We start from the raw sequence: 72,089 nt of genomic DNA on the forward strand, positions 1-72,089 counted from the left end.
AAATCTCTTCCCCATATAATCACAACATTTTGCTCTCTCTCTCTCTCTTCTCTCTTCTCTTCTTCTCGGTGCATGCACACTATCCCCTCTCCACCCCAACTTCTCCCCATGGCAGAGACTTTCCTGGCCTCAATCCTCATTCAAGAACAACCTCCCAATTAACCTGCCTTTAATTTAATCTAATCTGTCTTGAATTGGCTTATTTGACTAGCATCAGAGAAATAACCTATCAAAGCTAACATGTAATACTTAAAATTTTAATTCTGTAAATCCTGAACTTCCTTTTAATATTTTTATTCTTTTTTTCCTTCCATCTTCATTAAATTGGGTATTTCTTATTTACATTTCAATTATTATTACCTTTCACGGTTTCCTGTCCATCAGTCCCCTAAAGCCCTCCCCTGCCCCTTCTATATGGATGTTCCCACCTCATCCACACCCCATTACCACCCTCCCCCTAACAATCATGTTCACTGGGGGTTCAGTCTTGGCAGGACCAAGGGCTTCCCCTTCCACTGGTGCCCTTACTAGGCTACTCACTGATACCTATGAGGTTGGAGCCCAGGGTCAGTCCATGTATAGTTTTTGGGAAGTGGCTTAGTCCCTGGAAGCTCTGGTTGGTTGGTATTGTTGTTCTTATGGGATCTCAAGCTCCTTCAGCTCCTTCAACTCCTTCAGCTCCTTCAGACCTTTCTCAATGCTTTTTTTCTTAATTTGTCAATAATGTAAAATAACAGTAATATATCTATGTTAAATATATGGTAGAAGTTAATGCATACAGTTTTTTCCATTTAATTTATCTGTGAATTGGCACAAAGCCATACACATTATAGGATACATTGTGATGTTTTGATTCAGGAATATGTGACATAACATTTCAGTTAGGGTAAAAATAGCTTTTACCCACACTACTAATATTTTATAATTAAAATATTCAAAATACTTTATGGAATTTCTAAATCTACAACATGTTATCATTATGTGTTGTCATATTTCTTTGTGCTGGTAAACAGAAGCCCTGGTTCTTCATCTAACTTAATGTACACTGATAAACCTCTCAATAACTTTAACTCTCAATGCTTTTAACCTCTCTGATAACTGAGAAACAGCATTCCACTTCCAACTCCTAAGAGTTCCATCTTTTATTTTTACCTTTCTATGCTTAATCTCTTTCTCCCTCTTTCTGTCCACCCCTTCCTAATCCCATCCGTCTATATGTGTCTGCATGTATGTGTATAAGTGTGTGTGTGTGTGTGTTTGTGTGTGTGTGTGTGGTATGTATGTCTGTGTGTATTTGTGTGTGTGCATGTGTGTAATGTGTGTGTGTGTGTGTGTGTGTGTGTGTGTGTGTGTGTTTGAAAGTATATGTTTCCAGGCTGTCCTTGAACTCCTCCTGCCTCAGATCTTGAGAAATAGGATTAATGGAATGCCAACTTTGTTTGGATTATTCACTCAAATGAGCTCCTGTGGTATTTGTACCCTCATACTTGACTTATTTCAGTTAGTTCCATTGTGCCCCGGGTGTGATGTCTTTAGTTTTCATAGTATCTTATTATTCTATTACTTGTTTTCTGATAATATTGAAATAAGCCATATCCCTTTAAATGATACTTGGTCAAAATATAGTAATGAGCTCATGCAGTTTCAAATTGTGCTGGAAGTTTAGTCTTTATCAAGTTTCATTCTGTGTCATAAATCATCACTACAATTTGTTCTTTTATAAACCTTAACAATACTGATGATGATAATATTTTCATTACTAATTTAAATATTTATTAACTCATGTTTATTTTATTTGCACTGTAGCTAACAGCATTAAAATATTTAAAATTTATGCTTTTAGACTACACATGAATTTTCTAAATGTTCACTTTCCTGTTTTATCAGGATTTATATCTATATTTTTATTCATGTGTTATCTATACACAATAGTAAAAATGTAGCATGTGCACATTACTATTGAGGTCTACAGAAACTAACAGTAGAAAATTAAAGTCATCAGACACAAATACTTAGAGGCACAGAAGAGTAAGCTAAGATGAGAATATGGAAGAAATTAAAAATCTGTGTATTCGTATTTAAACAAGTATTTAAAATTGACCCTTGTCTGTGGATGATCAATAAAAGATGAGAGTTAAGAAACAGGGATTCACAGAATGAAGAAAAGTTTGATTGTTACACATATATTCAATGTTGGTAATGATGAAGGTTTTGTGGATGAATACACATGATCAAAACTTTTAAATTATAGACATGATGTGCCTGTATTGCATGTACTATGTAAATTATAGGTCCTTCAATTCAGTGAAATATATTTAAGCCTATACTGACGTCAAAGGGTAAAATTAAGAAATTTTGCTATTTAATATTAGAGGAGCTAGATCAGTTGGTAAAGTACTTACCCTGTAAGTGTGAGGACTTAATTTTGATTGCCAGCTCCCATGTAAAACCCTTGGCATGCTTTTAGTATGAGCATGTGAGAGTTGGTCGTAGAGGAATGTCTGGTGCTCACTGGCCAGGTAGTATAGTCTGATCTGTGAAATCTAGACCAATGATGGACAAAATGTAAGCTATCGAACAACAGCACTGTATAAAAAGAGACTTCTACAATTCAAACAGGGCACTGTTGAATGAGACTTCTCAATAGAAGTTTATGGTGCACTAACCATTGAAGTCTCTTTTGAAAGGTATGTAAGGTTCAGAGACACTAAAGAGAGTCAAAACCATTTATTTCTAAGTAAAGATGTGATTTTTAAAAATATAAAACAAAATAAGACACTCAGATCATGACTATTTTAACAGGTTTGTTTTCAGCACAAGTTTTTGAGAACCATTTTAATTGAAAATAATTGCATTTTAATTGAAATAGGTTTCTTATGGTTAGAACAATTTCACTTCAGGTTTCCAGTATCAACATATATAGCTGACAAGGAATTTGTAATAATGAGTTCTTAAGTTCACCAAACAATAGTTAGCACTCTTAAAATATTTTACCGCATTGATTATATGTTATAAAATTGATTGTTTATTTAAGTGTACTTTACCAATGGAGATTGTACTTCTTCCCTAAATGATTGACTATAGCTTTTAGAATGTTGTTTGTTTGTTTGTATGGGCAAGGTAGGCACAAAAGCTCTGCTTTTGTTTTGTATGTATAACATACAAATGAATTTAAACTGTATTTTTCAAATGAGGCTTTTATAGAACCATTCTCACCGCTCAACTTTCCCAGGTAGTTCAAAGTCAATCTGCAATGTAATCCTTTTTAAAGAAAACTAAACTATCACATGTGGTTTAAGAAAGCAAACAAATGAATTTCATTTTGCTTTGAGTTGACTTTTTTTTCCACAAAAATACTGATTTATGCTACTGTCAGGTTTCAATGCATATAATACAACTTTCCCAGATTGAATCCAATTGATTTTCTATAACAATGTCAACCATTCAATACATCACAGGAGCACGGAGACTGTAATAAATAATTCTTTCAGGAAGAGAGTGATTCTTCTTTCCTTAAACACATAGGTAAATATTGCTTGGTGTTTTTCTTTCTATCTTTAGAAATAACTGTGTTCCCGTTCCTTATTTTTGCAGTCTAATTAATGCCCAATCACTTCTTGTAAATATTCTTCATGGCCTTGTTTTCTTGCATTTTCTTTGCCTGGGAAAATTGTCAGAATTTATTTAGTTTCACAAAAAAAGCTTATCAACCACCATTTTAAAAGAAAAGATAATCAAAGAAAGCTATTTCAGATGATGTATATAGAGGTAAGCCTATAGGAATATTGTTTTAATTTGCAAAGAATAAAAGAAGAGATTAAAATGAAGATCTGATTGACTCTGGATCACGAATTTCTATGTACTACAACTGAAGCAATCCAAAATACAACATTATCTTATTAGGATGTGTGATGAGTTAGAAAGCAGCTATTAGAAACAGCTTTTTATATGCACAGTGGCAACTTATAAAAGGAACAGCCTTTGTTCAAAAACATCTCAGTGTGAATTGTAGAAATATCACCAAAGTTATGGCCCAGGAATAGTGATAGGGGGCATTCTGACTGTGACTGCTTCTTGGCTCCTTTACTTTTATTTATGTGTATTCATTACACATAGTCCTGAATCTTATAATTCAGTTTTTGAAGTATGTATAATTATCGCCGCTTTGATTTTTCAACTTGACTTGATGCAGAATCAACTGAGTGAGACCCTTCTGACAAGAGGATTGAGGGCATTCCTAGGGAAGATAAACCGAAGTTGACAGACCCCAATAAAGGGCAACAGCTTTCTGGTTACAGCCCAGACAGGAAGAGATCCAAAGAAATAGCAGGCCTGTTCGCTTGCCTGCCTTCACTTTAAGATTGCCTCACTGCTGTTTCTGCTATTATTCTTCACTGCAGTTATAGCCTAACTTCCTCTGTATTCGTAGGTGGACTGAAGACCAATGGACTCTCTACCAATCTTCTAGATAATCAGTACTAAAGAATGACAGTTTCCCATGAGGTGAACATCTACTGTACTAGTTTTCAGGCTCTCCAGGATGCAAGTAGACATTATTGGATAAACCATCCCTTGCAGTATAACCCAATATGACTAATCTTCATCTTGTGTATTTGTTTTATTTATTCTTCCTGTAGAGAAATTTAAATAATACATATAAGATTATATTTAGAAAATATTCCTTCTCATACTCTTAATCTATGACCTTCTTATCCTATTAGCTTTATTTTGTGCTCTGTTTCATTCTGCTTTTATATCATACATATACAAGAGGTTGTATGTATCTACTGAAAATCTTGGGTCAAAATGAAAGAAAACATGATGTGTTTCTTCCTAAGTCTTATTTTGCTAAACATGATGTTCTCTAGTTCCACTTTGCTATGTCTATCTTCTGGCAAACAACATCATTTCATTCATCTTTGTGGCTAAATAAAAATGTTTTGAGAATAATTACTAACTTTTTTGCCTGATAGCAGCTGCTTTAAAACATTCCTTGAATGTACGTTCTTTCTTTCTCTTTTTCTTTGTTTCTTCCTTTCTTCCTTCCTTTCTTCCTTTTTCTGATACCGTAACATAGCTACAACATGTTGCTTTTTGTTTTTCTCCCTCTAAACCTTCCCATATACCTCTTCTTGAGTTCACTGAATTTCATGGCCTCTCGTTTTTCACAAATTGTTGTGGAATGCATATAAGTATATATGACACTTAAAGTAAGATCAGTTCATATTAAACAAAGACATTCTACAAACCAGAGAAATAAGAAACATTGTTAATAAGTGTTTTATTTATTAACTTTTAAGATATTTGTCAATTCTAGTTGCTTTGGCAGACTGTTCCTAAATAGACGTGCATAACATTGAAGCTTCAAGACAGCACACCAATCCCACGCTAACATTCTCAGTCAGAACGTCTTCACTGGCGCTATAGTTGTGTAACTATACTGTGTATACTACAAAATGTTTACTGTTGGACCCCCAGTGTAAGGGAATGTCGTGGGGAGCAGTAAAGGGGTGGAAAGGGAGGGGAACACCATTATAGAAGAAAGGGAGGGGGAGGGTATAGGGGGCTTATGGATAGGAAACCGGAAAAATGAATAACATTTGAAATGTAAATAAAGAAATATCCAATTAAAAAATAAAAAATGTTAGCTTTTATACTTTTAATGGGAGAGCTTCATGCTATTTGAATTCTATTTCATTAAATCTGATTATAAAAGAGAATGAGATCGTAGAACACTGCTTGAATCAAAGTTTAACACTTTAAAATGACCACATACTATCCATTCAATAACTCTGCCTCTATGCAGATGTTTGAATTTACGGCAAGCTATAAGCTAATCGACTGAGAAACTTAAACTCTTATTATAGAAGACAGCCTAGTGGTTAACTCATATATAGGACATTGGAGGGTGGTAGATCTTAGTGGGGACAAAACATCAAATTAAAGTAATAAGTAGAACTTCAGCTTCCAAATTTGCTATGGTTTCAGTGATAAAAAAATGGGGTATAGGTCACAATTCCCTATCATCCCGTTAGTAAAATCTTTACAATTTATTAGTAGATTCCAAAATGTTCACATTTTCCTGGAAAAACTTTTTAAAAAGCATTGTTTGTTTTTCACAAAACAAATGTAAAAGAATCAGTAATATAGTTTTCCAAATTCATGGCGTAACATAATGAAAGCATATTTAAGGAAACTAGAATATATATATATATATATATATATATATATATACATATATATATATATATATATATTATGCATAGGTTTAACCAACCTAACTTCAAATTTTTCTTTCATACAAAGCATTTAGGGATAATGTAACACCAGGTTCGTTAAAACAATGGAGAAATAGTGCAAGCTACAGATGACAATTAGGAACCAGCAGGATTCGAGTGCTTTTATGCCATTTTGCATTTTATGTGTTTACAAAGTTGCAGCCTATTGGCATTTAATTCCATATTTACTGTCTCATTGCACAGCAGGATTCAGAATGAGCCATAAACCTGTTATCGTAAGTATTGTGTCAAATGAAAATTTAATTAAGTCACAGGTTTTTAAGGTTCCCTCTCTGTGTTACCCTTGGGTCTGTCATTCTTCACGAACACTCGTTTTATCACTTCATCTACACTGAATTACAAAGTATAGACTAAACCAGATTGATGCATCTGTCAAATATTTGGAGATGGGTGACTTTTTCTGAAGCTATATGTATATTAGAAGTTATTTAATCTTACTGACTTGAAATTTTAAAGTAATGTACAGTTTAAAGTGCTGAGAGCCCATCTTATAAACGTAGTACAATTACATGGCAAGGAATTTTTTTAAAAAAAAAGGAATATGCATACTTCATTTAAATTTCACTATAAGCTAAAAACAGTGATGTACAACATTCTACTGGTGCTTGGCGGATGAAGGGAAGATCAGTAGTTTAAGGTCAGCTGCAACTTCTCAGCAGGTTCATGGTAAGTTTGAAGGATAATCACATCCTTCCTAAAAGTAATGCAATTCTGTACTTGTATATTTTTTAATTATTATACAAACATATGAGATCAAATTATGTTTTACATGGCCTTAAGACCAAATTTTTTTTATACTAGCAAATCATGCAATCCTAAATATATTTGGCCAGGGTTTTGTTTACTTAAGAAAATAATTTTTACAAAGAGAATAAAATAAAGACAGTTCTTCACCTTGACTTGTGTAAGTGAAGCGAAACTGTAATTATGATAAGTGCACTGTCTCTTCGCAGCAGTTGAGAACTATCTAGGGGGAAAGGGGAGGGGTGGAAAGGTGACGAACCAGTGCATATAATTTGCTCACATCAGAGTATTATATTCAGAGTATTATAAAACTCTGAAGACCTTATTGCATTTCAATTTTAAAAGTGAGAAGAAAATTAGCAGAAAAAAATGATTTCTCATTAGAATGTGGGATAGTACTTAGAATTTCACTTGAAAATAGTAATAATTAAAGAAATTATATGACAAAGAGAGTTCAAATCTAAAGAATTTACAACAACGCGAGAGAAGAAGATATATAATTGGTCTAGTTGAGAAAAAGTTCACACCAATGTTCAAACATTAAAAGCAGTTAATACAGTTCAAGCCGTCCTAAAGGTGCAGTTCAAGAAGCAACCTTATAAGGATGGGCGAAATTAAACCACAGCACAATTATTTTTTTAAAAAAGAACGAATAAAGCATTTTTAATATGAACATGGATTTTAAATATTTAAGATAGAATTAAAAGATGCCTCACCAGTTAACGACATCTGTTGCTCTTCCAGAGGACCCGGGCTCAGTTTCCAGCACTCACGTCACAACAATCTGTAACTCCAGTCCAAGAGAATTTACCACCTTCTTCTGGCCTCCAAAGGTACAAATACCTTTTTTTTTAAATATTAAGCAAAATTTATTTCATGGGTTTGTTATTGTTTCTGTTTGGGGAGAGAGATTTTCATATGCCCCAAGATGGCCTTAAACACAGTTTGAACTGAGGACAACCTTGAATGGATTCTCCTGGTTCTGCCTCCTGCAGGCTGAAGATAGAGTTGTCCACTGCTACACCTCCTTTGTGTTATACTGTGGATCAAATTTATGCCTTTATGCATGCTGAGCGTGCACACTACCAACCAAACTACTCCCTAGCCCCTGACCTCCACATTTCTTTTTTTTTTTTTATTAACTTGAGTATTTCTTATATACATTTCTAGTGTTATTCCCTTTCCCGGTTTCCGGGCAAACATCCCCCTAATCCCTCCCCCTCCCCTTCTTTATGGGTGTTCCCCTCTCCATCCTCCCCCCATTGCCACCCTCCCACCAACAATCTAGTTCACTGGGGGTCCAGTCTTAGCAGGACCCAGGGCTTCCCCTTCCACTGGTGCTCTTACTAGGATATTCATTGCTACCTATGAGGTCAGAGTCCAGGGTCAGTCCATGTACAGTCTTTAGGTAGTGGCTTAGTCCCTGGAAGCTCTGGTTGCTTGGCATTGTTGTACATATGTGGTCTCGAGCCCCTTCAAGCTCTTCCAGTTCTTTCTCTGATTCCTTCAACGGGGGTCCTATTCTCAGTTCAGTGGTTTGCTCACAGCACAATTATTGACATAGTCATCTGAGATAAGAAATTACATCTAGTAGCATCGCCATAGTAGGTAGAGAATGTGGGAATGAAATTTTTATTTTAAATTATTAATTTGTTTACATTCTGACCACAGTTTTTCTCCCTCCTTTCCTATTTCTCATTCTGCTACCTACCCACTCCTCTTCCCTTTTTCTTCAGAAAAGGGGAGTCCTCCCATAGACATCAACCTGCCTCGGCAAATCAAGTTGAAGTGAGACTAGTTACATCTTCAACTATTGAGGCTATACAAGGCAGCCCAGTGAGAGGGAGAAGTCCCGAAGGCAGGCAAAAGAGTTAGAGACAGCACCTGTTCCCACTGTTAGGAGTCCCACACAAAGATGAAGCTACATAGCTGTACATTTATGCAGAGGGCCTATGTCAGTTCCATGCATATTTCCTGGTTAGCAGTCCAGTCTCTGTGAGCTCCAATGGGCCTAGGTTAGTTGATTCTGTTGGTTTCCTTGGGGCATCCTTGACCGTCTGGCTCTTAAACTCCTTTCTCCTCTTCTACAGCATTCCCCAAGCTCTGCTTAATGTTTGGCTATGGGTCTCTTCATCTCTTTCCATCAATGGCAGTTATGCTAGGCTCCTTATGGAAGCTTAGCAGAAGAACATTAGCAGTGTCAGGGATTGACCTCTCGTTGTATGGATCGCAAACTGGACCACTCATTGGTTGGATATTCCCATGGCTTTTAATAGGAAAACAAAAGTAGTGGATTTGGCTATGGATTTAAAAAAATTTGAAAGCATATAAGAATCTATAATTTGATGAGAACCAAAAATGCTAAATCATCATAATATGTGCTCTTCTCAACATTGCAATAAGGTTGTATTAATATATTATGAACCATTCTTGATTAAATAAAATTATATATATATATATATATATATATATATGAAAAGTGAAAGAAGTGAATTCACATAGAGTCATGAGTTGTCTTTAAAATATCAAGTTATATGACTTATTCCAGGATAAATTTGACTATATTGCAACTCATTAAAAATGAAGAAAATCATTGAAGGCAAGGAAATTAGGCTTAACTCGTGTGATCCCCCCATTTCATTCAGTTAACAAATGGAGATGTTCTGTGACCTCATTAATATTATTGGGATAAAACTGTGGTTCTATACTCATCCGAACCACTATGAATGTGATCATTGCTCTGTCTGATGTGTCCACACTGTATAGAGTACCAATGACTAAACACATACAAGCCATCTTTTTGTTCAGAATGATGTCACCTTGTATTTTGATGCTCAGGTAATTCTTCTTCTGTATAATAATGACTCAAAAGCAAAAGTGCAGAAATTTTGGAAATCTTCTATATGCCAGAGACCAGCTGAAGTTCTTAAGTGAAAAAAAATTTAAAGTTATCAATAAAGCAAGAAACTATCTGTAGTTTGATGTATTTAAAAAAATCTTTATAAAACAGAAAAGCATTGCATTGAAGTATATTTATAAAATCATTATGATTTCCACAGGAAAATAAGAACACACAGCAGGTTATTACCATTTACTAGTGCACTGAATATGATTCTTTGGAATAATAATTTTAAGAATTAGAGTGAGGTTTTCAACAAGTCAAAAACGTCAGATAATACTAGATTCAAAGGATAATCAAGTTTAGGACCAAAGAAGTCACAGATGTGTTAGAGTAAACTGCTGCTTTAATAATTTATTTTATGCCACTAATGTTTGGGGTCTGGTCCATTTCCTCTTTCTTTCTCATTCAGAAGTTTTAACATATGATAAATATCCTTAAAGGACTATATTGTGCCTTAGTGAAGACTTTGAAAACATGCTGAATAGTTTATTGTTTGGATCCTGAATGGATGAGAGAGACATGGAAACCTTCCTTCAAATGGGAATAGGGACGCGCAGTGGATGGCAGGCTGGGAACTGAGAGAGGGAAGTCTCTGAATCCCTGTAACTCATTTTCTTTTCCCTTGCTGCTCTCAGCAGAAGTTAATTGCCAGAAGCCAACAACTTTTCACCCCTGAAGAGCAAGAGAGAGTTAAATTGGCAGAAGTCATCAACTTTTCGCCCTGATCCTTGAAGCCATATACCTTGATGCCTTCCTCAGGAACTTGACTGTTGGAGTGGGAACTTGGCAGACATTCTGATGTCAGAGTATGAAATAAAGGGCACCTGGAATACCATTTTTCCGATTGAAGATTTTGATTGGTATTTATCTCCTTTTCTGTCCTCTGTCCAACATCTTTTATGTTCATACTTTGTCCCTCTCAAATTCATGGCCTCTATTTCTTTAAGTGATATATCATATATGTATATGATTAATATGTATATGTAAACATATATATGATGAATATGTATATGTCACAACCTACTCATTCCATTTTGTTACTTGTATGTATATGATTTCAGTGCTGATCTAATAGTATTAGATAACTGATAGGAGTCTAGGGAGTCTCATCCATGGGGAACACTGATGTTTTCATCATGACTTATTTACCTGTCTTGAAATACCTTTAATCAATGCCTTAGTGATGATTTTGACTCCTGTATCTATTTTCATATGCAAATATTAAAATTGTTATTTAAAAGACAAAAGCTGAAACTTAACCTTCTTTCTGTATAGGAGTCGCTTTTTGATAAATCATGATCCTTAAAATATCTTTCCAAGTGTTGTGACTAGGTCAGGTAAAATGGATCTCATCAAAATTTTATTGAGCCCAGGTTATTTCAGCTTCTTAAATGTTTATCATTTAAGTATGTACAATGTACTCTACATACCGATTGAGATGGTGTATGTGGCATATAAAAGTCAAAGCATTGAAAATTCCTAAAACTAAATTTTATAAAGCAATAGGATTAGGGATATGGCCTTTGTGGTGTGTGTGTGTGTGTGTGTGTGTGTGTGTGTGTGTGTGTGTGTGTGTGTGCATGTGTGTGTGCATGTGTTCAGGTATGCATCTGTCATGGAGCATATGAGGATATTGGAGGATGACTTCGATAGTTAATTGTCCACTTCCAACCTGTCTTTGTAAGACCCAGAACTTAGATCCTCAGAATTGTAGAAAATGCTCTTTGACTTGAGTCTATTACGATGTCATTTAAAAAAAATAACTTATTAATACTTCAACTCTAAGTGACCACAAAAGACAGATAACTGCAATAAATGGTTATCACATTTTTCAAAACTTTATCAGTTTTACTAGTTCTTTAAGGATTTTGTACAATATATTTTTAGCATATTTGACTTCTCCCTTTTACACCTCCTTGATCTGTATCAACATCCCTAACAACACAAATTGGTCTACTCTTAAAAACCATGAACAAACATACCCAGAGCATCAAGTACATTTTGTGCTGAAGATGTATACTTGAACTTGTCTTCTTCACTGAGGATGATCAAGTCACCAGTGGCCACACCATAAGACATTACTATCCCTAAGAAATTCTCTTCTCCAATAACTCCTTAAAAAGGGGTGAAATTTCATGTCTACCTCTGCTCTCCTTGTTAGAATTTTGTCTGGCTTCAACGTCCCTAGATATTGGGCATGTTGTTATAAATGCTGTGAGTTATTATTTAGAACTGCCCTACTGTACCCAGAAACCATTATTTCATTGTATTCATGTACCATCTATGGCTCTTATGCTCTTTCCGCACTCTTCCCAATGTTCTCTCAGACTTTTAAGCGGGTTTGTGATGCAGAGTTATTAGCTGTACGGATAAGCATTCTACAGACTGCTCTTCTCTGTTACGTGACCAGGTATGAGTCATTCTGCTAAGAAACTACTTCTAGTAAACTGATAAATGGACACAATATTAATCCTACTTACTTCCTGTTATACCCATGATAAATTCAGTTAAATCTTATTAATGAAGATTCCACTTTGACTAGATGGTGCTTAATATGTTCTAAACTTTAAAAAAACTCCCAAATATGTTTATTTCTTTTTATTTTTTGTTTTATTTTTTAAGAATATAATAAAATTGCATTTGTCCCATTTGCCTTTTTGCCTCAAAAGTTTCCCATATAGCCTTCATTGCTCTTTTTCAAATTCATGACCTCCTAACCATTAAGTCATCTCTCTGGACTCCATATGTGTACTTTTTATTGTATTATGCTATGTGCATCCTTACAATTTATGTTACCGAATGTTTTACTTGCCATTATGCTTACAGCTCAGAAATGCTAATAAGATAAAATAACTAAACCTAAATTAAGAATCTGAAACCTGAATTTTTTTATGGTATAAAATGTGTTCAATACTGCTTCAAATGCATTATGTATATTTTAAAAAATATAGCTCCCATAGGTATACACTTGAATTTAGATTAAATCAGTAAAACTTCATAAAATTTTAATGTTGCCTTGGCTAATATGTTTTCATAGAATGCTATATATGAGAATCATCAGCATCTTTGTACCATGATCATAATATTTACTATAAGCTAAGGATTTGACAATCTTCATCTCCTGAAAATTCCACAAGCGCTAAATTACATGTTCTTATAATTGTTGAGATTTGTAAGTTTAAGATAATTTGCTTAAAAGTCCAAGAATTTTCAAGAGCAAAGGTAAAATTTGGAATATTCAAATTTCTTTATTTAACCTTAAAATTTATTTTATTTGTGTTTTTTATGTGAGTGTGTGCATGTATGTGTCTTGAGAAAATTTGTCTTACTCAATAAGTTGAGGGAAACTGTCTGATCTGTCAACAGACCTTATTGACTCTCCTATCACAACATACATGAGCTTGGAGTTACACACACAGCCATTCTCTGCTTTCAATGTGGCAGTGAGGATGTGATTTTCAGTTAATGAGTTCCAGATTACTTCTGTAGAACTTTTTTTATAACTTTCTTTTGTGACCTATTGATTTTTTTTTAACAAGAACACTCCGTAACTGGTTTGAAGTTATTCTTGGAGTCCTTGTAGACACATTAGTGGATACACAGATGGAGATAATGACTGTCCATCTAGAATTCACTTCTGAGCTCTGTTGATTAGAGAAGTGTATGGCTTCCTGAGCTGCTTCTCTTCCAATGACTGCCTTTTGGGAGACTTACACATATGTAGATCTGGTACTGTCAAACATTTGCTGTGAGGTCTAGATAACTATTGCTGTGTTTTGTATTGAAGACTGCATTTCTCACCGTTCCTTCCTTTCTTCTGCTTCTTCCAAGAATTGTCCTGAAATTTCAGGAAGATATTATACCAGTCTTGTTTATTGGTAAGCACTCAACATTTTGTTTTTATTCTCTTGTATGAACCAACTAAAACTATAAACTTACAGAAAATAGAGTTAAGAAGAAAGATAGTTGATTCTAGAAACTGCTGTGTCTTAAAGAAAAATATCTTAAGATTGTATTCATTGCTGTTCTCTGCAAATAGAAGTTCTTTATTTAAAAATTAGAGATCTATGGTTATAATACAAATATTTAGAATACAATATGCTATCCTGTTAATTTTGTAAAATAACAGTAGTACGTTTTTTCCTAGAACTAAACATCCTCAACCATGAACTTTGACCAGGTTTAAAGTAGCAGGCATGCAATTCCTCTTGTGGAAAAGACATCAAACCCAATTTTTGTAGGTGATACTTGTTATAGGTATATACTGAGCCACATTGAAAGCAGAGAACGGCTGTGTGTGTAACTCCAAGCTCATGTATATACCTATAACAGCCATGCCATTACTGCACTAGGAGACACAACTTCTCTGGGATTTTGGTATTAGAAATCATAGATTTTAACTTTATCTTACTCACCATCTAATGTAATACCTTCTTCTTCTGTTTTTTAAACTTTGTTTTGATATTAAAATATAATTACGTTTCTCCTCTCCTTTTTTCTCCTCGAACCCTACTCATACACCCTTCCTTCATCTCTTTTAAATTCATTGTCTCCTTTTGTCGTTCCTTCTAAGACTATGAAATATAAGAAGTGAAGAGGAAACTTCAATATCAGTCTCAACATGATTTCTGCATCATAAAATGAAGGTAAGTAGTATCAGGGTCTTATCAAGAAACTCTTGTGGGCTACCAAGATAAAAAGCAAGAACTTGTGTTGCGTTAATGCCCTCAGTATCCTCCATGACTAACAAGTCTTAAGGAAATATCCCTTGGCTGCCAATAGGAGTTTGTTTAATAATAACTTGTAGGAATATTATTAGGCAACCATGAAGAACAAAACCCTTACAGACCTCTCTTTTTTCTCTCCTCTCTCATATAATGATGAGTGTTTCCATCTGTACCCAAGTTCTCAAAATAATGGTGCCAAGACTAAATTATTTATGACTAAATACCTACCTAAAAGGTTTGGTAGATTTTTAGGTAATTAATGGTAGATTTTTAACTCAGTTATCCTGTTTATTCTATTCTAAATCTTGCCGAGTGGGTAGTTACCTCTCCTCAGGTTCATGTGACCCTCTCTATCAGCATACTGGGCAAATTTCTTCAGTGCCTGGCTCCATTCTCCCTACTGCAACTCCCATCTCCTATTTCCTGCTTAATCCAATAGCACTTTTATTGACAGGTTATGATTCCACCTCGAACACAAGCCATTATAACTACACTCTCACTCTGTCATTAAAAATTGGTTCGCCTCAGCCATATTGACACTTTGATTTTTTTATTTTATGTAATTTGTTGTTATATACATTTAAGACATAAACAAATTATATAAGTAATTTTTATATATTATAGAAAACCCAATAATTGATAGTGCTCCTGACATTGTACAAAAAACAAACCCAAAAATTCACTGTCATTAAAAGTTTGGACTGCTTGTTTACCTGTGCTGTGCTCTCTTGTATTTCTTTCATTTTTTTCTTGATTTTTTTATTGGATATTTTCTTTATCTACATTTCAAATGTTATCACCCTTTTTAGTTTCTCCTCCAGAAAACCCCTATCCCATCTCTCCAATCCCTTTGTCCATGAGGGTGCTCCCTCATCCACTCCCTCCCACATCCCCACCCTTGCCTTACCCTAAAATTGGGCTTCCATTGAGCCTTCACATGACCAAGGGCCTCTTTTCCAATTGACAATCAACAAAGCCATCCTCTGGTGCTATGGATCACTCCATGTATACTCTTTGGTTGGTGGTTTATTCCCTGGGAACACTTCAGTGTCTGGTTGGTTGATATTGTTGTTCTTCCTATGGGGTTCACAGACCACATGAAGCTCAAGAAGAAGGAAAAGAAAAGTGTGGATGCTTCACTTCTTCTTAGTCGGGGGAATGAAATACTCACAAAAGGAAATATGGAGACAAAGTATGGAGTGGAGACTGAAGAAAAGGCCTTCCAGAGACTGCCACACCTGGTGATCTATCCCATATAGAGTCGCCAAACCCAGACACTATTGTAGTTGCCTAGAAAAGCATGTTGACAGGAGCTTGATATAGCTGTCTCCTGAGAGGCTCTACCAGCGTCTGACAAATATAAAGGCAGGTGCTTGCAGCTAACCATTGGACTGAGAGCAGAGTCCCCAATGGAGGAGGTAGAGAAAGGACTGAGGTATTTCCTGTATTTCTTTAAGTGAGTTATTTATTTCCTTATTAAATTCCTCTATAGTATTCATGAGATAGGATTTTTAGTTCTGAATCTTGCTTTTCGGGTGTGTTAGGGTATCCATGGCTTGGTATAGTGGGAGAACTAGGTTCTGATGTTGTCAAATAGCATTTGTTTCTGTTGTTTGTGTTCTTGTGCTTACCACTCCCCACCTGGTTGTCTCCTGTGTTACTGTACTTGCTGTCTCTGACTGGAGAATGTCTCACCTATGATCCTGGTTGTGTCAGAACTCCTTGGAGTCCAGCTGTCTCTGTGATCCTGTGATTCTGGGATTTTGGGGTCCTGAGATCCAGGGTGTATAAGAGCTCCTGGGAGGCAAGCTTTCTCAGGGTGTTGCAGGAGTGGGTGGGGAGCCAGAGACCTGGGTCTGCACTGGAGACAGGTGCAAGCTGGAAGGAACCCATCCCTCTGGCTGGTGGGGTTTGGGTTTTCCTGGTTCTTGTGTGGGTCCCAGTTATGCTGGGTGTTGGGAAAGATGTTGTGGCCTCAACTGTGATCTTGAGTGTGCCAGAGCTCCAGTGTGCTCCTGAGTGTATCTGATCTCCTGGGAGTTGAGCTTCCTCTGTGATCTTGTGATCCTGGGTGTGTCAGAGCACGTGGGAGTCAGGCTTTCTTTGGGTGTTGTAGAGTCCAGTGCCCCAGATCTGCTATGGGTGCAAGTACAAACCAGAAGGAACCTGTACCAGTTGTCAAAGACTTACTATGTTACGATATGTGTTAATCGACACATGATAGATTTATTTCTTGAAGATATTGTTCTACTGAAACTCTTAGAAATCATGAAATCCTTAAAAAAATTCAACCCATGTCCTCATTACATTTTTTGACATTCATTTTAAGTACAAGTCTACAAAATACTAAAACTAGAAGTTGATATAGTATTTCAAATAAACTCTACTGAGATATAATACACTAGTGCATTCAATCCGTCTGGACAGTTTGCTTTTATCAATTTCATACTGGTAATTTATATTGACCTTCTTTCCAATAAAGTACTTTGATGATTTTCATGTAAACTCCTGTCAAGTCCGATTTCTCCTCTTTCTTGTGCTCTTAATGATTTCTCCATAGATTTCTAAATACTGCTTAAATCAATTCAAGTTTTCATGAAGGTTCAGATGGTCATTTCAGAATGTCAGTAATTATTTTTAATGAGTGCCAGGCACCTTCCAACTCCACAGGAAATTTTTATATTATCAAGTATATCACAACTTCAAAACAATGGAAATATCATTTATTCATTATTATAGCACCTGGACAATTTTGTAAAACTTGCCAACCCATATTTCATGTAATAAACTTTTTTGATTATATAATAGTTTCTTTTTCTTTTATGTACAAACATAGTTGGATGAAGTACTTTGATTAAAGGAAATTCCACATTCCCTTGCCAATTTCTGGCTTCTGCTTTACTGGGTAATAAGGTATCCAGCTAACTGTCTTTATAGTATCACAATAGTTTGCTTGAAATAGCTACACTTTTAAATTTTTACTTTAGCAAATGTTCTCTTTTATTGAAAACATAATAGAGATTGCTAATATCCTTATGCATGCTATTATTAATAGAAGTATTGACATTTTTCTTTACATATTTTTCTAACCACATTTTGTCAGTCATTTGTTTGTCTTTGGAATAAATGTATATTGTTCCTTGTCCTGTATAAACATCAAAGAGACACCTCTATCAAAATGCTACAGATATTTCAACTTTCTATGGAAATTGCTCATTACCTCGACTTTCTTCTATAATTTGTTTTTGTCACTCTTTTTGTAAAATTGAACACATAAACAAAAATCCGAAAACAGTCTTGGGTGTATAAAATATTAACTCTTAAAATTGTAATGCATGAAAACTGCAGTTTATTAACTCAGTTTCTTTTCAACAATATTCTGTAGCTCATCCTTCTATGGATCTGCACATATGCTAAACTTTATTTTTCATCACTTTACTATTTACTTCCCTTTTCTTATGACAATTGTCTATTTGTTTATTTTTAATTTATGTGTATTTATATGCACCACATGTGTGCAAATATCAGTGGAAACCAAAGGATATCAGATCCCCACAGATGTGTGGAGTTGATAAGATCCAAATTCAGGATCTCTGAAAGCTAGTTAAGTGCTTTTAAAAACTGAACCACCTCTACAATCCCCTAATAATTCTTAATTAATATATAACTGAAATATATTTAAAAATTTGCACATTTATTAAATTCACTACTTTAGCACATTAATAATAATATTTACACTGAACTCATCAATACAAAATTTGATCTGAATTAAAGAAGAAATTTTCCTACTGATATTTCCTTTAAACATGGCAAAAGTCACATTGTATTGTATTAAACACACATGTTCGCACACTATTTAATTAATTGTCATCACTTCTGCATAATGATTAGTCATTTCATTTAAATCAAATTAACTAATATTTTCATTAGAGGAAGTGTAAAAACCCTTTACAACTTTTTGATTTTCAGGTACATAAAGTACATGGAACTAATTCTGATTTGATGACAAATAGCACACATTGACTATAAAATGTCCTAAATATTGTCCAAGAATACTAATACAAATTGATCTTTAAAATATGTATATATACACACACATATATATGAATATACAGGGATAAATATGGGATATATGATATATATATGTGTGTGTATGATATATAAATATATGCAAATAAAATACAATTTATACAAAGCTGTGCTCTTTGACCCATGACAAGTTTACATTATATATTGACAAATTATTTATAATCTGATAATATCACAAGCAGAAAATGATTTTATTACAATTAATTTACTAATCATCATAAATGTGGAATGATCAATAAATATGAGTGGTTCTTGCATTTTTTTAATATCTGGTTGGATGTTTAGATTTTGATGCTAATGTCTACCAATTTACTAATGAATACTTTGATTGCATATCTTTCTCTAGCACGCATATTTAATTTTTACTGTATCACTTTATTTTATATCTCTATATATCCTTAAGCAATATTCTTATATTACAATGTTTTATTTTGATTTTGAAAGACCATTGTTATTGATTTCACAATGCCAATTTGTATTTTTACCAAAATTTTAAAAACTCAGTTTTTCAATTGAGTACAGTCCAAAATTTAGAAAATAAAATTTTTAAAAACTACTGACTCTTTGTGAGTTTTACATCATATATTCCAGGCCTGCTCCTCTCCTTGTCTTCTCATTTCCAATCCACCTTTGCAACCTTCCCCTGAAAATAAAACAAACACAAATAAACAAGCAACACAAAAACAAATCATAGAAAACCTCTCATTGTGGAAGTGGTGGTATTACAGTATGTCCCATAATGTATCCCTCTGTCCCCATGGCTTTACTTACAAATGTTCATTGCAGTGAGTCATCAGTCTGGCTTGAGATCTTTGACCCATGTGATACCATCAATATTGAATCTTTATCTAGACTCCTCCCTGTAATCCAGTTATTGCCCTGTGTCATGGAGATCCTGCCATACTGACCCTTTCATGCATTCTAACCATATGCAGATGATACAGAATTTGGGGTGAAACAATTCAAAGCCTGAATCTGAGTATGGGCGGTTCCCTAGCTAGTTAAACTGCTGGCTCTCCCTTCTTTCCACCACCAGGGCAAACTCTCCAGCAGTGTTCAAGTTAGGTCCTCCAATGCCACCATAGGCAGGTGGCAGGGTCAGCACTCCTCCTCTCATGCCCTCAGAACATGCTCACCCATACATATGCTTCCAGAGCACAGTCAAGTTGCAGAGCCCACTCTCCAAGTGCTACAGGCAGCAAAGGGCTGGGACAGGTCTCTGGCTCTGCTTTTAGTCATCAGGGCTAGCTCTGCTGTCTTGCTTAGGTGAGTTGCAGGTTCTGCTCTCCTGATGCTACAGGCAGGGATGGTGGAAAGCTAGCCCTCCTGCTTTCCTGACTCCAGGGCCAGCTCTCTTCGCTACTGCAAGTGTAGCGGTAGAGAAGAGGGAAGGCACCACCACTACACTCACACTACCTTACAACCAATCAGTGCTGGGGTCAGCTTTCCCATGGTCACACCATCAGAGCTGGATCCCCTGTCTCCCCTCCATTGGAACCTACTCTACTGTGCTGTGCAGACAAGGGGAAGGGCCTACACTCCAGAATGCTGCAGTCAGTGGGGTACAGTGACAGCTCACCTGTTCTCATGACATTGGGGCCAATTCTCCTGACTGCTGCAGGTGGCAAAGAGTGCGGTGAGGGAGGGACATTATGCTTGGAACCCTGCCACCTGATAGCAGAAGAGTGGCGAGGCCAACTTTCTTGAGCTCTTACACTCTGAACTGTCTCACTTGTGCCACTTGCCCAATTAAGCTCTGCTCTGCTGTCCAGACAAAATTCTGGGCCTACTCTTCCAAGTGCTACAGCTTGTGAGAGCCAGAGCTAGCTCTCCAGATATCAGGACACTCTGAGCACCTTTCCTGAGTGCAGGAGGGGTGTAGAGGCATGGCCTCACCTCTGTACTTGTGCCACTTCTTGGCACACAGGTGGCAAGGTCAGATCTTCCACATTCATATTCCATACTCTTCCCACCTGGGCCAGCTCTACTGTGCTGCTTGGGTGAGGCAGAGGGCTGACTCTACCAACGCTACCTCCAGTAAGAGATGGAGCCAGCTCTCCAGAGCACGGAAGCCAGTGAAGAGATGAGCCAGGTTGAACAGCCTCTGGGCATGCAAAGAGTTTCCTAACTGCTGTGTAGATGTGGGACATCCTCATATTCTTTAGTGATAATATGAGGCACAGACATCACTACTAACCCTTGATACTGCATAATCATGGATTCAGACAGGACCCTCATCATGGGCCCAGACATGGACTTATCATGTCCTCTGTTCCTGATGCAAGCCATTCACAATAGGCTACTCCTCTCCTTCCCACAATCTCTAGTCCCATCTCTCTTCATAATGCTCAAGCTGATTCACACCTCGTTCTCTCACATCTGAACCCTATATATTCACACATTGTGGTAGCTCCCCCTGAATCCTGGCCCCATGGTGGGCAGGTCATTGGCTGAGATCTTCCATCTATGCTGCATAGCATTGCTGCAAGACGGAGTCTGTGGTCTCCCTGTGCCAAGAACTGGATATTAGGAGTTGTGATGTGTGTGTGCGTGTGTGTGTGTGTGTGTGTGTGTGTGTGTGTGTGTGTGTGTGTGTGTGTGTGTTCGTCAGGTCTCTGTCTTCCTCTTTCCATACTGTGCTGTCTGTATGGGACTTGACTTGATTTCAATGAGTCCTAAGCATAGGAGAGCTTTGACCACCAAGCCAGACATCAAGCTAGGATGCACAAAGGCAGGGGGTTGGAGATTTAGCTCAGTGGTAGAGCGTTTGCCTAGGAAGAGCAAGGCCCTGGGTTCGGTCCCCAGCTCCGAAGGAAAAAAAAAAAAAAAGGATGCACAAAGGCTTTCCATCTGCTCTGCCCCTGACTGATATAAGATTACCACCTGTGGTATGGTCGGCTTGGTATGCATGCTCCGTTTTGTCCCTTAGAGTGTCCAGGTCCCTGCACACTAGGCTGGAAGAATGAAGCAGACTCCTGAATAGGTGAGATCTGCAGGATTCTGGTCCAGCTGAGAGAGCATGCCAGGTTGGAGAAGGCCCCAGAGAACTGGGGATTTTTATGAAACAGCTCTCCTAGAAGATCTTAGCTTGTGCACATACCTTTATTCAGAATAGGGTTGTACAAACACAATTTATTCTGGGAGACCAAGGGCCATCTCTATATGAACTTTGGAGAGTGGAAATGAATTTCCAGGAATGAAATCATTGGCTAGGGTATAAAGTACAGAGAATGTCTCATTCGTTTGGAAAGGCATTCAAGGAACCCAGGGTTCTTGCTGGGCAGGTTTTGATTGGGAAAGAAATAGTTGAACTCCTAGGTTTGCCAAGAACTACTCAAGGTAAAGGGTGTGGACAGGTGGGCTCCCCAGACAAAGTCAGAGAAGGGGAAAGCAATCATCAACTATTTGAAGAGCTCAGAGGAGTTATCCAGACATTGTAGACTGTGGCCTTAAACAACAGGATTTCGCCAAAATGCCACCAATAAGGTGTCTCTTTATCCATTGCTATGGGTTGAAAACTAACAATTTTAAGAGTAATAGACTCAATTTACCAATTAAAAAAGAAACATAGGCTCAAAGATTGGGTACACGAACAGGCAGGAGCGTATTGCTGCATACAAGAAACATACCTCAGTGACAAAGACAGACAGTACATCATAGCAAAAGTCTGTAAAAATTATCCAAGGAAATGGTTCCAAGAAACAAGCTAGATTGTTCATTCTAATATCCAATAAGATAAACTTTTAACCAAAAGATATCAAAAAAGATGGAAAACAATAATTCATAATCATAAAAGAAAAATATCTACCAAAAAGAACTCTCAGTTCTGAACATGTACACCCCCAAATGCAAGGGCACCCTTATGTGTAAAAGAAGCATTATTAAAGAGCATATAAAAATGTTTAACATCCTTAGCCATCAGGGAAATGCAAATCAAAAAGACCTTGAGATTCTACATTATACTAATCAGGATGCTTAAGTTCAAAGACTCAGACAACACGGAAGTGGAGATAGAAGAACACTTCTCCTTTGCTGCTGGGATCGCAAACTGGTAAAATTACTTTGGAAATTAATCTGGTAGTTCCTCAGAAAATTGGAAATAGTTCTATTTGAGCACTCCCACTGTATCACAAGGGCATATGCTCTACTATGTTAAAGCAGCCCTATTTATAATAGCCAGAAACTGGAAACAATTAAGATGTCCCTCAACTGAAAAATAGATACACAAAATGTGATATATTTACACATTTGAATCCTATTCAGGTCTTAAAAATAAGGAATTAATGAATTTTGCTGGCTAATGGATATAACTATAAAATATCATCCTGAGTGATGTAAACAAGACCTAAAATGGCACTCATGGTATGTACTTATGGATAAGTGGACATTATCCAAAAGCTCATACCGTAACAAGAAATGTAACAGGAAGGAAGGCCAAAGTGTAGAAGCTTCAATTTTTCTTAGAAGGGGAAAAAAATCATATCAGAAATCAGATGGAACGAGGCACCTGGATGAGAAAGGGGAGAGGGGAGAGGGGAGAGGGAGAGAAAAAGTGTGGCAGGATCAGTTCGGGGAGGAGACAGAAGAGAAGTCCAGAGGGCCAGGAAAATCAGTAGAAATATGTTACTGTGGAGATTGGGGACAGGTCTCCCAGACTTGCCACTGCTTCTTGTTTTCATACTTTTAGTGTAGCTCAATGTAGTATAGTTTAAACAAACAAACAAACAAACAAATTTTTACCCATGATGGTATTGTCCACTGACCTCTTTTCTACTGCTTGACAGACATCAAGGGAGTCACTTTTTATTAAACCTGAAACTAGATTTAAACTTCTAAGGGCTATGGGTTTGTCATGAGGATAGGACTATGGTGGCTTTTGCACCAAGACCACCTGGAAGTGGCTCTGACTCTACTCACCCAGCTGGGGAACAGACCTTGTTAGCTTGGCTTAGGTCCTTTATTGGTGGATCACTTGGATTTTCCCCTGCACTTTCAACTGTCCTTTCTCAGTGTTTGCAAATTGCTGCTGCTCTTCTCCTTTAGTTCTTTCATGTACATTTTATTTTCTTCTCCTGACATTTTGTCATCTAAATCATACAGTAGTTGCCTCTAATGTGTAACTCTAGTTCTTACCTGGAAGTTCATTGAATTTTGTTTTTTGCTTTTTTGTATCCTGGAGAAAGTATTGAAATGTGAATGTGTTCTATAAAAGGTTTCACACATATATAACAAAAAGTAATTTAAAAACTAATTTACTGAAATTATACAACAACTACACGAAAAAGCACTCCTTGTTTATTTTTAATTTTTACACATTGTGTTTGATTTGCTTTGATACCATAATAACAGATGCTGGAAAATACAATATTTCATGATGAAACATGAAAAATATTATATACATATTAAAGTATGTATAATGTATGTATATCAGAATTCTCTCTTTGTGAAGGACAAAATTTTCTACCTAAAGCATATATGAAGAGAAAACATGTACAGAAAACATGGGCAGAATCCAATGGATACCATTATACTTACTAGATTTAATTATAAATGTATGTACATATCTGTGCTTGTGTATCTGAATAATATTGTCATTGAAGTAATACACACACGTGTACACATATACACACATACACATCCTATGGCAAAAAATGAAACCTGATTTTCTCTAGTCTTCCAGAAAGTTGCTTGTACACAAAAGTCCAGCATCTTATTCATCTCTTGGTTCTCTTAAAAATGCAAATGGCTATATTATTTCTATCACTAATATTTTCCTATCCTTTGGAAAACCTAATGAAAGTTTCATGCAAACAATAGAAAGTGTTTCTAGATTTGCCAATCAGAAATATAGTATTCAAAATAGTACGTTTCAAAATACACTTCTTCATTTGACAAATGTCAAGCCTAGACAAAGTAGTAAGGTAGAAGCTTAGCTAGTTCTAACTTTTCTTCTTTAATAAATAACAGGTTGATAAATTTACAGTTGTTGATTTCAAGAGTAAGATGAAACTTAACATTAGAGGACTTTTGCACATTATTATTCATTGGCAAGAATCAAAGTAAATGTCGATAACTTACAATAAAAATAATTTTGTCTTATAATTGCCTGTGGAAATTTATGCTACAATGTCACATAATAAAACAATAATAATCAATAGGAAAATATAAAAATGACATTAACCAATGTTAGAACAAAAGCACTATACTTCTTATTTCATTCTATACTCCTATTTGTGTATTTAAACATGAGTATTCATAAGTTTATATGGATTATGCATTCTATATGCCTGACTCATTCTGAACAAAACAAAGGACTTAATTGACAATTCACAATGCCCAAATGAAGCTCTCAAAGCTAAATATGCATAGAAAGTGGCATACAAATAGTTAAAAGATAATGGCTGCTTAGGGCATGCCAAGTTTCTGCATTTTTCTAATGTTAGGACCTTGTTCATAGAGTTAATGAAAACCACTGAAGTATCAGTTTGCATCCGTAGCCTCACAGCAAATAAAAGTTCATCCTATAATGTTCAACATCATGTATAATAGCTAATGTTTAATTTGGTAAGAGAAAGTTTTTCATGTGCATGCTTGTGGTTTTATGTCTCATATGGAAATCACTTTCACATGAAATCATTAAGGATGGCAGGGAATCTATTACATGAAGGATAAAGCTCCTGCAGCAGAAATAATGGTCCCAAACGATTTGGACTCTAATCTCATGGACAGACATTTTATTTTTAAAATCATAGCGGACAAAGTTCATACAAGTTTGAGTAGAAGAAATGTATTGCTAAATGCTAGACAAATGATTATAGTTGGAAGTTGTAAAATAATTCAAAACCTAATGCATACTTAATAATTAGTGATATTCTTAGTAAATAGTATGAAACTATAAAACTATAGCTGTACTAGCCAGTTATATGTGTCAACTAGACACCAGCTGGAATTATCACAGAGAAAGAAGCCTCCCTTGAGGAAATGCCTCCATGAAATCCAGTTATTAGGCATTTTCTCAATTAGTGATCAAGGCAGGAGAGCTCAGTCCATTGTGGGTGGTGACATCCCTGTACTGGTGGTCTTGGGTTCTATAAGAAAACAATCTGAACAAGCCAGGGGAAACATGCCCTTAAGTAACATCAACTCCTGCTTCCTGCTCTGTGTGAGTTCCAGTCCTGACTTCCTTTGGTGATGAACAACACTCTGGAAGTGTAAACTGAAAAAACCCTTTCCTCCCAAGTTGCTTTGGTCATGAGGTGTTGCACCTGATTAAGACAGTAGCCATTTTTAAATATCAGAAGCTGATTCCTGCAGTGAGCAGTTTCATATGTCTTAAACTTTAACTTGCCATTTGTAAAATCTTTGGCACAACTTTATACGTATTCATGATGTAGCAGGTGCTTAGTCATCCATATTTGCTTTTGTTCTAGCATTTATTCTACAACCCAGGAGCATAAGATTTCTCATACTATTGTAGGAAATGGGGATTTTATGATAGAAAAGATCTATGTTTACTAGGGACTTTTAAAGCAAGGAAAATTATACAGAAACTGAGATTGGCAAATGTATCAGCTTGTAGTTTTCTAATTTTTTAATACACATATGCATATAATATACATATACCTCAAATTTATTATATGCACTTGCCTATATTATTTTTTCAATGTATGTGTACATATAATTATATACACAGGATTTTATATATATATACATATATATGTATATACATATCAATTAGTGTCAATTATGTTTGACTATATCTACAGTTTCAATTTTCTCTGAAAACACACATTATCTCTTTTCCTTTCTCCATCTAACTTATACAACCATTGTCCCTTTCCCCTTTCTCTAACTTACACACACACACACACACACACACACACACAAACACACACACACCTCCCACCCTCTTCTAAAATGTGTTTGATTTAGAAGTTCCAGGATTTTTAATCTCATCACCTAGGATGATGATGATGATGATGATGATGATGATGATGATGAAGATGGTGGTGGTGGTGGTGGTGGTGGTGATGGTGATGGTGATGGTGATGGTGATGGTGATGGTGATGATGATCATAACCTGTACTGTTTTGCATTTCTCTTAGATTTCCCTGACCAATAACTTTATGTCTGGTAGTGTGGTTTTATTAAAAATAAATCTATGGCTCTTGGGAACAACATGACAATGTAATTGGCTTAACTTCATTTAAGCTATATATTTATGCAAATGTTTATAAATAATTTTAAGGAAATTAAAAACAGTACAATTCTGATGATTTTTTATTTTATATATTTACATTTCAATGGTTGTTCCCCTTCTCCAATTCCCCTTCCACTAGTGACCAACTCCATCACTCCTCCTCTCCTCCCTGAAAAGTGTGCCCACCCACCCACCCACTCCCACCTCACCTCTCTAGCATGCCCTCTTCTCTAGGGCATCAAGCCTGGACAGAAACAAGAGTATCCCCTCCTACTGAGGACAGACTAGGAAGTCCTCTGTTACATATGTAGCAGGAGTCACTGACCAGTCTATCTATGCAATTGCTTGATGCTTAGTCGCTGGTAGGTCTTAGGGGTCCTGTTATTTGTTTTTTCTATGGGGTTGCAAACTTCTTCAACTCTTTCAGTCCTTCCGCTATATCATTCACAGGTGTTCTCAGGCTCAGTCCAATAGTTGACTATAAGTATCTGCATCTGTCTCAGTCAAGTTCTTGCAGAGGTTTTCAGAGGGCAGCCATGCTGTCTGAGAGCAGAGGCGAGTCCTGCTGTCTGCAAAGACATCTTGACATTAGCAATTGTGTCCGAGTTTGGTGTCTGGGCATGGGCTGGATCCCAAGGTTGGGTGGTCTATAGATGGCCTTTCCTTCAGTTTCTGCTACATTTTTGTTTTTTCCCTGAAGTTCCTTTAAATAGCAATGAACAATTCTGGGTTAAAATTTTTTTGAGATGGGTGGATGGCTCCAAGTCTCAACTGGGAGTCAGGTCTATCTACTGGATGTGGTCTCTTCAAATTCTACCTCTATGCTGTTGGGCATTTTGGCTAATGTCATCCCTGTTGAGTCCTGGGAGCCTTCCACATTCCTGGTGTCTGGCACTCTTTAGTGGTTTTCCCCATTTCCACCACACACTGCTGCACATTTCTATTTATTCTCCTGGTCTTCTGGGCTTCTTTCCTGCCTCCCTCCATACCTGATCCTGTACCCCCTTTTCTTCACTCCCTCTCCCTTCTCCCACCCAGGTATCTCCCTCCATCTGCCTCCCATGATTATGCTGTTCTCTCTTCTAAGTGGGACTGTTGCATCCACACTTGGATCTTCCTTTTTCTTAAATTTCAAATGATATGTAAGGCGTGTCAAGGGTATTATGAGAGTTTGACTAATATTGATTTATCAGTGAGTACATACCATGTATGTCATTTTGGGTCTAGGTTACCTCACACAGAATATTATATATTTCCATTCATTTGCCTGCAAAGTTCATGATGCCTTTGGTTTTAATAGCTGATTAGCACTCCATTGTGTAAATATATCACACTTTTTTTTATCAATTCTTCTGTTGAGGGACATCTGGGTTTTTTCCAGCTTCTGACTATTATAATAAGGCTGTTATGAACAGAATGGAATGTGTGTCCTTGTTTTTTGGTAGGGCATCATTTGGGTATAGGCCCAGGAGTGGTATAGCCATTTGCAATTTTCTGAGGAACCGACAGGCTGATTTCCAGAGTGGTTGCACCAGCTTGCAATCCTACCAGCAATGTAAGAGTGTTCCTCTCTCTCCACATTCGTGCCAGCATCTGCTGTTCCTGAGTTTTGATCTTGGCCATTCTGATTGGTATACGGATGGAATCTCAGGGTCATTTTGAAAGGCAATCCAGTCATTGGTTCAATTTGGGATCCATCTCACCTCAAGGGGAGGCTCCAAGGCCTGACACTATTACTGATACTATGGTATGCTTACAGACAGGAGCCTAGCATGGCTGTACTCTGAGAGGTCTAACAAGCAACTGACTGAGATAGACTCAGATACTGAACTCAAACATTGGACTAAAGTCTGGAACACCTATGGTTGAATTAGGGAAAGAATTGAAAGTGAAGAGTAGACCAATCTCATCGGATGACCAGCAGTCTTAACTATTCTAGACCCACAGGATCTCCCAGACATCAAGCCACCAACCAGGCAATATATAGGAACTGGTCTGAAGCCCTGGACACATTTATAGCAGAAGACTGCCTGGTCTGGACTCAGTGGGAGAAGAGGGAGGCCACAGGGAGGGGGAAAACTTGGTGCAGGAGGAGCATCTTCTCCAAGACTGGGGAGACGGAATGGGATGAGGAACTGTGGGAGGCAGGAGCAGAGTGGGGTGGTGAGCACTGACTGCATTCTAAAAAAGAAGTTCAACATCTTTAACCATCAGGGAAATGAAAATCAAATACAGATTCCACCTATACCAATCAGAATGACTAAGATCAAAAACTCAGATGACAGCACATGCTGGCAAGTATGTGGAGAAAGGAACACTTCTTCATTGCTGGTGGGGTTGCAAACTGGTACAACTCCTCTGTAGAGCAATCTGGCAGTTCATCAGAAAATTGAAAGAGAACTACCTGGAGACTCAGTTATACCATCCTTGAGTGTATATACTCTTAAGGTGCTCCACCAAACCACAGGGACAATTGCTCCACTATGAGTATAGCAGCCTTGTTTGTAAAAGCGAAAAACTGGAAGCAACCCAGATGTCTCTCAAAGGAAGAATGGATACAGAAAAAAAATGGTTACTTTACACAATTGTATACTATTCAGCTATTAAAAACAAGGACATCATAAACTTCGCAGGTAAATGGATGGAACTATAAAATATCATCCTGAGTGAGGCAACCCAGACCTAAAAGGACATACATGGCATGTACTCACTAATACGTGGATACTATCAGGAAAGTACAGAGCACTTAGGAGAAAACCTACAGAACTTAAGAAGTTTAACCAGCAGAAAGGCCCCAATGAGAATGCGTCAATGCCACTGAGAAGAGGGAAAAAAGTTATCATTGAAGGCAGAGGGAGGGAGGGACCTAGGTAGGGGAAGAGAGGAGTAGGCAGAAATGTAAACATTTCTTTAGGTGCTTCTTGGCCATTCCAGAATCCTCTGTTGAGAATTCTCTGTTTATTTCTATAGCCTATTTTTAATTTGTTTATTTGGTTTTCTTGAGTCTAACTTCCTAAGTTCTTTATATATTTTGGATACTATCCTTGTACTGGATGTACGTTAGTAAAGATCTTTTCCCAGTCTGTAGGTTACCATTTCATCCTATTGACGGTGTCCTTTACCTTATAGAAGGTTTTTAGATTCATGAGGTCCCATTTGTCAAATGTTGATCTTAGAGCTTGAACCATTGGCATTCTGTTAAGGAAATTTTCCCCTGTGCCAATGTATGCAAGGCTATTTCCATCTTTCTCTTCTTTTAGATTCAGTGTATCTGGTTTTATGTGGAGGTCCTTCATCCACTTGGACATGACCTCTGTACAAGGAGATATATATGAATCAATTTGCATTCTTCTACATGCAAACCTCCTGTTAGACCAGAAACATTTGTTGAAGACACTTTGTTTTTTTTTCCACTGTATGGTTTTGGCTTCTTTCTCAAAGATCAAGTATCCACAGATGGCTGGGCTTATTTCTGGGTCATCAATGCTATTTCATTGATAAACCTATCTATCTCTGTACCAATACCATGAGGTTGTTTTTTGTTTTTTGGATTTTCTTTTGTGTTTTGTTTTGTTTTTCATAATTATTGCTATGTAGTACAGCATGAGGTCAGGGATAGTGTTTCCCCTAGAAGGGTTTTTCTTTCTTTCTTTCTTTCTTTCTTTCTTTCTTTCTTTCTTTCTTTCTTTTTTTTTTGGTGGAGAATTGTTTCCATTATCTTGGGTTTTTTGTTACTCCATATTAAGTTGAGAATTGTTCTTTGTATACCCATAAATAATTGAAAAGCTTTCTTGGTATATTTTTCTCTCTCCTCTGTCCTTGTGAATTGACCTATGTCCTACTCCCCAATTTAAGACTGTGTGCTATTATCTTATTCCTCTAATTTATATCTTGTATAGCAAGTAATATTTGCAGAAAGGTAAGTGGAAATTTAACATTTCATCTGAAATGAAATATTGTTTATATCAAAGTAGATTCTAGGCCCTAAATGGGTTGGTTCTAGAACCCTGGCTATGAGCAAAGAGGGAATGAAAGAGAACACACATATGTATGTACACACACACACACACACACACACACACACACACACACGCAGTTTTAGTCAGGGTTCTCTAGAGTCACAGAACTTATGGGTAGTCTCTATATATTAAGAGAATTGGTTGATGAGTTACAGTTTGTAGTCCATCTCTTCAACAATGATCAAAGCATATACTTCCTAATGAAGAACTTTGACCCAGCCCACCATGCTGCTGCCACTTAATTGTCACTGTAACTGTGCCTTCAAAAGGCCATTCAATCCTTCTTTCAGACCAACTGCTTCAGGATGATGGGGAACATGGTAAGACCAGTGGATTCCATGATCATCAGCCCACTGTCACACTTCTCTGGCTGTGAAATGAATTCCTGGGTCAGAAGCAATACAGTGTGGAATAACATGACAATGGATAAGGCATTCTGTATATCTGTGGATGGTAGTTTTTGCAGAAGCATTACATGCGGAAAAGCAAATCCATAACCAAAATATGTATCTACTTCAGTAAGAACAAAACCTTGTCCTTTCCATGGAGGAAGTGGTCCAATGTAGTCAACCTGCCACCAGGTTGCTGGCTGGTCACCTCGAGGAATGGTGCCATATCTTAGTCTCAGTGTTAGTCTCTGCTATTGGCAGATATGGCATTCAACAGCAGCTGTATCCAGGTCAGCCTTGGTGAGGGGAAGTCCATGTTGTTGAGCCCAAGCATAACTTCCGTCTCGTTCACCATGGCCACTTTGTTTTTGTGCCCATTAAGCAATGACAGGGATATTTGGGGAAAGAGACTAACTAGCCACAGAATGGGTCATTTTATACACTTGATTATTGAACTCCTCCTCAGCTGAAGTCATCTTTGGTGAGCATTTACATGGGACACAAATATCTTCACATCCTTTGCCCATTTGTAGAGATCTATCCACATACTTCTTCCCCAGATGCCTTTCTCACAAATTTTCTAATCGTGATCTTTCCAAGTCTCTGACCATCTAGCCAATCCATTGACTACAGCCCATGAGTCAGTGAACAATCGTCTGTCTGGCCATTCCTTTGTCCAGACAAACTGTAATACCATGTGTTCTACCCAAATTTCTGTCCACTATGAATATTTTCCTTCAGCTATATCTTTCAGGGTTGTCCCAGAAAGGGGTTGTAAAGTTCCATCTGTCCAATTCTGGGTGGTGCCATCAGTAAACCAGGTCCTAGTCTTCTCTTCTTCAGTCAGCCGATCATAAGGAACACCCAATGAGGCTGCATGCTTGGCAGCAGATGGCATCTTAACAAGAGTAGAGACCATAGGCAGTTGAGCAACGTCTTCATGTAACTTGTTTGTGTCTTCAGGACTTGCCTGGGACCGATCGCATATATACCACTTCCATTTGATAATAGATTGCTGTTGTTCCTGTCCTACTTTATGACTCGGAGGGTCTGATAACACCCAGCGCACGATAGGAAGTTCAGGTCACATCGTAACTCGGTGACGTATTATTAAACATTCAGTGTCCACTAAGGCCCAATATCAGGCCAAGAGCTGTTTTTTGTTGTCCCTTATAAAACTTACATTGGTTATGGTGTCTGTTCACAGCAATAAGATCCTAACTAAGACACACACACACACACACACACACACACACACACACACACACACTACAGTGAGGAAGGGATCAGGTAGGTTTCTCTAAGGCTACAACTCCCATCTTCTATCTCACGTTTTTTATTAGTTATAGTAGGGGAGAGGGTAACATAGTCACGTAGGAGTTCTCTGCTGTTGAGAAGGCTCAGGATATAAACATCACGGTGGAAAAGTCAAAGTTGATAATATTTCCACACACCCATCAACTGTTTATAAACATTCATTCAGAATTCTGAGAAAACCATGGCATTTCTTTTAAGCTTGGCTCCCATGGGAAATAGGTTTGCCAATTTCCCATGAGCCAATTTATCTTGGAGTCCTTGGGACACCATACCCATCTCAAAATACACATCCTCTTAGGTCTTCATTCATGCACTCAAGGCATATTCTGCTCTGTGTAAAAGACATTTTAAAATATTATTTTATTTATTCTTATCACTATATTTATAAAGAAATTTTTTATATTTGTGTAAATATTCTAGGTTAAAATAACACTGCTCCAAACAAAAGCTTACACAAGTAAAATACTTTTTTTCCCTTTATAATACATTGACCTCTGAACTCTGAGCATTCCTAGACATTCTTATTGGAGTCTACAATGTTCTTCATTTTACCCATATGTTCCTTGAACAATTATATTCAAACAACTTAATTATAATTAAATTATAATTTAATTAACTTTATTATGGGGTGTTTTGCTACTTGCAACATTTTCATAATAAATTTTCAGAAGTAAAATAATAGTTGTAAATTTCATATATTTTAATCAATCAATATTCTTGGTGAATAATATTACCTCACAACTATTTTCTTATAATTAATACATGGAAGATAGTTTCAAGAAGTTCAAGCAGTAAAGTCAGTGTGATCACTCAGCATAAGTTAAGAATCAAAAAGGAACAATAAGAGAAAACTTAAAAATAAAAAGGAATCCTGACATTAAAAGTAGCAAGAGCTCTTATTTGCACACACATTTAAGGACAACTTACTTCAAAATGAATGCCGCTCCATCACCTTGGCAGACAATTTAATGTGCTCCACTTAGCTATCTTCTGGAGTGGAATGCGTGCTTCCTCACCGTTTCTCTATCCAGCAAAACAAAACTGTAAAAACACAACAAAAAATAAATTTAATTTCCTTGCATAGTAATAGGTGCAAATAATGAAAGAGGAGAATGGGAAAATACTGCCTGTAAAGTTCTTATGGAAAAAGGGGGATTTAGATGTTTCCAGTAGAAGTTGACTTTTGCCCCTACCCAAAGACTATACATGGACTGACCCTGGACTCTGACCTCATAGGTAGCAATGCATATCCTAGTAAGAGCACCAGTGGAAGGGGAAGCCCTGGGTCCTGCTAAGACTGAACCCCCAGTGAACTAGACTGGTGGGGGGAGGGCGGCAATGGGGGGAGGGTTGGGAGGGGAACACCCATAAGGAAGGGGAGGGGGGAGGGGGATGTTTGCCCGGATACCGGGAAAGGGAATAACACTCGAAATGTATATAAGAAATACTCAAGTTAATAAAAAAAAAAAAGAAGTTGACTTTTGATTCATCATATCTTTCTGCCAAAAAGCAAATATTTTATATTTAACAAGAAAGAATGAGATTTTAAATGATAACTGAAAACAAGCACTGAAAATATTCATCTCATTAAGCATTCACAATATAGACAACTAGTTATTTTGGGTCATCAATTTTTTTTATTCAATACTGTATTTGTAGGTCAGAATACATCTCAGGGATGGAAGATGAATCAGCTTTGGGTAATTCTTTGCACCCAAATATGATCCTTTTGTTTTTATTTAACAAACTGTTTTAGCTAGCTTTTCCATTGCTGTGATAAAATACTCTTACCAAAGCAAATTAGAAAAGGCAATGGTTATTTGGTTGAAACCTCTCTTTCTTTTTTCTGTAACTGTATAAAGTTACTATTGTAAAATGAAAATTTTAAATTGGGCTTAATAGTTTGATTTCCACTTATGCGAGTGATAAATGTTATAGTTTCTAAATTGAGGAAACGTATGAGTTTCAGCTTATTTTTAAACATTTACAACAACTGAAGGCAGGCTCATTAGTGCAAATGTCTTTTTATCTTCTACATGACCTTGATATAACCAGGTTCATCTTTACTTTCACACTTTTGAAAAAATCCAAAACTTGCAGAAATCTAGATTATTCAAGGATAAAGGATAATCAGAGTAATTTAAGTTAAGGGGCATTATTTCTTCTGGAAGAATATTTCCCTAAATTATTTTAATTCTTCTGGTAATATTAGTACTCTCAATAAATACACAGGTACTAGCAGCTCCTCAAAATAAAAAAGTCTAAAGCAGGGTTTAATAGTGATTTGTCATTAATCATACCTCTACTGGTACTGATATATGCTTAATAGTTTGGTACTTTACAAGATGTTGCTGGTAAACTCACAAACCATACTGAATAAGGGTAAAGAGACCAGGATATGAATACAGAACCAAGAATGAAGTACATTCAATGCTTGTGATATAAGCAAATATATCACATAAACACTATTTGGTTATTTTCAAGAGAGATTTGTGCAGAGGAATTTTAACCCAATAACATGGCTGCTCTGGCAAAGGATCACATGCAAAGAGCCTCTAGGTCTATGTGATCTGACAGCAATGCAGATACACCCTGGATTATAGAGTTATCTTGCTAAATTATAGACATACCCTTTGCATATGCCCTTTATCCAAAACAATGACAGTAAGGCAATTTTAAACAAGGAAGTAGCCATATTTGAAAATGTTCCTACAATCATATACATATTTGACAGAAAGACTGAGACATAAGATAGGCCCACCTCTCACAAGAGCAGACAGAAAAAGGAAGTGACTGAAGAGAGCAATGCAGAGAGAGAGAGAAAAAATAGAGAAGACACAGATGGAGGAGAAGGGAGAGAAAGTTTTATTTTACTCAGTGGTAGAGAGACAGGTCATATGTAAAGACAGAAAGAGTCAGAGAATGAGAAGGATCAAGAAGATTAGAATAGATAAACAGAGTTAGTTTGAGGCCAAGCAAAGCAATTCAGTCAGAAGTCAAGAAAAGATGGTTTGAATCAGTCGGTTTGGAGAGAAGTTAGTGGCAGAACACCTGTTGTTGAACTGAGTTTTGAACCTGACACCCTTGAGAACTGCATACTGCCAGGTGTTTTTCATTCTTTCTACATATGGTCAAACTCCTGTGTCAATCTTTGCAAAAGACAAAAGTGGCTCACGCACTGATTTGAAAGAAAACTGCCTTTTTAAAAAAATCTGCAGTCATATTTTTCTGCCTCCTTTTGTTCATCATTGAGTTCTATAGTGAGTTATTCTTCACAGTGTCTGACATTGCAGCTTCTTCCCCAACCTTAGGCAAAGTCTTTTCTCATGTGTATATATAAGGAGACCATTTACATAGCCAACTGTTTCTAGCTTTTCCAGCTGAGGAGTACCTGAGCATGGCAGGAGAAGGATGCATAAGTCAGAGGAGACATAACCTATTTACCTATTCCTAATAATGCTTCATGATTATTTATTTATTACATACACACACAGATGCACATGCACTCAAAACATGTGTGCACATGTGCATTTACAAATGCACATGCATGCACAGGCATGTATGCCTACATAACTTTGGGAGAGATAGAAGGAAGTTCACATAACATTCCAACCATTAAATACTGCTGGAATCATGATACTATAGAAACTGTTATTATGTGTACTGGGATAGACCCTTTCAGGGTGAATATACTAGAAATCATATGAAAAATATGTTGGTATTTATAATTCCATGGTCTCTGTTTTCATATCTTAACAGTACCAAACAGCTGCTTCTGTTCGCTAAATTAAAGTCACTTAGTAGAAATAAGTTTGAGTTCATATATAGACATCCCTAAAGTTCTACTGTCATAAAATTTGCACTGCTGTTTTAACCCTACAGGTAGGTGCTAAAGAGGTCGAAGTCTAGGGGCAGATGGCATGCAGCGGGAAGTTCTGCTTCTCACATTGGTTGAATAGTGTTTGAATCTTAATCACAGCACATGTCAAGGTGGCTTAAACAAGTCACTTAGCAGACTAACTTACTCTTTCTTTTGCAAAGATAAAAATAAAAGAAAGAAAATGAGATATATCCAGCCATAATAGAATATTTGAGCACTTAAGACTGTGTGTGCTATATTTTTTCCAGGACCATCATTCTTGTTTTCTAACTCAGTGACTTCTTAGACCATAAATAGCAAGAATCTATAGTACATTCATTTTTAAGCACTCAGTTTCTTACTGTCACTTTATTTCCAAGGTATAGATTTTTCCTAATTGGGTCCTAACATATGTTCAAAATATTCTTTTTAGATCCCAATTTTAATTAAAAATATCTCCAGTTTATTTTTAAAAATTGTTTGCATTTAACCACGTGACACAAGTGGATATTTAACAAATGTAATGTTTAGGGCGTTATAAATGTAAAGAAGGATGAAGATTACCAAGAAAGCACTAAAAGAAATAAAAATATAACCCTATGAGAAAAAGAATTCACTTGGGGAGGTAAATCTGGTGTATAAATGGCCTTCAACTGTTTAGGTAATTGTTCTCAACTACTGAGTATGTGAGTGCGTACTTTTCCACTTCCCTCTAAGATAGTTATTTTCAGCTAAAAGACTTATGTCTATAATCTTACCACACAAAATAAAATCACTCATTCTGTTTATCTCTCCCTAGGGGACTTTTAATATTGCTTTTACAGGTAGCAGTGTTCATCCTCCATCAAAATACAGACAGCCATATTTATCTCAACCATCATCATAAAAAGGTTTCCATGGATACAGAAAATTATTTTTCTGGATTTTTTTCAGACATCCATTACCACTAGAGAACTAGAAGATTGGAGCCAGTCGGAGATTTAGAACGCCTTTCCAGATCACAGTGGCATCCCCTAACTTTCCTGACTGCTTGATAGTGAAATGATAGAGGCTGCTGTTTGCTTCCTTTTGCAGTTGAGGTTTAGATTTGGAACTTGGTCTTGAAACTTTCTCTGAATGCTGCCATCTGTTCAGTTATAGCTTTATTTTAAGATATTTACGATTCTCAATTGCCTCACTGAGAAAGTCTTTGAGAATATGATAAACTCAAAATGCTTTTCTTCAGTGATTCTAAAGTGGTAATGTTTCATTCTGAAATCCATAATAACATTAAATCATATCCTAATGCCGCTCTCTCATATCCCTAATTCATCAATGCATGTAACTGCTATCATTCTCAACCAATTATCCATCTGCTTACTCCTATTCAACTCCTCTCTTGCTTGAGTCTGTATTCATCAATTAATTGACCCACATCTTATTTTACTAAGATATTTAAAATCATTGTAGATGTTTCGGTGTTAATATGGGTTAGCAAAGTTAAGAAATGCAAGCCATTGCCCAAATATCAAGTGACATGCGTACTTGCTTTGTTTAAAGAGAGTATGTGATGGTGATTGTGGATTCAAGTGAAGGTTTCTAGTTGCTAAATCAGTTTATGATTATATGAGAAGGTTAAACAAAATGCACAGTTTTTCAGTTTGTGAAAGGTTAAAATAGAATTTCTTTTATGAAGGAGTTACATCAATAGATTGTGTGAAAACATTGTTTGAGAATTCAACACCAAGGGAAATTGAAGTTTTTCTCTTAGAAGAGACTGATGATGTGTGATCTGAGATGAGAGAGTAAGACTTTCAACTAGGTGAGAAGGGATTAAGAAAAGCCTTTTATTTTTCTAGAAAGAGCAAAATGTCCAAGAGCCATAGGGTTGAAAAGACTTTTGTTTTTGTTGTTGTCCTTGTTTTGTTTTGTTTTTAAGTTAATTTTGGCTGGAGAGTGACACATGAATCACATTGCTCAGACGCCACATTAAAGATTTTCCACATTTTATCTATATGAAATAGGATATCAATAAAGAACTGGTAAGATCTTTGAAACATTATATACTCCCATGATTACCATTTAAAACAACAAAAACCTGATGCTTTAATAAGATATATGTAGTTTATAGTTAAGCATAGGTGCTTAACAAGTACAAAGTTTGGAGAGTTTGGACAAAGATTCACTTCCATTTACTAGCTACCATAATCAAAACAAAGGATATTTTACTTGAAAACTTGCTTTCCTGCAGTGAACACTCAAGTCACAGCAAATCCAGTTTCTGACCTGCTTTCATTGCACAATAATCTTCCTTCATATTTTAAGGTTTTTATATAAATTGGAAAATATAGTCAGTGCCTTTTTAAACCTGACTTTTTTCATTTAGTATACTTCTGAGATTCAGATTTTAAGTATGCAAATCAATAACCCATAAGTTCTTTTATTGCTGAGTAGTATTTTATTGTATGAATAAAATATAATTTGTATATCAATTCACTTCCTCATAGGCATTCGGGTTGTTCCTGGTTCAGGGTGCTTATGAATAAATATGCTATAAATATTGGAGTTCAAATATATTTTTAGATAGTCATTTTCATTTCTTGAAATTAAATCCTCTGAGTGGGTATGGAAGAATGCCTCCTAAGCCATCTCCCTTTGTAAAACCTTGAATTGAGTTGTTTATTTAAAGAAGAGTTATATCATTCAAAATATATTTTAATAGATTAGCAAAGTATAAGATAGAGCCTGAGTACTATTTCAATTGCCTAATTTTTACTCCATCACATATACATATGTGTGTGTATGTATGTCTGTATATATATATGTACATATATATATGTGTATGTGTGTGTACGTGTATATATATGTGTATGTGTATATATGTGTGTGTATGTATGTGTGTATATATATATATGTGTGTGTGTGTGTGTGTGTATGTATTTTAGAGACTTAGTACTGAATAAACCTTATCCAAGTGTCCTCTGCCATCCTGCCCTTCTATCAAAGCTATGTTTTTTGTTTTTCTACTCTCCCTGAATGCCTCCTCAAGCTAGCAATCTTCCTTCTGTATAATATCATGTTTCTTCCAATATATTTTCATCACAATGTACTTGATTGGTTTCACTTTGGTTTATAATGTGCTATCTACCTGAATTCAAGCTCTAGAATAGGAAAGATATGACATTTGTATATTAACTCGCTTCCTCATAGACATTCTGGAGTAGAGAATTACATGTAGATGGAAATAAACCACTCAACAGATATGACATTTATTGTTCTGATTTGATTGTTTGCAATGTTCTCTTTTTTGTTGGTTATTTTTTTATTTACACTTCAAATGTCATTCTCCTTCCCAGTTTCCCCTCCAAAAACTGCCCATTCCACTCCCCTCCCCCTGTCTCCAAGAGAGTACTCCCCTACCCACCCACCCACCCACCCACCTACGCCCACTCCACTGCCCTATCATCCCCTACACCGGTTATTTCTTGAGAATAATGTGAGGGTCTATAAGGCGAACACATGTTGGTTTGAAGCAGTTAGTGACTACAGTAATGCAAGGAATCATTGTACATCTTTATATTGTTAATAATTATATTTAGTTTTCTTTCATATCTTTGTATCCTCTCTGGGTATGGACCACATTGCATAAAACCTGCTGTCTTCCCTGTTCTATTTTATTTGGTGTTCGGAGGTGCATGTGAATACAGCTCCCTAAAAACAGGCTGCATCTCCCTGTCATTTTTGCTGCTAGACATAGCTATGTTACTACATTTTAGGTGGTGGAATATGAGATATTTCAAAAGACATATTACATACAGAAGACTTCTATTCTACATCCTCTAGATACAGACTCATTTTCTATGAACTATTTGTCAGAAGTATGTATGAAGTGTAGTGAAGCTGGACTATTGGCCTGATTTCCTGTAGGTGTGCAAGGAAGAGAATCTTTTTACTTCCCACAAATATTATACTGAAGAATGATGTAACCGATTCTGCTTCGTACAAATTTCATTTTTTTTTGTCTTCGAGGTTGGTTAATAGCTTAAATGACAAATAAAAGGACTATTTGATGCCTCTCCAAGATTGCCACTCTTCTTCTCTGATTTCTCTTAGAACAATTTGAACTTGTTCATATATGACAGCTGAATTATTCTCACGAATTCCACTCTTCTCATTTATGGTTCTCATTGAAGGTTAAATCCGTTTCAGTACTCTAGATGCTGTCCAAACCTAGTGGACATCATTTCTGAATCCACCATATTCATGGACTTCCAGTCTGTTAATTATTATTTTTTGCTTAAATGTAATCAGTGTATTTAAAACACACATCTATAAAACTTACATTCTTCCCTGAAATGTACTTGTATGTCCACATGTAATATGGCTCATGGCTTTTCTCTTTGCATCCCAAATTGCCTGAGAAATGAGGCAGCATCCTTCTATAGCATCTGCAGCAGATCCTGCCTTCAGGTCACTGCCCTATATGGGTTCCTGTTCTGATTTCCTGTGGTGGTGATCAGCAATGTGGAAGTGTAAGCCAAATAAATTCTTTCCTTCCCAACTGGCTTCATGGTCATAGTGTCACAATATAGTAATAGAAACCCTAACTAAGACGCCAAAGGTCATACTTGAGACAAAAGAGTGGCATGTTCACTGCTTTCTTCTCACATACTAAGAATATTGACACTGATGACAATGATTTAACTAATTAGATATTTTGTGTCACTATGTAATGCACCATATAACTATTGTGAAATCTAAGGAAATACCCAATTTAGGAGCATGCTGTTTTTTAATAATGATCTGTTATTCAGTCATAACATCTGATTGTCAGTTAGTCAACGATAACCAATTAGTTGGACCTTGTTCAAATAAGTCAAATGGCAAGGCACAGATAGTAAGGATGTTTGGGATTTTTTTTCCTTTTACGTTTTTATCTGTACATATTACCAGAACATAGATGGACAGCTCTTGGAACCTCTCTGGCTTTAAGGAATTTCCAATTTGAGAATTGATTGCTACTTTAATTCATGATATATGTTAATTGTCTATTTTTTCTTTTTATATGTACTATTTCTTATCAATTATACAAATTTGTATATGTACAGAGGGGTAAATATTGAACTAATAAATGCATGACTTATAATAGCATGGTTCAAATTCACTATATTGGTTTTACTTTGATTTTATCGTATTACTTTGTATTTTTTACTGTAGTTTTAATTTTAGGAGGAATTATTGACTATCGAAGTCTTTTTTTCTTACTTATCAAAGTGTGATTATTTTATTTATTTATCATTTAATTATTATTGATTAAAATGGTTTAATGTTGATAGCTATGAAAATAAGTATAATAAATCATAATACTATAGAACATTAATTTTGTAGAAAAATCTAGAAATAAAGGCATGATTAGTAAATTCGAGGTTGTTCTGACACCAGGATTTTAAAGGAAGTAAGCACAAAAAATAAAACTGCATTTATCAATTCTTGATCTTAGAGCATGAGCCGTTGGAGTCCTGTTTAGGAAGTTTACCCCTTGACAATGAGTTCAAGGTTCTTTCCCAATTTTGCTTCTACTAGATTCAGTGTATCTGGTTTTATGTTGAGGACCTTGATACAGTTGGACTTGAGCTTTGTGCACTGTGACAATATGGGTCTATTTTCATTTATCTACATACATTCAGGCAGTTAGGCAAGCACCCTTGATTGAAGATGCTTTCTTTTTTCCATTGTATATCTTTGGCTTCTTTGTCAAAGATCAAGTGTGCATAAGTGTGGTTTTATTTCTAGGTCTTCAATTCTATTCCATTGATAAACCTATCTGATTTTGTACCAATCCCATGCAGATTTTATCGCTATTGATCTGTAGTAGAACTTGATATCAGGGATGGTGATTCCCACAGGCTTTTTTTTATTGTTAAGTATTATTTTCCCTTTGCAATTTTATGAGGCAAAGGACACTGTCATTAGGACAAAATGGTAACCAACAGATTGGGAAAAGATGTTTAAAAATCCTACATCTGATAGAGGGCTAATATCCAAAATGTCCAAAGAACTTAAGAAGTTAGATTCCAGAGAGCTAAACAACACTATTAAAAATGGGGTACAGAGCTAAACAAAGACCTGTCAACTGAGGAATATCGAATGGCTAAGAAGCACCTAAACAAATGTTCAACATCCCTAGTCATGAGGGAAGTGAAAATCAAAACAGCCTTGAGAATCTACCTCACATGAATCAGAATGGCTAAGATCTAAAACTCAGGTGAAAACAAATGCTGGTGAGGATGTGGAGAAAGAGGAACACTCCTGCATTGTTGGTGGGATTGCAAACTGGTACAACCACCCTAGAAATCAGTCTGGAAGTTCCTCAGAAAATTGAACATTGCACTACATGAGGACCCAGCTATACCCGTCCTGGACATATACCCAAAACATGTTCAACATACAACAAAAATGCATGCTCCACTATGTTCATAGAAGCCTTATTTATGATAGCCAGAAGCTGGAAAGAAGTCACATGCCCTTCAACAGAGGAATGGATTCAAAAATATGGTACATCTACACAATGGATTATTACTCAGCTATCAAAAACAATGACTTTATGAAATTTGTAGGCAAATGCAATGAACTAGAAAATATCATCCTGTGTGAGGAAATCCAATCACAAAAACAAAACAAAACAAAACAACAAAAAAAAAAAAAACTCCACATGGCATGCACTCACTACGCAAGATACAATCCCCAGACCACATGAAACTCAAGAAGAAAGATGACCAATATGCAGATCCTTCAGTCATTCTTAAAAGAGGGAATAAAAATATTCATATGAGGAGATATAAAGACAAAGTTTGGAGCAGAGACTGATAGAATACAGAGGTGAATGCTTGCACACATCCATTGAACTGAGAATGGGGTCCCCACTGAAGGATTTAGAGTAAGGTTTGAAGAAGCTGAAGGGGCTTGCATCCCCATAAGAACAACAATACCAACCAACCAGAGCTCACAAGGACCAAACCACTATCCAAAGGATACACATGGACAGACCCATGGCTCCAGCTGCATATATAGAGAGGATGGCATTTTTAGGAGAAGTCCTTGGTACTGCCAAGGCTGGACCCTCCCAGTTTAGGGGGAGGTCAGGGCTGGAAGTGGGAGTAGGTGTGGAGGGGAACCCCCTCATAGAAGAAGGGGAAGGGCGATGGAATATGGAGGGCTTATGGACAGGAAACCGGGAAAGGGAATAACATTTGAAATGTAAATATAAGAATATTAAATAAAAATTAATATTGCATCTGGCTGCAAGGATTAAAAAATTAAAACAAGAATTGTTTTCGTTATTCTGTTTTGTTTGTTTGTTTTTTGCCTTTCCAGATGAATTTGAGAATTGTTCCTACCATGTCTTTGAAGAATTGTGTTAGGATTTTGATGCAGAGTGAATTGAATCTATAGATTGCCTGTGGTAGAATGGCCATTTTTACTATGATAATTTTGCCAATCCATGAGCATGGAAGATCTCTCCATTTTCTGAGATTTCTTTCTTGAGAGACTTGAAGTTCTTATCATAAAGATCTTTCACTTGTTTGGTTAGAGTTATACCAAGGTATTTCATATTATCTGTGGCAATTGTGAAGGGAGTTTTTATCTAATTCATTTCTCAGCCTGTTTATCATTTGTATAAAGAAGACTACTGATTTATTTTATATCTGACTGTTTTGCTGAAGTCAGTGGGAGAAGTTCTCTGTAGAATTTTTTGTGGTTGCTTATACAGACTATCATATCATCTGCAAACAGCGATACCTTTAATTCTTCTTTGCCAATTTGTATCCTCCTTACCTCTTTTTGTTTTCTTATTGTTCTAGCTAGCACTTCGAGTACTATATTGAATAGATATGAAGAGAGTGGACTTCCTTGTCCCAGATTTTAATCCGATTGCTTCAAGACCAAATGAAACTGGAAAGTTTCTGTAAGGCAAAAGACATAATCAATAAGACAAATTGCCATTCTACATATTGGGAAAAAATGCACAGCAAAGGAATCTCGAATGGCTGCGAAACACCTAAAGAAATGTTCAAAGTCCTTAGTGATCAAAGAAATGCAAATCAAAACAACTTTGAGATTCTACCTTACACAAGTCAGAATGGCTAAGATCAAAACCTCAGGTGACAACACATTTTTGCAAGGATGTGGAGAAAGAGGAACACTCCTCCACTGCTGGTAGGATTGCAAACTGGTACAACCACTCTGGAAATCAATTTGGATGTTCCTAATAAAATTGGAAGTAGACCTACCTAAAGATCTAGAAATACCACTGTTGGGAATATACACAAATGATGCCCTACCGTGCCATAGGGGTACATTTTCCACTGCGTTCATAGAAGTCTTATTTTTGATAGGCAGAAGCTGGAAGCATCCCCGATGGCCCATGACAGAAGAATGCACATACAAAATGTGGTTCATTTACACAGTGGAATGCTACTCAGCTATTAAGAACAAGGACATCTTGAGTTTTGCAGGCAAATTGATGAAAGTAGAAAATATCATCCTGAGCGAGGTAACTCAGGCACCAAATTAATTACACTGTATGTTCTCACTAATAAGTTGATATTAGCCAAAACAAATAAAGTACAAAATACCCAAGATACTGTCCACACACTCAAAAAGTCAACAGGTTGAAGGGCCCAAGTGAGGATAACTCAGTTCCACTTGGGAGGAAGAAGAAAGTAACCACAAAGGGCAGGGAAGGAAGGACAGGATAGGAAAAGGGATGGAGGGAGAGGAGAACATGATCTGGTATTAGGTAGGGGAAAATAATTGAGCCCTGAGGGCCAGCAGAGAGAATGGAAACAGGTGAATTTGGGAGGAAGGAGTTTGGAAGGACACTCTAGAATATATCAGAAACTTGGGAAGTGAAAGATCCTCAGGACTCAAAGGTGGGGTGGGTGGGGTGGGTGGGGTGGGGACATCCTTGTAGAGACGGGGTTGTGTGTGTGTGTGTGTGTGTGTGTGTGTGTGTTGGGGGCATATTGGATGTTGAAGAGTACAGGGGGGTGTGGACTGGGAGGGGTATACAATCTGGAGTGTAAAAGTAAATAAGAAAGAAAGAACGAAAGAAAGAAAGAAAGAAAGAGAGAGAGAGAGAGAGGGAGGGAGGGAGGGAGGGAGGGAGGAAGGAAGGAAGGAAGGAAGGAAGAAGACTCTAGGAGTGAGTTTGGAAAATGTCCCAAAAAATGTAATCTCTAGATTATGAAAGGAAGCAGAGCCAGTTGGTCGATTTGTTAATGTACAATTGTTGAGAAGGGATCAGAATGATGAAGATGTAGTAAAAAGGATAATGAAGCTTTAGAACTGAACTGTCATATGGCTTGGATTTCAGTGCAAATTAATTTCTTTAAAAAAAAAAGAATGGTTGGGGTACAGAAAGTGCCATGTGTACAGTTAGCTGATTTCAGAAGACCAAGAGTTAAAGGGAACATTTAGAGAAGAGCATGGATGAGAATATGAGAAACTTGACTACCTAAGAAATAATAAAGAAAAAGATTCTAGCTGTCATATCTGATGGATTTTGTTTAGAGGAAAATAAAAGGACTAACATAGGGAAGCACTTACTTATATGGCTGATGATAGGAAACGTGTGTGTGTGTGTGTGTGTGTGTGTGTGTGTTTGTGTGTGTGTTAGGTTGTGCCCACACGTGTGCATTATTGGAGCTAGGGTTTGCAGTCCAGCCCTGGCTAATGAAAATATGCTTGAGAGCCATGAAAGGTTTTGTCTCAATTGCCTTTCCTGACTGTGGCTACTAAGTGCTGTGGATTGAACATTTTCTGAGTTGGCCAGACAATATATATCCTGAAAGTACTCACTAAGGAAATTGGTAATGGGCCCAGAAATTGCACATGCTGATGGTGCCTGGACTCTAGAATGGCTGGGAAACTTCTCACTGGTGGGATATATTTAAGTGCATGATTTATACTTGCTAACAGTGACTTTATATTTGAATATATAAATTATAAATGGAACCATACCCTTTGTGGGTGCTCTCAATTTGAGGATGTCTGTACATTATATTTGTGAATTTGTCTAGAACAGCAAAGCCAATTACAGAAATGCATGTAGAAGCTAAGTCTTCAGGTTCATTTCCTGTGGGTGTTTTTACATCTGCAGAGCCCACAACACATAATAAGGCACTAATAAATATAGGTTTATTAAATGAGTGTCTGAGTAGAAAATCCAGAGGGCAAAGGAAGGTTTTACTTTAAGTATCATCACTCCCTAGTCTTTTAAGACAGCATTTTTGAAGTGACCCAGGCTACCACAATTGGGAATTTATAGTTGAATTTACAAAAAAGAAACTTTTTCAAAAAAGGCGGTATTACAAACAAAAAAACTGTCATTACTGAAGGAGATAACCAATAATATAGAGTGTGCTGAAAGAGAAAAAAAGTATGTGTGTGTGTGTGTGTGTTTGCGTGTGTGCATATATGTAAGTGTTTGTGTGTGTATCTATACCTGTGTATATGATTTCTGTGGAAATCAGAAAACAACCTCTAGTTTGCCACCCATCTTATACTTTTTGAGATAAATTATTTGCCTTTTGTCCATTGAATATGCCCAATAATCTGGTCTCTGGGCTTTTGAGGATTATTTTTTTTTGTTGTTTTGTCTGCTGTATGATTGGAAGACTGCTTAGATTACTGAGGATAGCTACCATATCCAGCTTTTCACAGGTTTCACAAATCATTATCCTCATCCCTGTGATGTAAGACCTAATTCACTGAATTCTGAGCAATAATTTTAAGTAAGCTCTTTATTTGAAATACATAAGATCTGTATAAAGAGAAAATAAAAGTAATCAGAAGGTTTAATTTTAATATTTAATAAAGTAGGGTGAATAAACATTTGGATAAATGCATTAACTTAATATGATAATTGAGATGGATGATTGTTGTTACTTTCAAGATTCCTTTAAAATTTAAGATATGTGACAATATATGTTTTTATATATCTAGCATAAATGTATGTTTTATGTAAATGATATGATCAAACCAAATTATTGTGTTTAAGAAAATATAAACTAAAGCAAATTCTAAAATAGTTTCCCTCAGTGAGAATTAATAGAGAATATATATCCTCATAAATTGGAAGACATATACATTATTTAATATAATTTTCATAGAAGCTTAGATATGATAATAATATGATGAGAAAATAATTATTCTTAAATTTCCCAAACTGGAAATAGTTTCAACTTCAAGATATTTATGACTTATTAATTTTCTCTATATACACCACTTTTAATAGGGCTCATAATTCATATTCAATTTTATGCTCTACTTCTTTACGTCATATAAGCAGTTGAAATTGGAGAAAAGTATGTACCTCTCTCAAAGAGTAGCCAATTCAGCAATGAGCATTCATTGTGGGGGTTTACAATCATCTAACCTCCAGCCTCAGACATAACCTTCTCTTCTAGCCTCTTCTAGGACACACACATTTATAAACATACACACAAACACCCCCCCCACACACACACATTTGGAAAATATGTTTATAGCAATTTATAAAATATCACATGATCATCATACTACTTTAAATTGAAATGCTTGAAGAAAAATGAAATGTTTTATACATTAAATGTTATATTTTATATGCATTTAACAAAATATCAGATTATTCCAATCAATTTATTAAAAAATAAGACTTTACTTTTCAAAAGGAATCTTTGTTCTATCTAAAATTAAACAATTAGTCAAACACATGAAACACAACTACATCCCATAGACTGAGGTATATGCAATGTTGAGAGACATACTTCCGCAGATAAAGAATTTTTGAGGATGTCTGAAAGAAGTACATAACTATATTTTAGACTGGGAACTCTTTTCACTCCAAGTATTTTAGATGATTAACTCTATGCTATGTGCTATTTACCACAATAAACGCACAGAGAGACACATGTACAAACACAGAATCGATTCTGAAGTATCACAAAAATCGATTTTAGATTTCTTTCAACAATGGGGGAGTTGAGTGGTGCCCTGTGGCGTCCTCTCTGAGACATTTTTCTTTTATATATCACCCAAACTGTCATTGTCCTACATCTGTTATGGTGTAGCAACACTGCTCATTATAATTCTGTGTTTGTTCTACCAAAAGGCTCTTCGGGTTCAGTTTTGCCCTGCATCTTGACAGATGAACTGTGTTCTCTCTGCACAGAAGTTATTTTTACGCTTTACTTGTGAAACTTAACTGCTTACATGTGCAAAAGGAAACACATTGTTGCATTCTGTCTCTGTGCCATTAGAACTTCCACCATCTGCAGCTCATCACTTTCTTGGTCAATTATAGATGAACGAAGTCCTAAGCCACGGAATGGATAATCTATCAAATATGTCCAGAGGCAGCAGACTTTCACAAAACCATTTCCCAGTCAAGGTACTTGTGCTATTATTTGAACAGTTTTCTTTCTCTCTCTCTCTCTCTCTCTCTCTCTCTCTCTCTCTCTCTCTCTCTCTCTCTCTCTCTCTCTCTCTCTCTTGGTTTCATGTCCTTGAGCCTGAAATATTATTAGCTTCTTGAGGGCCTCAAGTAGTCATTTCAGTTTCTTAATTAGAAGGAGGTAAAAGATAAAATTTTAAAAACATGTTGCATTAGACACACAGTAAAAGAAAACCTACCTGTTTTAGTGCTGATTTTGAAACAAGGACTCAAATATTACATGCTGACCTTAAAGATGTAGATGATGCAACCTACATTTTATCCCCTTGCTCGGTCCACACCTGATCAGTTGCTATAGCTACGTAATGTATTACTGATCACCAGCATAGTTCATCATGTATTTTAGCTAAGCTACCAAACTTGTTTCATCTCCAGATCAAGACTTTATTTTTCCCTTTCTTAACTTCCTTTTGTCTTTCTCCTTTCTTCTCTTTTTCCTTTGCTTAAAACCAGGGTCCATTTTATTAATTTTGTCTTCCCTTAAGAAAACTATAGCCTTACCATATTGGAAAATTAAAAGCAATTGTTTCTTCTGGAAAACTGACTATATGGAACCAATACACTACAAATTTTTATTATTTATTAAATAATTTTGATTATTAATAGAATATGACTCCACTATAGTTTTAAGTTGTCTTTCAACATCTTAATATTTTTAAAAGTTCCATATCTCCTTAGAGAATTAAGGCAATTTCTTAACTGTGATTTCCATGAAATCCAAAGGCAAGTTACGTACTTTTGACATCCAATAATAAAATAAGTTGCAATTACAAAAGAGAGGAATGGGTGCATTGTAAGGGTATTCCAATCAAACCAAGACCAAAACCTGCCATGGCAAATACCGGATCCTGCAGTACCATATTTGGCATTTCAGATTTTGGTTTAATAGGAGTTCAGTAGCTCTGCTTCTTCAGGGTTGCTCTCTGCATCAAGAATCTCTCCTGGGCTTTTTTCTTTTAATTTTTTATTAGATATATTTCTTTACTTACATTTCAAATGTTATTCTCCTTCCCGGCTTCCTGTCCATAAGCCCCCAACCCCTGTAGCTCTTTCTTGGCAGAAGTTTCATGGTTCTGCACATCCAAGATATGGGTGTGTTCCCATTTGCTCCTGAAAATTGTAGACCTGCATGAGAAACATTAGTAACAATAACAATTACAAAATTACCAAAATTACCATCCTCCAACAGCAATATTATACTGATGTTCAAATTAGCCTCATAGAAGTTCCTAGGACAGGGAAAGAGACAGTCAGATTAGTTTTGTTGTTTTATTTGGGGGGGGGTTACCCCCCAGTGTGTGTGTGTGTGTGTGTGTGTGTGTGTGTGTGTGTGTGGATTGTTTATTTGTTTGCATGTTTGCTTGTTTTTGTTTTTGTGGGGTTGGGTTTGTTTATTTGTTTGTTTGTTTTTTTTGCCAGAATATCACAAGTTAATGAACCAGTTTCAAAGAGAGACCTTTTTCTCCTCTGACGCTTTACAGTGCTGACCTTCAAATTCCACACTCCTTCATGTTATACAAATCTTAGCACTACTGTGTGGCACGCTTCTAGTATCGTTGTGAGCAGGCTCAAAAGAGAGTAGATGAAAGGAACAGGTTACCAAAATGGTTGTATTATATAGGGACAGTTTAAAAGTTAGTTACTTTTATTTGCCTGACATAATAATTTTCATCTCTGAAGCATACTGCTATATTGTTCTAAATACAATGTAAATATTGTTTTAAATATATGTAAATACAATGTAATATTGCAATTTATCTCAAATACTCATTTTGGCATTTCTCTATAAGCCTCTAAATATAAGAGTCTTGATATGAAATCCAGTTAAAATGAGGTAACCCAATCATAGAAAAACACACATGGTATGCACTCATTGATAAGTGGATATTAGACTAAATACTTGAATTACCCAGGATGCACTGAACATATGAAACTCAAGAAGGATAACCAAAATGCGAATGCTTCACTCCTTCTTTTAAAGGGGAACAAGAATACACTTGCGAGGGAATAGGGAGGCAAAGTTTAGAACAGAGGCAGAAGGAACACCCATGCAGAGCCTGCCCCACATGTGGCCCATACATATACAGCAACCAAACTAGGTAAGATGGATGAAGCAAAGAAGTGCAGGCTGACAGGAACCGGATGTAGATCTCTCCTGAGAGACCAGCCAGAATACAGCAAATACATAGGCGAATGCCATCATTAAACCACTGAACTGAGAATGGGACCCACGTTGAAGGAATCTTAGAAAGGACTGAAAGAGCTTGAAGGGGCTTGAGACCCCATATGAACAACAATACCAACCAACCAGAGCTTCCAGGACTAAGCCACTACCCAAAGACTATATATGGACTGACCCTGGGCTCCAACCTCATAGGTAGCAATGAATAGCCTAGTAAGAGCACCAGTGGAAGGGGAAGCCCTTGGTCCTGCCAAGACTGAACCCCGAGTGAACGTAATTGTTGAGGGGAGGGCGATAATGTGGGGAGGATGAGGAGGGGAACACCATAGAGAAGAGGAGGGGGAGGGGTTAGGGTGATGTTGGCCCGGAAACCGGGAAGGAGAATAACAATCGAAATGTAAATAAGAAATAATCAAGTTAATAAAGGTGAAAAAATGTGTACATTTATTTAATAAAATAATATTTTCTACTTAATTAACACCCTGAGAAGAATGAATGTGTATCTCCTTATTTGATAATTTTTTTTATAAATACAATACACAGACACATATGTGTGTATGTGTGTATGTACATATATATGCATATGTATTTTTTAATTTTATTTTTCTTGGATATTTTATGTATTTATATTTCAAATGTTGTGCCCTTTCGCCTCTCTCCCATAACCTCTCTCAACTCCTGCTTCTATGAGGATGCTCCCACTACCAACAACCCACTCCAATCTCAACGTCCTGGCATTAAGTTACATAGGGAAAGTGAGCATTCCCAGGAGCATTTTCCTCCTACTGATGCTAGACAATGCTATCCTCTGCTACATATGTGGCTGGAGCCATGGATCCTTCCATGTGTGCTCACTGGTTATTGGTTTAGTCCCTGGGAGCTCTGTGTGGCGAGGAGATCTGGTTGGGTGGTATTGCATCTGGTCCTTCTAAGCCCTATTTGGTTGACATCCTCCTGTGGCCTGCTCTTTTCTGAGGGAACATGGAGAAGGTGTGAGTCTAGGAGAAAGAGAAACACTGGGAGGGGTGGAAGGGGAAGTTGCACTGGAGATGTAATAAGTGAGAAGAGAAAACCCAAGCAGCATACACCAACTGATATGAGACCGCCAACACATTTAAAGCAGTTTTTATCATGATTGCTCTTTAATAGTGCTTGAGGTCAGGAATGGTGATTCCTGAAGAAGCTCTTTTATTGTTGAGGATAGCTTACGCTATCCTAGGATTTTTAACTTTTCAAATGAATTTGCAAATTACTCTTTCTAATTCCATGAAAAATTTAGTTGGAATTTTGATGGGGATAGCATTGAATCCGTAGATTGTTTTCAGCAAGATGGCCATTTTTACTGTATTAATCCTACCAATCTATGAGCATGGGGGAAACTTTCCATCTTCTAACATCTTCAATTTCGTTCTTCAGAGACTTGAAGTTCTTCTTATACAGATCTTTCACTTGCTTGGTTAAAGACAAAAAGAGGTATTTTATGATATTTGTAACTATTGTGAATGGTGTCATTTCCCTGATTTCTTTCTTGCCTGTTTATGCTTTGGTAGAGGAAGGCTACTGATTTGTTTAATTATATACCCAGCCACTTTGCTGAATTTGTTTATCAGGCTTAGTAGTTCTCTGGTGGAACTTTTGGGGTCACTTAAGTATACTATCATATCATCTGTAAGTAGTGATATTTGGATACTTCCTTTTGGATACTTCTATGAAGGTCTTATAGAATTCTGCACTTTCCCATCTGATCCTGGGCTCTCTTTTGTTGGGAGACTTTTAATGACTGCTTCTATTTTCCTAGAAGTTATGGGGTTGTTTATATGGATTATCTGTTCCTCATTAACTTTGGTAGCTGGTATTTGTCTAGAAAATTGTCTGTTTCCTCCAGATTTTCAAATTTTGTTAAATATCCGCTTTTGTAGTAGGGTCTGATGATTTTTGAATTTCCTGTGATTCTGTTGTTATGTCTCCCTCTTCATTTCTGATTTTGTTTATTTGGACACACTCTCTGTGTCCTCTCGTCAGTCTGGCTAAGAATTTATCTATCTTGTTGATTTTCTCAAAGAACCAACTCTTAGTTTTGTTGATTCTATATATAGTTCTTTTTGTTTCTACTTGGTTGATTTCACTGCTACGTTTGATTATTTCTTGCCTTCTAATCCTCTTGGGTGTATCTGTTTCTCTTTGTTCTAGAGATTTTAGGTGTACTGTCAAGCTGCTGATGTATGCTTGGTCCTGTTTTTTTTTTTTTTCAGACACTCAGAGTAATAAGTTTTCTTTTTAGCACAGCTTTCATATGTCCTATAAGTCTGGTATGTTGTACCTTCATTTTCATTAAGTTCTAAGAATCTTTAATTTATTTCTTTATTTCTTCCTTGACCAAGTTATCACTGAGTAGAGCATTGTTCAACTTCCACGTACATTTGGGCGTTCTATCGTTATTGTGTTTATTGAAGACCAGCCTTAGTTCGGGGTGATCTGATGCACGGGATTATTTCTATCTTCCTGTTATCTCTTGAGGCCTGTTTTGTGACAGATTGTATGGTCAGTTTTGGAGAAGGTACCATGAGGTGCTGAGAAGAAGGAATATCCTTTTGTTTTAGGATGGAATTTGTATAAATATCTGTTTAGTCCATTTGGTCTACAACTTCTGTTAGTTTCTCTATGTCTCTATTTAATTTCTGTTTCCATGATTTGTCCATTGATGAGAGTGTGGTGTTGAAATCTCCTACTATTACTCTGTGAGGTGCCATGTGTTCTTTGAACTTTAGTAAGGTTTCCTTCCTGAATGTAGAGGCCCTTGCATTTGGAGCATAGATATTTAGGGTTGAGAGTTCATCTGGGTGGATTTTTTCTTTGATGAATATGAAATGTCCTTCCTTATCTTTTTTGACGACTTTTCACTGACAGTAGATTTTATTTTATATTAGAATGGATACTCCAGCTTGTTTCTTCTGACCATTTATTTGCTTTGAAATTGGTTTCCCAGACTTTGACTCTGAGATAGTGTCTGTCTTTGTCCCTGAGGTGTGTTTCCTGTATGCAGCAAAATTCTGGGTCCTCTTTATGTATCCAGTCTGTTAGTCTATTTCTTTTTATTGGGGAATTGAGTCCATTGATTTTGAGAAGTATTAAGGAATAGTGATTGTTACTTCCTATTATTTTCGTATTTAGTGGTGGAATTATGTTTATGTGTCTCTCTTCTTTTGGGTTCATTGCAAGGAGATTACTTTCTTGCTTTTTCTAGGGTGTAGTTTCCCTTCTTGTCTTGGGCTTTTCCATCTATTATCTTTTGTGGGGCTGGATTTATAGAAATATATTAAGTAAATTTGGTTTTGTTATGGAATATCTTGGTTTCCCCATCTATGTTGAGAGTTTTGCTGGATATAGTAGTCTGGGCTGGCATTTGTGTTCTCTTAGGTTCTGTATGACATCTGTTCAGGACCTTCTGCCTTTCATAGTCTCTGTTGCGAAGTCTGCTGGAATTCTGATAGGTCTGCCTTTATATGTTACCTGATCTTTTTCTCTTACTGCTTTTAATATTCTTGCTTTGTTTTGTGCATTTGGTGTCTTGACTATTATGTGACAGGAGGAATTTCTTTTCTGGTCCAATCTATTTTTAGTTCTGTAGGCTTCTTTTTTGTTTATGGGCATCTCTTTCTTTAGGTTAGGGAAGTTTTCTTCTATAATTTTGTTAAAGACATTTACTGGCCCTTTACGTTGGGAGTCTTCATTACCTATTATCTTAGGTTTGATCTTCTCATTGTGTCCTGGACTTCCTGGATGTTTAGGCCTAGGAGCTTTTTTCCTTTTACATTATCTTTGATGGTTGTGTCGATGTTTTCTATGGTGTCTTCTGCCCCTGAGATTCTCTTTTCTATCTCGTGTATTCTGTTGGTGATGCTTGCATCTATGACTCCTGATTTCTTCCCTAGTTTTCCATCTCCAAGGTTGTCTCCCTTTGTGCTTGTTTATATTTCCATTTTTAAATCCTGAGCAGTTTTGTTCAATTCTTTCACCTGTGGCTTATGTTTTCCTGTAATTCTTTTAGGGATTTTTGTGTTTTCCCTCTTTAAGGGCTTCTACCTTTTTACTTGTGTTGTCCTGTATTTCCTTAAGGGAGTAATTTATGTCCTTCCTAAAATCCTCCATCATCATCATAAAACATGATTTTAAATCTAAATCTTGCTTTTCCCCTGTGTTTGAATATCCAGTATTCATGGGACAATTGTGCTCTGATGATGGTAATTAATCTTGGTTTCTGTTGCTTAGATTCCTAAGATTGCCTCTTGCCATCAGCTTGTCTCTGGTGTTAGCTCGTTTTTTGTTTCTGACAGGGACTTGACCCTCCTGTAGGCCTCTGTTTCAGCACTCCTGTAGACCTGTTTTCCTCTTTTCTTTCAGTTGGTTCCAGGAATAAAATGTTCTGCTCTCAGGTGTGTAACCTCCACTAGCAGATGGCTTTCAGCTCTAGGCTTGGGCAGGAACTGGAAGGGTCTTGCCCCTGACTGCTCTTAGGTCCCTGTGCCCATGGGGCACAGGTGGCACTAAGGATTTCCTCTTGTGTTGGGAATGTGCACAGAGAGTAGTCTCCTCTGATTTCTCAGGAGTGTTTGCACTTCTGAGGGTCTAGCTCTCTCCACTCACAGAATTTGTGTGCAGGGAGCTGTTTGGTTCAGTTCACTTCTCGGCACAGACATGTACTGTGGGTTCCTGCTACTGAATGCTCCATATTTCTGCGTCCAGAGGCACTGTGCAGTTTCCTCTTGGGCCAGGGATGTGGACAAAGGTGGGCAGAATTGACAGTCTGTCCTGAAATCTCACGATTGTCCTCACTTATGGGTGTTCAGCTCTCTTCCTCCACAGGATTTGGGAACAGGAAAATGTGGGATGGGGTCAGTTCAGTTCCTGTGGGATGGGATCAGCCAGAAACTGGAATTGCCCTTTCCCAAAGGACTTCTGCCTTTGTGTGTTCTCAGTCCACCAGGCAGTTCACTTGGAGCAGAAAAGTTGGCCTTACCTCTGCTTTCAGGCATGTAGTAATTCCTGGCAGCTGACTTTCAGCTCTTGGTGAGGGCAGCAACTGTGAAGGGTCCTGCCCCTACTGCTTATAGGTCCCTGTGTGCAGGGGGCCCAGATGGCACTAGGTGTTTTCCTCTTGAATCGGAAGTGTGGGCAGAGAGTAGTCTCCTCTGGTTTCTCAGGAGTTTCCATACTTCTGAGAGTCTAGCTCCCCACCCCCACCCCCACCGCCATGGGATTTGGGTGCAGGGAGCTGCTTGACTGGTTCAGTTCACTTCAGGGCATAGACCTTGACTGCAGGTACCTGCTGCTGATTGCTCCTATATTGCTGTGTCCAGAGGCACTCCACAGTTTCCTCTTGGGCCAGGGATGTGGGCAAAGTTAGGCAGATGTGGCAGTCTGTCCTGAGGTCTCAGAATTGTCTACACTTCTGGGTGTTCAGCTCTTTTCCCCATGGGATTTTGTCCGTTATTTTTGAAATATACACTCAGGAGTTATCCAACAAGACTTTAATGCACAGATGAGTGCCGTTTCCCCCAATATGGTAGCTGAGAAAGCCTACTTATCCTTTTCTTTGACTGAAACTTATATCCCATTAAGGTCATATGACATACTGTATATGTACCTATTGTTTTAAAAATTATCACGTTGTTCCTGGTCCAGCAAGTGAGGATTGAAAATATAAACAGCACATTATACTATAAGCTATGACTTAGCAAAAAATTCAGAATATTTTGAAGACCTATTAAATTTTTGTGTTTGTTTAATGATGTGTAGAAATATCCACTAAAATAAACATTAGCCAAAGTATGGATTTGCCTTTAATAATGATTTTTGTTAACTTTAATTTTATTATACTTTTCATTTATTCTATCTCTGTCTCTCTCTTACTTTTTTCTTTCTCTTTGTATGAGCCTGTGTGTGTGTGTACATGTGTGTATTTATACCTGTATGTGAATGTGTGTGTGTGTGTGTGTGTGTGTGTGTGTGTGTGTGTAGCACATGCTTTGAGGTAGACTTCTTCCATCTGGTGAATCCCAGTAATTCATTCAAGTTCTTGGTTTCACTATAGGTAGCCTTAATCACTGACATAGTTTTTCTTTACCGACTCCTAATGTCACTGTATCAGTAATACCAATACTCTGACAATTGAGTAGGAAGGGTTTGAGTTTGGAGCTACACTATGAAAAAGACAGCTGCAAAATTAGGCTAAACTGAATTAACAGTAGCAATGTTTGGAATATGGTCACCTTTTGATGCTCTATGCAAACATTCATGCATTCACCAAATCATTAGTCAACTTCATTTCGAAAAACAAATTGCTATCTGAATAATTTAGTTTAACATTTATTTCCATGTCATTTATACCATATTAGGTATGAATAATCCACAAATAATTATTTATATATGGCAGCTAATCTATATTCAAATGCTACACAGTTTTAAATGTAAGGACTTTATATATGTGTGTGTATATATATGTATATATATATTTAACTGTGTATATATATGTATATATATATTTAACTTCTATCCATATATTTGCATATGAAATATCTGGTCAAATATATACTTACATGTAGTATATAAAAGGCATATTATATGTGTTATAATATGTATATTAGAGAGAAAATTGCCTGTAAACTAACAGTTTCTATCTTAAAATATAATCTGTGTATTTCAATGTAGAATGATTTCTAAAGAAGTAATTGGTAATTACCTCTCTTTGTTTTCTTTTTTTTGAAATTTGTTCTTGTTATTGATGTAAAATTTCATTAATGAGATTCTTGAACACTCTTCACACTAAATGATGACCAGAACTGATTATTATTCCATAATATTGTAGCTGAAACATCTTATATGCGTTGTAACTAATGTGTTTTACCTTTATTTTCATGATAGTGTGAGTTAATATTTTCAGTTCGATTACCATTTTGCCACAACTATTTATGCATTATTGTTATCATAGGTGTATCATTAAAAGAATTATGAGCTTTTCATTTGTAAGCACATTAACAATCAATGGTGCATACATTTCTCATTTTATTTTCTTGACAGAAAACATCATTAGTTAGTTTAAAATATTTTAATTCTTCAATCATTTTATTTATGTACTTTAGTCTTTGTAGAAGTTACTAGAAAGGTTATGCCTACTCAAGGTAATTTACATAAATATATTAATCATTTTTAAACTGATTTTACTTGGTATATTAATCTAAGGTACCATTAGTCTTGTGACTCACCTAATTCTAAGTTGCAAATTCTGGATTACAGTTAAGAACCACTGTTTTATTTATACTATAATAAAATATTTGTTTTTGTTAGATGTGAAAACAAGAGTCATTGTTTAGGATGTCTTCTTGTTAAGGTCACACTGATCAGTTAAATTTAATTTTTTTATTGTAAAGTATCCATCCACATTTTTGTCAGTTACTTTTGTATTTTTTTTGTTAGTTTGGTTTTGTTTGTTTTGTTTTGTATAATCTTAAGTATTATGATTACAGTTTTGAAGAACAATTACTTTATATCACATTAATTCTAGAAATCTATTTTCAATGTAATAGTCAGAGCACTGGTCTCTTTACATTTTATGTGCTTATGGCTAATGTTTTCTTAAATCTGTGCATCTCATTTATAGTTGCTCTTTCAAAAGCTTATTTATTTTTAAAATTATTTTAAAATGATAGAGTTCTTTATAAAGATAATTATCCACTTGTTTATAATAATAGACCCTATCTAGTATACAATTCCATGTTCAGTTTTACTTACAAATGCCTAGTAAAAGACACAAATAAAGTGTACCACTTCAATGTTATTATATTTCCTAAACTTTTTGGCAATATAACTAATTACATTAATTTTACAAATAATTTTAAATATCTTTTCATACGTTCTCACTATTATATTCAAGATTTCATAATACTCAAATCCACCTCAGTAAGTATTTCTTATAAATATCCCTAGAATATTGTTTTTCATATGTTGAACAACTAATATTTCTAGCCCTATGTACTATGTAGAAATATTTGAGCCAATTGTATTTTCTCCAAAAATGAAAACTATGACCAAGGTTCTTAACTCCTAGACAATTTCAGGGATATTTTTGAATCAGGAGATTCACTATACATGTTTGACTTTAATTCAGCAAATAGGAATCAAATTCTCCAGTAGTATTTTCTGTAATCCAAACTGTAATCAACAGATGTTTTTACTTGAGGCTTATTTAGAAACAAATTAAAAGATTCTAGAATTCTCTGTTGCCTTCACTTAATTTTTTTCTTTCACTTCAAAGCTATTTTGAGAGTATATTTTGCTGGTTCCCCGGAAAAGGTTCCTAGCATTTGTAATGGAGGTTATCTGTAATAATCAAACTCCCCTTTTTTCTATTGTATCAATGTATTTTTTGTGATATTTTTATTTACAGTTACAAATTTATATTTTATTATATATTTTCTTAAGTTTAGGTGGTGGTTTTTAAAAATTGTGATATTTTAGATATGTGGCTCACCTTTGATTATTATGAGTATATTCTGGAGTACAAATTAGGAATTAATGTATCCATTACCTCATCTCTTAGAAATACCAGTTCCTTTCCTCTTAATTTTTTTCACTTTATATCCTCCCCAACATACTGCTTCTATAGATGATTTCAGAATTTCATACAATGTACACTGTCATTTTTTTACTTCCTTTTGTTGCCATGTCCACCTTCTCATCCCTGAGCGCTCTCCAAAAAATATGAAAAGAAAAGCAGTCAGAAACGAAGGAAGGGAATAAAGAAGAAATGAAGAAAGAGAAAGAAAGAAAGAAAGAAAGAAAGAAAGAAAGAAAGAAAGAGAGAGAGAGAAAGGAAGGAAGAAAGAAAGACAAAGAAAGAAAGAAAGAGAGAAAGAAAGAAAGCAGGAAGAAAGGAAGGAAGGAAGGAAGAAAAGGCTGTGATCATAGAGTTCAAAGTAACCTGGGAAATATAATCAGTCAACGGTAAATTAACACCTCTATACCTGAAAGGATATAAAAAATTCAGGGCAGGAGTAATATAGCCCTTATTTGGGAGGGGAAGAGCTTAGTTAGAGGCCATGGGACCCAGAACTCTGGGTCCACTGAAGAAGGGGAATCTCTGTCAAGTAACTGGGAGAGACCCTTAACTTGGTTGACTGTGATGGGTCATGCAATTGCCATTCTGTACTCATGAAATTGAAAACTAATTATTAGGAGACTGACAACAGATGATTTGGTCATAGAGTAGAACAGAGAGATTTCATGGGAAGGCTGATGGATAGAGAAGAACAGAGGTTGAAGAAAGTAGGAACAGAGTTGATTCTCAGGGTCAGTGACTGGTTCATCGCCAGAATTGACCAAAATGAACTAGCAGATATAGCAGGGATCATCAAAGGAAGGGAGCGTGAGAAAATAAATGATTAATGTAAAGAATTTTAACTGGCCTAGGGTTAAAAGGAAAAACATCCCCTTTAGTCAGAGTTCATTCTCAGCAATAGAAAGTTAGTTTTAGGGTAAAAGCTATTGGGAGAACTTATGGGTAATATTTTTGTTTGGGTACTGAGCAAAATTCAATTGGTAAACATTTTAAAGGAAGGTTAAAAATATAAGTATCAAAATAATGAGTAAAGAATGATCAAGGGGGATGGACAGGGAATGAAAAATGGGCAGGAACTGGAAGACCATGTGTAGTAGACACTTGCAATAGAATTTTTCTAGTCTCTGTCTCTAGGGTCCAATTCAAAACAGTTAGAATTTGTTGGCCTGGATGCAGTTTGTTCACTGAGAACACAAATTCCATCCCAGTGGTCAGATTTAGTCCTTTTTAATTATGCAGCACTACATCCATCAAGGAGTTGAGCGGGTCTTGAGGATATTATGGTGACCTGAACTGGTGACACAGAGAGATTAATTCGTGAAGATAAGGCTTCATATCACCTGTGTCACTTCTGAGACCCTAAAGCAACATCCGTGGTAGCAGGAAGAGAGATGATTGCAACGGTCCATTAGTCCTCTGTCTGTCACTTTAACTGTTTTAGGTGTTTGGGGTTTTTATCTCTTGGTAACTGAGTCAAGGCTGACAAAAGTACAACAGCAGTTAGAATGTCCCATAACAGAGCCATGATAAAAGTTAATAGTTGTCAACGATCCAGAGTATAAGCCTGGTCATAATAACTGCACAAATATTTGTGTAATACTAAGAGAGAAAGTTATTAGAGAAAAAATTTACATCTACATGAACAAGAATTAAATGCAATTTTACAACAGGGTCAACCATGTCCTAACTCTTTAAATAAACAAGTGAATGAACTTTGTATATTTATTTTAAATACTAACAATACCAACTATTAGTGAGTAAAAATAAAGCATCTCAACTGAAACATAATTTTTGATAAGATCAACTTGATGAGGTAAAAATTAACCAAATGAATGTATCTAGTATTAGAAATCATAACAATATATATTTTTGTTGAAATCAAATTGTTATAACTGTCTTTCTAACCTGTAGTGACCTTAAAATATAATACTTTCCCAGTCTGTTAGCCTATGCCTTTTTATTGGTGAATTGAGTCCATTGATGTTGAGTGATATTGAAGATGGATGATTGTTCATTCCTGTTGTTTTTGTTGTTGGAGGTGGTATTTGTGTGTGTGTGTGTGTGTGTGTGTGTGTGTGTGTGTGTGTGTGTGTGTGTGTGTTTGATTCTCTTCTTTTGAGTTTAAAATGAGATGTTTAATTTCTTGTGTTTTCTTGGGTATAGTTTCCCTCCTTAAGTTGGAGTTTTCCTTCCAGTGTCCTCTGTAGGGTTGGATGAGAAGAAAGATATAGTTTAAACTTGGTCATCTCATTGTAAATCTTGGTTTCTCCAGCTATGGTGATTGAGCACATTGCTAGGCATAGTAGCCTGGGCTGACATTTATGTTTTCTGTCAAGGATCCTCTGGCTTTTAGAGATTATGTTGAGAGATCTGATGTACTTCTGATAGGTCTGATTTCATCTGTTAGATGGCATTTTTTCCTTTCTGCTTTTATTATTCTTTCTTTGTTCTGTGCATTTAGTGTTTTGATTATTATGTGATGGGAGGATATTTTTATGGTCCAATTGATTTAGTGTACTGTAGCTTCTTGCACATTTATGACCATTCCCTTTCTGTATGATAGGAAAATTTTTCTCTGATTCTGTTGAAGATGATTTCTGGCCCTTTGAGAAGGACATCTTTATACTCTTTAATTTCAATTATTGTTAGTTTTGACCTTTTCATTATGCCCTGAATTTGCTGGATGTCTTTGTTTAAGAGCTGTTTACACTTAGTATTTTCTTGGACAGTTACAGTGTCATCTGTGGTATCTTCTATAACATATGGCTGTGACTCTTTTCTATCTTTTGTATTCTGTAGGTGATGCTTGTGTTTGTAGCTTCTGATCTCTTCCTTACATTGTCCATCTCCAGGGTTGCCTTGAATTGTGATTTCTTTATTGTTTCTATTTCCGTTTTTAAGACTGGAAAAGTTTTGTTCAATTCCTTCACCTTTTGATTATATTTTTCTGTATTTCTTTAAGGGATGATTTTATTTCCTCTGTAAGGGATTCTACTTGTTTGCTTGTGTTTTCCTGTAATTTTTAAGGAAGTTATTTGTATCCTCTTAAAAGCCTCTATTATCCTCCTGAGATGGGACTTTTAGGTCAGAATCTTGATGTTCATGTGTATTAGGGAATCCAGAGCTTGCTGTGGTGGAAGAACTGGGTTCTGATGGTGTCAAATTTATTCTGTTGCTTGTGTTCTTGCACTTGCCTCTCACCATCTGTTTATCTCTAGTGTTAACTGGCCTAGGGGTCTCTTACTGGAACCTGCCTCCTTACAGGCAGATAGGGCTCTGTGACTTGGGTGAGAGTATGCCTCCTGAGGGGCCAGCAGTGCAGTCTAAGTGACAGAGACAGACAACACCACAGAGTAAAGGGCAGGAAAAAGTTTGCCAAGCAAATGGTCTTAAGAAACAAGCTGGAGTTCTAATATCCAATAAAATAGATTTTTCAACCAAAAGTTGTCAAAAGAGATGGGGAAGGACACTTCATACTCTTCAAAGGAAAATTCTAAGATGAACTCTCAGTCCTAAACATTGATGCCCCAAATGGAAGGACACCCACCATTGTAAAGAAAACTTTACTAATGCTCAAAACACTCATTGAACCTCACACAATAATACTGGGAGACTTCAACTCCTCACTCTCACCAATGGACATATCACTGAAACAGAAACTAAATAAAGACATAGTGAAACTAGTAGAAGTTATGAGCAAAATGGATTTAACAGATATCTACAAGACATTTCACCACAAGAGACTATATTTTCCTTTTGGTACCTCATAGAACATTCTCAAAATTTGATCATATAATTGAATACAGAAAGAAGTCTCATCATATGTAAGAAGATTGAAATAACCACATACCTTCTATCACATCACTACAAAGGCTGATCTTCAATAACACCAAATGTTTATATCAATGTATTGTAGCTGAGGAGGAGGAACAGCATGAATAGAAGCCAGATAAATTGAGTTTAGGCTATGTGAATTCAATAGCACGAGGATTTCTAATTTCAATGTGCCTGAGAGTAAAAGAGAGGAACATAATCTCAAACATGATAAAGATAGTCTAGAAATTATAATTTGTCTTGTCACCTCTATCCTCCCATTCCAGTATGCATTCTCATATACATTATACATGCATACATGAACATTCATACATGTATACACACAGATGTGCATATAAACATAAGGAGTACATATGTAAAATTGAATAATTTTAGGGAATCTTTAGGTAAAAGATGGTGACATCAAAGAGCATGTCAAAGTAGACAAGCAAAAGCCCATGAAACGTCAACACTACGTAAAAATGTACAGGCCAATGAGGGAAGATGGAAGAAAGGGAGGTAGTACCCTGTAGGGAAAAGCACACGAAAGTATTAAATATTATCAAACAGACAACACTAAAGACATAAACAGGTTAACTTTAGGAAAAATATGCATATTATGAGAATTAACGAAATATGAGTCTATGAATTTGAAGAACAGTAGGAGGTAGAATATGAAAGGGTTTGCAGGTGAAAAAGGAAGAGAAACTTTTAAATACCACAATAATAAAAATAGAGGAAAATAAGTATCAATTATCCAAATGCCAAAAACAGTTTATAATGAAAAATACTTGCATGCTGACATTCAATATCTAAGCTTCTATTTTAATCCTGTGCAAACAAACAACTGCCATGTTGATACATAAGACTACCATTTGAGGTTGCGTGGTGGGAGCACACACCTTTGACCTCAGAAGATGAGAATCAGAGGCAAATGAATCTCAGTTAAAGGCCATTCAGAGACTGCCCCACCTGGGGATCCATCCCATATAGAGACACCAGACACTATTGCGAATGCCAAGAAATGCTTGCTGACAGGAACCTGATAGAACTGTCTCCTGAAAGGCTCTGCCAGAGCCTGACAAATACAGTTGTGGATGTTTGGAGCCAACTATTGGACTGAGCACGGCGACCCCAATGCAGGAGTTACAGAAAGGATTGAAGGAGCCAAAGGGGTTTGCAACCCCATAGAAATAACAACAATATCAACCAACCAGACTGCCCAGAGCTCCCAGGGACTAAACTACCAATCATCCAGTACACATGGAGCAACCCCATGTCCCCAGCTGCATATGTAACAGAGAATGGCCTTATCTGGCATCAATGGGAGGAGAGGCCCTTGGTCCTGTGAAGGCTTGGTGCCCCAGTGTAGGGGAATGCCAGGGCTGTGAGGTGGAAGTGGGTGGGGAAGAACCCTCATAGAAGCAAGCAGGGGGGGCGGGGAGATCAGATAGGTGGTTTTCAGGGATAGGGGCTGATTGAGAAAGGGAATAAAATTTGAAATGTAAATAAATAAAATGTTCAATAAAAAATAATAAAAAAGACCAGCCTGTTCTACGGGGAGATTTCTGGGACATCCTGAGCACCTGGAAAAAACTCTGGCTCAAAGGGAAAAAAATGAAAAAGAAAAAGAAAAAGAAAAAGAAGCAATTTGAGACTTATTTGGAGCACTACAATATTTACTCTCCATGTTTTGGCTTTAAGAAGGCAAAGTAGAAGTCGTTTTCTGTTCTTCAAACTCTAGTCAGCAATGTAATTTACAATGTTAGACTCTTTCTGACTACCTTTAATTAAAAAGAAGTATGAAAGGAAGAACGGGGGCTGACCCTTGTAATTCTTGCACTTAAAATATTGAGATAGGAAGATTGTTGTTAGTTTAATGGAAGCCATGATTACAAAGTGAAACATTAGTTCAAAGTACCACGGAAGATAAGTTAACTAGTACAGGCATTATGAAAGTTGAAATGTTTTATTTTGTTTTCCAAAAATCCAGAATAAGAGTGACCCCATTAACCCTTGTATTTGTTGCTGTTTCTATTGCTGTGATAAAAGACTATGAAGAAGGCAAAGTACTCGGCTTAGTTGCCAAACACCAAGAATTCATCACCGTCAAAGCAGAGAAGCCTAGCAACAGGAAGCAGAAGCAGAGAGCAGAACATCTCTAATGATAAATAGGAAACATATAGAGCAAACAGTTGTCTACTGAGAGTCTCTGCCAGAGTCTGACAAGTACAGAGGTGGATGCTCACAGCCAACCATTGGACTGAGCACAGGGTCCCCAATGGAGGAGCTAAAGAAAGGACTAAAGGAGCTGAAGGGGTTTGCAACCCCATAGGAAGAACAACAGTATCAACCAACCAGACACCCCAGAGCTCCTAGGGACTAAATCACCAACCAAAGAGTACACATGGAAGGACCCATGGCTCCAACTGCCTATGTAGCAGAGGATGATCTTGTCAGGCATCAATGGGAGGAGAAGTCCTTGGTCCTGGGAAAGCTTGATACCTCAGTGTAGGGGAATGCCAGGCCCTGGATGGGAGAGGGAATGGGTGGGTAGATGGGAAAGCACCCTCATAGGAGCAAAGGTAGGGGGATTGGATAGGGGGTTTCCAGAGGGGAAATTAGGAAATGGGATAACATTTGAAATGTAAATAAATAAAATATCCATTAAAAAAGAGAAAAGCTACATGACATAACCTCCTGAAACTCTCCCTTGATGAGATACTTTATCTAGACAGCCATGCCTCATAGTCCTCCAGAAATAGGACAACAAACTAAGGAGCAAACATCATCATTTCAAGATGATGATTAAATGATGATCAGATTCATCATTTAATACCTGCACACCAGCTGTGCAACTCTTGTAGATACTTACACAGCATTGTTTTTATTGCAGTGCTATTCATGATAGTTAATTGAGAGAACTTAAGTGACAAGTAACAAAACAAATGTGGATTTAATGTGTGTGTGTGTGTGTGTGTGTTTGTGTATGCATTTGTAGAAAAATAGAAATTAGAAATGTTCATAAGTAAATTAAGCCAGTCTTACAAGAACAAATATCAGGGTTTCTCTAATTTTTGCTCCAGTATATTATATGTAGATATAAAGTCATATAAATCTAAATCAATATAAATATTAAACTCTCCATGGGAATAAAAGTAACAGACAGAATGATTGAATGTTATGGCAATAAAAGATTAAATATTGGATGGAATATGTTCATTAACAACAAAATATATAAAAATATTTTTAAAATAAAACGAAATAAACAAAAATAAACACAATAAGAAAACTGTTGCAAACTGCTGTTTAATAACAAAAAATATTTCTAAAGACAAATAATCTGGTAAATGAGTACATTATATTATGATTAAAATGATGATGATGATTATTCTGTAAAATTGTTGGACTTCTATATAAGGATAAAATATTTCCATCAGGTGGAAAACACGGTTAACTACTTAATCTTTAAAATTTAGAGAACTTATCACAAATAGTTGTCATTGGTCTTGGAGGAAAAAAAATCAATGAGAGTTCCATTATTCAACTCTGCCTTTCCTCACTTTAATAATAGGCAAAATTCTAAAGAAATAGTTACATCAAAATCCTAAGGCACGTAAATTAATATAATCTTTCCCTAGTTATCAACTGTCAGATTTTCTGAAAACTTGTGATAATAGGCTCCATTTTAGCTATTCATTCTAATACAGATAACAATGTAGTTAAAAAGATATAAAAGGGAACCAGTTGGATCAAAAGATAATTTAGATTATTAAAATAGAGTTTCAGAGTGAAAAGTTCGTAGTTAAAGTTAGATATAAGAAAATCTGATTGTTAATACCCATGGTCAAGGATTACTAATAAACGTAGTCAGAAAAGTTACATTAGACTTATAAAAAGATCTATATTATATGAAAATTGCTAAAGTACTAATGCCATTTATGAGGAAGTTATACATATATAGAGTGATTTAAAAATTAAAAATAAATGAGAAATAATTTTTTTGTATCAAAACCTTCCTTGTTGTGATTAACATTACTCTTGTGTGCTACTTGCAATCATGTTAACTTGCCAAAGCCTAAGTTTCTAAGTTTCACTCTAATTAAACATTATTTCATACTTAAAATTGAATTTATATTATATTTGACATTATATTATTCATTTTATCTATAATAAATTACATTATTTTATCAATAATCAAAAATTGTGTCAATTTGTGTAATCCAGGTTTATTTATTTATATTTAGATAACTCTTTGTTTGCTCTCTATTTCTCCTTTTAGTTTCTTGGTTTAGTTCTTGAAATATTATTTTTAACTTCTTGAAAGACACTTTTTATACGATTCTTTTCCTTAGGGCCTTTGCCATTCAGATTGTGTTGGGATAAAAACAATTTTGAAACACTTTTTTTTCATGGATCACAACTCTGGATAATAATTCTATTGACTATTTAGATTTCAGTTTAAAGGTAAATAATAGGTAATCTTTTTTCTGTATTAGAATAAATTTCTATGTACTATTATACCACTTACCCATCAGTTTTCATTACCTGGTATTTTATTGAATTTATCTTTTTACTATCTCTAGGCGTTTAATCTCTTGAGTTTCTTTTGATTTTACACAAACAAAATTAAAATGATTTATATCATATGTTATTATGTTTTCTATTTTGTATTATCTCTTTTATGTATTTTATTCAGTCAATATCTTTTCAAATAACTTTCCTTTTTTTCTCTGACTTGGTCCAATCCTACTTTCTGAGGCTAGGATAGATAATAGGCAGTGCATCCCAAACATCCATTTTTATGTTTGTTTGTCAGTTTTGGCCCTAACTATATTGTTTCCATCCAGATGATCTTTTGTCTGTGTGATTATTTACGTTTCCTTTTTCTTTCCATTAACTCTCAAATATGTGAATGGGTATCATACATTATTATGTTTTTGGTTTTGTTTTGTATTGTGATTCTTGGTTTCTTTTTTCCAATTTCAACTATCTGGTGCTATTAATTATCCTCATCTATTCAGTTGTTATATTTTCCAACTGAAAATATGTTTTATATCTAATTTATTGATTATTTTCGTGAGACTTTAAGTTATTTTCGGCCTTCTTGTCTAAAATACTGATTTTTTTTGTTAACTACCCTGCTTTATTTGCAAACTGTATATCTGAATAGTTCATGTTCAATGTAGGATATACATATATTTTTTCCCGAAAAAAAAAAAACATTTTTCCCTGCTTACTTTGATTTACATTGGGACCAGAATGACTGAACTATAGAGAATATTTTTCAGTAAAAGTATATTCTCTTGTCAACTGAAGTTTCGTGTCTGAGTGGATCAGATCAAGAATCTATCATTCTATCATTCTAATCTGTATCCAAACTGTGATTTAATTCACATTTCTCAATTATTTGCTGTAATTAACATTTCATAAACAGCTACAGGGTCTTTTATATTATGCTTGCTATTATAAATAATGCTTGCAAGCACCTTACTGAGATTCTTTTTAACTTTCTTTTTACTTGAAAATAGTGCTAAGAACAATGGCTATTGCAAAATATTATCTCAATTTCTACCCAGTTTATTTTATTAAATGTGGGTAACTTTAATATGAATTGACATTACAATAGTTTGAATATTTCTTTGAGTTAAGATGTTTAAGCATTATTAAAGAACTCTCAAATAATAACCATTAAGAAGAAAACAATTTTGATATATAATTTAAATTTTAATTAACATTGTTTTGTAAAGTTTGAAGTGTCAATTTTCAAAGTAACAATGATGAAATATTTGTCTATAATCCGAAATAAAACTCAACTTATTTCATTTGAAATAACTGCAATATTTCAAAAATATTAAATAAATATCATACAATGAAATTTTATGGCAGATAATATTATGCTAGAACGTTATTTGTTTTGTGATAAATTTAAAGTTGATTTTACATATATGTCTATGTATTTAAATATATGTTTATATATTTAAAATATTTAATGAACACATATATGAATTAAATAATGCTTGATAAAAAATAAGCCATGAGTTTGAAGGACAGTTAAAATGGGTATATGGGAGTAAAAATAGGGAAGGAAAAATGATGTAATAAAAATATAATTTCAAAAATAAATAAAAATCAATAAAATATAAATCAATATGGCATTGGTAATATGAAAATAGAAGCTAAAATCTATTTTTAAATATTTTGGGTTGCTTCCACATATGTTCAAAAATGACTTTAAAAATAATTATAGTCTAAAAATTGAAAAAAAAATGAACCTTGTCTTTTTTTTTTTTTGGGGGGGGCTCTTTTTTTTCGGAGCTGGGGACCGAACCCAGGGCCTTGCGCTTCCTAGGTAAGCACTCTAACCACTGAGCTAAATCCCCAGCCCAAAAAATGAACCTTTAGAGATAAGATAATCCTTGTAAGACTTTTGTGTAGAGGTAAGCAAAATAAATAAATAAATAAATAAATAAATAAATAAATAAATAAATAAATAAATACATACTTACATACATACATACATACATACATACATACATACATACATAAATAAGGAAAGAAGGAAATAAAAAGAAAGGAAATCCAGAGCACATAAACCATATAATGAAAGAATGAGAATAAGCAAAAGACACTGTCATTAGGACAAAATGGCAACCAACAGATTGGGAAAAGATCTTTACCAACCCAACATCCAATATAGCTCTAATAATGACTGAAAAGCACCTAAAGAAATGTTCAACATCATTACTCATCAGAGAAATGCAAATCAAAACAACTCTGAGATTCCACCTCATACCAGTCAGAATGTCTAAGATCAAAAACTCAGGTGACAGCAGATGTTGGCTAGGATGTGGAATAAAAGGAACACTCCTCTATTGTTTGTTTGTTTTTTTTTTTTTTTAATGGCAAACTGGTACAACCACTCTGGAAATCAGTCTGAAGTTTTCTCAGAAAATTTTACATAGTACTACTTGAGGACCCAGCTATACCACTGCTGGGCATACACCCAAAAGATGTTCCAACATAAAACAAGGACACATGCTCCACTATGTTCATAACAGCCATATTTATAATAGACAGAAACTGGAAAGAACCCAGATGTCCTTCAACAAAGAAATGGATGCAGAAAATGTGGTACATTTACACAGTGGAAAACTACTCAGCTATTAAAAACAATGACTACATGAAATTCTTAGGCTAATGGATGGAACTAGCAAATATCATCCTCACTCAGGTAACTCAGGTTACCTCACTCAAGTGACCCAGTAACAAAAGAAAACACAAGATTCACAAGCAATGATAAGTGGATATTAGCCCAAAAACTTGGAATACCCAAGTAACAATCCACAGAAAATATGAAGCTCAAGAAGGAACACCAAAGTGTAAATACTTCAGTCCTTAAAAAGGAGAAGAAAACACTTACAGGGTGAAATACAGGGACATAGAGTGGAGCAGTGATGGAAGGAAAGGTCTTCCAGAGACTGCCTCACATGGGGATCCATCCCATATACAGCTACCAAACCCAGTCACAGTTGTGGATGCCAAGAAGTGCTTGCTGACAGGTGCCTGATATGGATGTCTCCCGAGAGTTTCTGCCAGAACCTTACTGATATAGATAAGGATGCTTATAGCTAACTATCAGACTGAGCATGGATACTGCAATGGAGGATTTAGAGAAAGGACTGAAGGAGCTGAAGGGGTTTGCAACCACATAGGAAGTACAACAATATCAACCAACTAGACTCCACCCCCAGAGCTCCTAGGGACTAAACTACCAACCAATGAGTACACATGGAGGAATCTATGACTCCAGCCACATGTAGCAGACGATGCCATTGTCTAGCATCAATAGGAAGAGAAACCCTTGGTTCTGTGAAGGACCTTTCCCCAGTGTAGAGGAATGCCAGGGCATTGGGGTGGGAGTGGAGGCATCTCCATAGAAGCAGGGGTAGATTGGAGACGAGAATGGTAGGGGGCAGGAAGGAATAACATTTGAAATGTAAACACATAAAATATCCAATAAAAAATTGATTTTCAGAAAAATAGATACAAGTGTGAGCACCTTAAGTTAATGAGAGAGATTTGTAAGTAAAATTTTCAGTAAATTTATAATATAATATAATAATATTTGGAGTATAAATGCTAATCTTTTATGTATTTAGCTGGTTGTACTTAGTAGCATAAAATTATTTTGAGTACTTTGTAAGGATGATTTTGTTGATTTTAACAGTAAATAGTTCGTTGTCCTCCTAAATTTGAATGTACCATCTTTATTAGATGAAAAACTGACTATTAAAGGCTATTTTTCCATGAGGTAGGAGGAAGTTCCTGTCATTTTTGAATAGGTTCCCTATTTTCCAAGATCTTTAGACTGAATTATGTAACTAGATCTTGCAGATTTTCAGCTTGATATTTATTATTTATTTATCCATTTATGTATTTATTTTAGATCCTGAGCAC

The sequence above is a fragment of the Rattus norvegicus genome, chromosome 15, assembly GCF_036323735.1.
Source record: "Rattus norvegicus strain BN/NHsdMcwi chromosome 15, GRCr8, whole genome shotgun sequence".
Taxonomy (NCBI): domain Eukaryota; kingdom Metazoa; phylum Chordata; class Mammalia; order Rodentia; family Muridae; genus Rattus; species Rattus norvegicus.